The sequence below is a fragment of the Gambusia affinis genome, linkage group LG09, assembly GCF_019740435.1.
Source record: "Gambusia affinis linkage group LG09, SWU_Gaff_1.0, whole genome shotgun sequence".
Lineage (NCBI taxonomy): Eukaryota > Metazoa > Chordata > Actinopteri > Cyprinodontiformes > Poeciliidae > Gambusia > Gambusia affinis.
In genome coordinates, this window is record NC_057876.1 from 1,611,181 (window position 1) to 1,683,269 (window position 72,089).

Here is a 72,089-nt window from a genome sequence, read left to right on the forward strand (position 1 = left end):
AAAGTCCCTAAATTGAATCCTGGGGAAGTCCATGTTTGATGTTTCCAATTTTTGGTGATTAATAGTTACATAATCACACCTGTCAAAAAGGTAACTTTTAAACCAATTCCTCTAATCCCATAAAGGTGCAACTTACCCACTAAAATATTCAAACATATTGTGTCGAAAGCCTTAGAGAAATGTCAACGCCATAGTGTCCCCGTTCTTGAGCATCAATAATTTCTTCAATAAGGTCCAAAATAGCCAAAAAGGTGGAGCCTTTTTCTTTTCTTGAAACCACACCTGGAATTTGACAGAATCAGATGTTTATTCGTGTATTTAATTAATCTGCTATGTACAACTCTTTTGAGAACCTTTGATAAAGTTAGGAGAACTGAAATATAGCGGGAATTGCAAATTTCATTTTTATTTTCAGATTTGTAAATTGGAATGATTTTTGCAACGCTCACCATTTTTGGCATCATAATAATAAAATGTTGATTCAGTGAGCCAGAGGTTTAACTATGGAGTTAGAAATTACAAGCAGAATATTTACTGCAAATCCCATCAACTCCTTCTGTGTAAGAACTTTTCACATTTTTAATGATTCTCTTTAGTTAGCTTTTGTCAGTAGGCTTCATAAAAAGGAGTGCAAATAATGCCCTGCAAGATCATTTTTGTAAGATTCTCCCTAGGGATGATTGATTTTATTTGCAAGATTTTGACCAATAGATAAAAAGTAATTATTAAATCTGTCAGCAAGCTGATGGAAATCCCCAAGTTGAGATTCTGGGAGCACTGGTGGTTTATGACCCCTATTGAGAAACTTTTTTATAATAATTACATTTGCTCTTTCGTATTATTTATGCCAATTTGTTTGATAGTTCCTTTTATTAAGATCACAAGAGTTTTTAAACCCTACTGATCACAGTTTGTTTTTATGTTTAATAGAATTTATTATCCTCTTGGTAAGCCAAGGGTTTTGTTCATTTTTTCTGCCAGTGACAGTCCTTTCTGGAATTGTTAAGCTCATAGCTTCAGATAATTCATAAATGAAATTATTATATGCAAAATCAGGATCGCATACATTAAAACACTGGCCCAAGCTTTGGTCTGAAGGCTTGCAACAAGCTGTAGCCGAGTCCTTTCATCAACCACCACCTCATAATAGGTGCAGAATCATGTACACAATGAAGAAACATCACCAGTCTCCAGCTTAGTATTTTGAATATTCATAACAATATTGTCAATGATAGATCTTGATGAGTATGTTACTCTAGTGTAAGTATTTATGGTCAGATAAAAAGAAGGGGAGTGTGTGAGGATTTGGTTTTTTGTGTGTATTTGGTGAATCTGTGTTGTCCCGTCTACCCCCTGATTGCTCCCAGCTGTGTCTTGTGTTCCCTGATTACCCCTTGTGTTTTTAATCCCACCTGAGATCCCTGCTCCTTGTCGGTTCTTTGTCTTTGCTGTCTTAATAAAATTACCTTCAACCTTGAACTTGTGGAACATTTTTTACTTATGAACATTTTCTAGCCTGAAATACAACTGCATATAACAAAAGTATTTTTTAAAGAAACTTGATATCATACAGTGATATAAATGAAAATGTTTTATTTAGAAATATGTTCACATATTTTCAACATGTGTTTTCTGAAATCTTCACACTTACTGATTATAAGGAAGCAGAAGTGAACCTTTGCACCCCTCTGTGCCCCCACCTTGAACCTCAGAACCTTTCCAAAGCGGCCCATAATGCACTGCAGAATATGGGTCTTTGTATTTGGAAAATGTTTCTTACCCACAAAGTCCAAAGAGTATCAAAAACATGCTGCTTTGAAGAGCAATCTTGTTCTCCTCTGTTTTAAAACAGTATATCTACTGCATGTATATGTTTTATTTTCCCTTGTTTCATCTTTCTAGTTAAAGCCAAGTTGAATTGAGGTCAAATTCCTTGTTTTGTGCACAAATTAGCTGAAACTTATAACATATATTTAAATATTTGGTATGGTTAGCCTAAAGAGAAATCAGTGATTGAAGCCATTTATCCAAGTTTAGGTGACTCAGAGCAGTTCTGCTATTTAAGTACCCCGCTTTGCCTCTTGCTTCAATCTGTAACTGGTCAAGTCTGAATTGAGCCATTAAAATTTACATAATGGATTCCTATGACAAGTAATTGCTTCAATAGACAGATGAAGGCATCAAAAGTGTTCCCTTATTTGAAAGACCTTTAATCTTCTTGTTTATAAGACTCCCACTCATCTAATTATCTTTTATTACCTTCTCTGAAGCGGCGGTTTTGTTTTGGTTTGTTTGTTTGCAGAAGAAAAGCAGGAGAAGAGTCCTGCTAAAGTCGCTTCGTCAGAGACTTTTTTACATATCCTTCAAGTTTAACCTGACTGATGTCCTTACCTCTGAGAAACATTTTTGTTTCAAACATTCTGTAATGTTTGAACATTACAGCAGTGTTGTGAAGTAACGAAGTACACATACTTTATTTATTTAATTGGCGAATAAACAAAACAAGAACGTGTAACCCAGAGCTGCTCATTGCTCTTTGATTGTGTTGGTAACCTGTCGTGGTGGCATACAGGGTGAGAACAGTCACGGTGCTCCTTCTACTTGGTTACTTCTTGCTTATTGCACCTTGGACAGTATTCATAGTTGAGTGTTGTTTACCGTTAATGCATTGCCTTAATCGCTATGTTTAGTGGAGCAGACAGTTGTGGTTTCTGAGATGGGTGATATGGGCAAACGTCCAGGGCGGTATCTATAAGGGATGGTTGGAAACCACTGCGGATTGTGCCACAGAGATGGAAGCAAAGCAGGATGAAGAAGAGTTTGAATTGATAATGATACTGGTTACATTTATTTCATCTCTAAGTATTTAATATCTAGGTGTTTTTATGGGAATGTGGATTTTTCAAATCAATTTGAGAAGCAATTTTGATTGGTGCACTTTATTTTATTGTGTCATGTAGCGCGGGGTGCTGGTCTTGGTCTTGACTTGGTCTCAGGTTAGGTGGTCTTGACTATAACACTGCTACGTGGCTCCTTGGTTGCATGTTCTCCATCATCCACCTTCTTTCCATTCCCTTTCTGTTGGATTTCTTTCAAAATAAATGCTATTAGTGGCACAAAAAGTTAAGTTTTTGCTATGTTAGGACAGGAGACAAGATGTTTCCATCCCTGAAATTATGATGCATGGAATCACATATCTAAATCTAAACTGTCACAGAGAGTAAACACGATAAAAACATGCTTTATCTGTGGCATTTTTCATTAAAATGGCACATATTTCATGTATTAAAATTAAATATGATAGGTACACTTAATGACATTGTATTAGTGATTACCAAAATGCATTCAGGAAGTACTCTTACTTTTAATACTTAGGTATTTTAAAAAGCCAGTACTTTTTTTACTTTTACTCAAGTAAAAATGTTAATGTGGTACTTTTACTTTTACTAGAGTACATTTTTGTCTGTGTATTTGTACTTTTACTTACAGTAAGTACATTTTTTAGTACTTTCTCCAAGACTGCATTACAGAATGTTCAAACAAATATTAAAGAAACTGTAACTTTGTTAATTTGTTTTCTAATGTATAATGATATGAGAGACAGCAGATATCTAAACTCCAATATTTTAGTTAGAAATCTTTTTTTTTAAATATGTTTTATACTTAATGTTTCTCCTTGGGGAAAGAAAAAAAAAAACAGTAGTGGGCCAGAGGAGACAGGTGGTTTTGTTTCATCCAGAATTTCATTGTATTTATTTATTTATTTGAAAGCATCCTAAAAGTGAGTTAAAAATTGTATCCTATGAATTTTCTTTACATTGAAACTGGAATAAGTTAACACTATGAAAAAACTTAATTCTGTAAACTTAGACCGTTGAATATCTAAATGCCACATATTTAATACCAAGAGGATGAAGTGAGCCAAAGGTCATATTAATACCTACTGAAAAAGTATGAAAACCAAAATAAATTAAAATGTAATAAGTTATTTATTGTAAGTTAACACGCCTCACTATAAAATCACATTTATTCCTTTCTTTAAGTTTTACAGATATGAATAATAAACCTTTAAGTGGTTTATTAGCTGTTATTACTCTTTCATATTTTTACTTAATAGTTTAATTGAGTATTACTAGCTTTGTGAGTTTATTAATGAAAGTATTTCAACTGGTAGTTTGATTTACTTCTGTTAAAGTCTTATATATTTTGTAAAGCAGTTGTTTATCTTTACATGGGCTCTGTTCACTGTTGGAGGACATTAGTGCTGGACTTATTTCTTCATCTATTGTTTGTTTTACATTTCTTATTTCTTACACCTGTTTGGTTTACAATAGCTGGTATTTGTTTTACTTGTTACTTTTTCTGGACAGCCTCCATACGGCGCTTAAAAACAACTATTGTAAGTCATTTTGATGATGGTTTCTGTCATGTTCTGTTTGAAATGTGTTAAAATGTTTATTTTCCTAACTATCTCATTTCTTAGGGGAAAAATGTTTTACTAGAACATACTTTAAGCAGGTATTAAGCATACCTTTCATTAATATGTTTCATTAATAATATTTTCTGATGTAACATGTTTATATTAACGTTATGCAGGGAATCATCACAGAAATTACAAAATATCTCTGTGTGTATTTAATCTTTGATAATGTAGTGCATTTGAAAAAGGCTTCAACAAGTCCAAGGACAACAAAGCACTTTAGAGTATTCACTCTTTCACACATTTACATTGTTGATGGTGGTAAGCTACATTGTAGCCACAGCTGCCCTGAGGCAGACTGACAAAGTTTTCAATGAATTCCAACAGGGATGTAACAAGACATCCTCTTGACAAAGTAACATAGTTTGCTGTTTTCTTTTGTCTCTCCTCAGTGAATAAGTTGTTTCTTCTGAGCATCATTGTGTGCATCATGATTTGATTTCTAAAGTGCATTAAATTTCTTATCTCAGAAAGTCCTAAAAACACAGGTGGATTTCAGGTGATGGCCTGGGTCAGTGACTGCTTGGCAAACAGATGATTTGTGAAACAGTATGGATGATCAGCATTCCTTGTTACTCTTTACATCTAAAACTTTCAGTATTGGGGTCCTGACATGTGCATAAATACTCTCTCTGCTTTCTGGTGTAGCAGAGTCTACAGAGAACAGAGCAGAAAAAGAACATTTTGAAAATTTGACCTGAGGGAAGCTTATGATCATGTCAAAGTCCTGAGATATTTAATCTTAACATGCTTTCCAGCTTTGCTCTGTGAAAAATGTATTTAAATGTAGTTACAGAGTCATCCTCAGACCGTTTTCAGCATCCAGGTGTCTGAGCGTCTAGCCCCATCACAGAGCCTCTTGGCAGAGATGTATACCATTTCATGCTGCTCTCTCTCGTTCTTTTTGTATTTTCTAATGAAGCAGAATCATCATTGCTATTCTGATCACAGCAGCTGACAAACAAGCATGACACAATCAACTTTGTCAAATAATGAGGCATGAAATATAGTAAGCACAGTTGGCATGATGCAGTTTTTAAATGTGGCACTTGATTTAATTACTTGCTCAATGAGGTGGTCAAATTATTTTACACTCACTAGCCAGGAGAATTGTCAAAATGAATTTATTTTGGTTCTCTTTCTTGTGTATCTAGGTAAAGATTTATGTATCTCTGAGTGTCAGGAGAATCTTCTTGTTTTAAATGTCATATTCCAGGCTCCAGGAGAGATTCTCTAGTTTGTCTAGAGTCCCAATAAGTTGTTGTTCAATTTTCTTTTTAATCATATAAAGCACTTTGAAATTCCCTGTCCGTGAAATTTGCTCTACAAGCGCACTTGTAGAGCAAGTGTACTCAAACTCAAACAGACCTATTTGAGTTTGAATTTTAATTAGATTCTCAACAGACCTTTATCTCTTTGTTTAAAATTTGAGATGTAGAAGAGGGTGCACTTTCTTTTTCAATGACTGTATTGATTGTCATTCTTCCCCCATATCAGCAACAATGTGTTTGATTATAATTGAAATGTATCATTCATAAGTTTTAGACATTAAAAATTCTGCATATCATATGAAGAAAAAATTAAAAATAAAAAAGCCTTGTTCCTGAATGCATCATTTCAACTATCAGCACACAAAACTAACTCATTAGTACATATCTAGAAATGATAAAAATGGAGCATATTTAGAGGCATAATTTCAATTAATATTCCAAACAGCAAAGACAGGTGTTGATTTTCATGACCCATTGTTGTTGTCGCCAAATGTTCTGAAAGAGCACTTTCAGAACAATGATCTTTCTGAAAGTAGAAAACTGGTTTTACACCCAACTGGCATGTGATTCTTTGTCCCAGATGTTCTCAACTAATACCTAAGATCACTGGTTGCAGGAGAATAAAGTTGTTCCAAATGATGTGCTTGTACTCACTTCCCTTCTCTTGCTTATTCATATATACTGAAAGCAGCATTACGATTTTACTACAGCAGTTGATTGGGAATCTTATTCCCAGCACTGCTGCAGTGCATATGCAGTTTCTTTGCAGACATCTTTATAAAACCTCTAAGGCGTGTCAAGAAGTCTCATGGTGCATCTGAAGCGTTTCAAGCATTCTGAGCGTCCAAAGGGCATCCAAAGTTTTACTGGAGTTGGAAAATCTGAACTTTTGCCACTGGTCGCAGAGTGTAAACCAATCAGAGAGACTCTGTTATGTGACGGTGTCCTGCAGGGAGATATAGGCATCAATGCACATCATCAGGTCGTCAAAATGGGCTCAGGTGAAATGAAAATAGCACTGAAAAAGACCATGGGCAGCGAGCAGCTAGGTTGCAAAGTTCACAACATTTCTGAATTATCTGGTGGAATCAAACACACCACAGAGGAGACTGACGACAACATTGTCTTGCTTTCAGCAAATAGATCAGTTAGGAAAATATTATTAAGGAAACGCTAAAAGCAGAATCAAATCAGTTACTCACAAATGTTTGTTTCAAGGTATTAATTGATAAAGGAGAAGACAATGAGATACAGTGTCAGTCATCAAACTTCTAACACAACAATCCTCTCACTATTCATCCTTCTTCAGACATGTTTATAGATATGTTAGGGTGGTGTAGTGTGTAGTGTCCTTATCTTCTGCACCCAGTCCTCACCTCGTCATGGGAAACAACCTATGAACTTTAACATTTCCCAATGAACTTTAACCTCATCTGTCAGCTTCCACTTCAACATCTATATGTCCATTGTTCTAAACAATGTCTGTAAATAAAGGTCAGCAGCAACAAATAAGTAAATGCTAATTAATATCAATGTAATCAATAAATGCAAAATAATTCCTAGCATAATAAACCAAATGAGTAAATGATTGTATAGTAAAGAACTACTAGATCAGTAAAACAATGGAATGAGTAAAATATAATAATATAATAATGGTAATATTTCCCCAACAATATTCAAGACACTCTCATTCACCATTGGGAGAGGAAAAAAGGCAGAAGGTTCCTGAATGCACAAACATTCTGATGTATCCACACAGACTTTAGAAATGTTGAAGCCAGCAAAAACAAGCTGACTTATGCACACAACTTCAATGAAATACTCCTGAATTTGGATGATAAATAAATAAATGATAAAAAGGCATTTCTTGTATTGGTTTTGATGGCTTTTACAAGGAAAACTTTCTTTGATTTGTTACTATGTAAATAGAAGTTTAACATATGTCTAAAAGCTGCAACTCTAATTGTCTTTGTTGTGCTAAAATGATCATGCAGAGGCGTAAATGTTCTGGAATTTACCAAATGACTCCCATTTTTTGTCAGATGTGGAATTGCTTTAAATGATTTCAGTCCAGTGACTTCCCAAACACAGGGCAGCTCCTCCAACTGATATCCTACCCCATCTTCTAATGATTGCAGGGCTCATTGTGACTGCTGGTTCCCAGCTGCAGGGCTATTATCTTTCACAGAAACTGATGTTCCTTCAAATAACATCCAGCAGTACACACATGCCCATGTGTGTGAATCGAAGCAAATTAAAGTATGTGTATGAGAGGTCATGGGGTTGACAGAGTCATGTTCCCTCATAGCTATTGACTATCACTGGGCTTGTCTCCCTGTGGTAAATGCAACATTAATAAAGCTTTAGCACAGCATCATTGCAGAGATGGAAATCTGGAAGGAAGGCAGAGGAGGAGGGGGACGGAGAAAGAGAGAACAGGTGCTTCTTATAGAGAATAACTCCAGAAATATGAGTCACTGCAGGGCCTTACTGAGAAGAACACAACATATATCCATTATATGACATTTAATTTTAAGTTGCTATTGAATGATCAATTCAATAAATGTCCCTGAGTTAATTGCTGCCTGTATGTTGTAGTAGAATAAGCCAACAGGCCGTGTACAGACTGTAGCTGGCAGCTGTTTCACTGGGCTGTAGCTGTGTGCAGGAATATGTGTTGGTAATGGGTTTATAATTGATAATTCTGGGCTGCATTCACTCATAAGGCACATTTCATGAGAATTATTGCTACAGTAAATTCTAAAGATAAACTTGTAGATGTGTTCTCAACAGAAAAAGCTAAAAGCAAACAAATAGAAAGTATAAAGTCAGTCATTAACTGTTTAACTGATTTGGTCTGTTGAAGTACTTCACTGTGGATAAAAAGCTGGCAGATATGGACAGAACTCTAAAAGAATGTGGATGGTTGTAGTCAGCTCTTCAGGGGTGTATTAAGAACGAAGTGGGCTTCTTACTATGTGTGTTAGTGCATGAAGAGAAACACGCTTTAGGGGGCCACAGCACTTTGTGTCAAATGATGCACTTGGTGCCTTTAGCACACACTGGACGCCTCATGCCGAGTGAAAACACATCATTTGGCTTCAGCTGAGGACCTTTTTATCAGAAGGGCCGAACCCTTCAGAACAGAACTGGTTAGTAAAGCACTGACAATAATCTGAGGCAATGCATTGATGCGCAACTCACAGCACTCATGTGTTGCTCTTTACAGTTTTCAAGTTCTCCTTAATATGAAAAGAACTAGGAGTTGGCGTAACAGATGTCACTAGTGCCCTGCTACTCTTCCATGATGTTCTATCCAGCAGCCACTTGCTGACACAGTCCAGACGTGTGTGTGTGTGTGTCAGTGCAACATCAAGAGAAATCATGGTTTTCCCTTGTAGGATGGGGACATATAAAAAATGATAACACAGAGTTCTGAGAGAAGAAAAAGCATGATGAATGTAGTGATGTTCAGGTTTAACATCTCTACTGCAAATATGAAGGTCATACTCTAAGTAAGTGTATCGGTCTCATTATTAGTTTCCTAAAGTAGCTGCAACCAGCTGCGTTTAATAATTTGTGTAAGTCGCTGAGGCCTTAGTGAGATCTGAATTCTGTGGAAATCGCCTTTAGCAGCTTTTCACAGCTCTTCATTTATCTTTTGGCTTCCTTTGTGACAAAATGTGAAGCAGTGCAATCAGTACCATCAGCTTAGAGAGGATCAGATACAACGTGGATTGGTGGTCCATGTTCAGTGGCTGGCTGGTAGCAGGGTTTGTAATGTCTCTTTGAACAGAGCTGCTTCACCATGGACCACATCACTCATCTGATAAACCTCTATGGTGGTTAAAGTAAGAATTTTAAATCAGTTCCAGGGTTTCATAATAAGCTATGAAAACATATAAGCTAATTTTATTAAGGCACTGGACTATAGAGTTAAATGTGTGATGCTTTATTGACAAACTGTTCTTCCCTTCTTAAATATCCGTTTTATAGTTTGAACCTTCGCCATCTCCACAAAACTCTGCATTACATTGATGATTCAGCTTTAACTTGCAGCAATAAATTATTTCCTTTCAACACAAAGTGAGTTATTATGGTGCAGTAAAAACTTTTCATACAAGCAGCATTGAACTCAATAGACTACTGAGTTCTGAGAGGGACAAAAAGCATAATGAAGGAAGTGATGTTTAGGTATAACCTGGTCAGCAGCCTGTAGGAGACCCTCTTCTGAACAAGTTCAAAAACTGAAGCATGAACAATACAATTACAAAAAGAACTGGATCCCTGTTAATTACATTTTACTGTGATTTACATTAGCTTTCTCTGGACAGACAAGTCTAGTACATAATTATATACATGATCAGTGACTATAATGTACAAAGAAGACCTGCAGCACAAAGGATAAACACCCCTCCTTCAGAAAATGAAGATTGAACAACACAATGACTAGAGCAAGAAAGCCACAGCGAGAGATAGATTATTACACTATACAAAGATAACGCAAAGTAGATGTCAGAGATTTTCAAAGGAACCTGTCTCTGGAAAGAGAACCATCTGTCTGGACCAGCTGGTTTAAAACACAGTGGTTGTTGGTAATTTCACAGCTTTGTATGGGAGTTCAAGCAGGGTCTCGCAAAACCTACACCAAGTGGTAAACAGAAACCACCTTGTGAAGATGATAAATATCTATCTGCATCTAATGTTTATTATGCGAAACCTAGCAAGTTCAGCTTTTTTGCTCAGGATTTTTACTACATAGCTTTTTTTCTATTATTATTTTCTAATTTTTCCCACACAGTTAAAATGATTCATGAATTGGGCAGAAGGTTCATTGACTCCAAGTGAAGTTTAATGTTAACATAATCTTCAGCAGTGTGCACTGAGTAGTGCATGAAGGTTCCTGGGTTGTAATCTCTTTTTATGTTCTGCTGATGGATTCATGGACTATTTCCTGGTAATCCAAATTTCTTCTACAGTTAACACATTTTAGGTTACCTGGAGATTCTAAGTGTCTATTACTAACATTTAAAAAGTTATTAAAGGGCTCTGACTAGTTGAACATGTTGAACTAAATATGTGGTAGCTGTCCTATTAACCTAAAATACATTTCTAAAAAAGTTAAGGTGGTGGAGGCTGACAAGGGAAGCACACAAAATACATATCTGGATTGAGTCACACTGCCACAAAGTTTATATGTGCTGGTTTACACAAGATATTGGTTGGGAAAAAAAAAAAAAAAAACTTGATCAGCTTGGGATCTGCCTTTTGCTGTAATAGCTAACACCATGAGCAGAAGCTAACATAAAATCAAAATATGTCAAGCTATTTACTGTGTGTTTATAGTGACATTGAAGCATCTTTGAGGCTTTGCAACACACCAGACTAATATATCTTAGATAATATTTCAATCTTGATACCTACACTGAAAAAAAAAATGACTCTGGATGAACATAAAAAAATTATGGAAAAGATTTCCACCTGATTACTTTGTTTTATTTTAGCACCATGTAATTCTGTTACTCCTATTTAAAGCAAATGTGTTAGGTCAACTTAATTTATTAAAGTTATTCCAATGTAAAGTGTTGGCTCAACTTATGTTATTATGGTTATTCTATTAAGTGTTGGCTCAACTTAATTTATTAAGGTTGATTCAACTCATTTACATTGGACCCAATGTAATTTAAGAGCCAGCCCAACTATTGTGCAATGCTTTGGACCAAATAATTTACTTGGCTAAGATTAATGGGAATTTAGTTGAAACCAAAGTTGTTGTTTTTTTCTCAGAAGAGTTTTTGCGGTGGCTCGTATTTTTTTGAGACAGTAGGCAGACAAGGTGAGGACATGGCAAATGTCACCAGGACCGGGAGTCGAACCAGCAACGTCTGAGTCAAGGACTAAGGCCTCCAAACGTACAGCGTGCTAAACCCCTGCGTCACCACAGCGTGCTAAACCCCTGCGTCACCACAGCGTGCTAAACCCCTGTGCCACCACAGCGTGCTAAACCCCTGCGTCACCACAGCGTGCTAAACCCCTGCGTCACCACAGCGTGCTAAACCCCTGTGCCACCACAGCGTGCTAAACCCCTGCGTCACCACAGCGTGCTAAACCCCTGTGCCACCACAGCGTGCTAAACCCCTGCGCCACCACAGCGTGCTAAACCCCTGCGCCACCACAGCGTGCTAAACCCCTGCGCCACCACAGCGTGCTAAACCCCTGCGCCACCACAGCACGCTGGAGAAGCCAACTTATGTTACAGTGATACCTTCACACTACTTATTAAGTTGCTCTAACTCACAAAAATTAAGTTAGCTCAACAAACATGCTTCAAACAAGCTATTTAATCGTGTGGAAATCCTTTCCATGATTTAATTACGTTAATTCAAAGACAATTGTTTTAAATAAAACAGTTTTTTTTTTTAAAAACACTTTTTTTACAGTTCTTAAATGCTGAAAGAAAGAACTGCACTGCAGTTTTTAAATACCAATAGTGCCCTGCAGAGAAAAACAAATATCTATAATTTAATGTGTAACTAAAACCACTCTGAAGTTTTCCCAGGCGCAAAACAGTTCTGTCTCATAATCTCTCGTGATCCCATGATCTCACTAGACCCTCTTCGGAGGGAAATGAATCTGACTAAATTGAATCACGTTATCTCAACTTGAATACGTTATTCAAGTTGAGACAAAAACTATTGTCTCGCGTGAACTCGCGTGATATCCTGTGATCTCACTCGGCTTCAGCACAAGATCATTCTGACTATAATGAATAATGTTTATCCAACATGATTGTATCACGTTTTTTTATTTATTTTATTTTTTTTGAAACATGAAATTATTTAGTTAAAAGTACATGATAACACCTGCTTTCAGCCCACCCTCTTCTGTTCAGCCGTTTGGTCCTCCTCGTTTCCACATTTCCTTTTATTTCAACTCACTCTGGTTGAAACTGAAAGGTCTGAACATTATTTGTTGCACTACATTTAGTGATCTGGCTGTGCAGAGCTAGCTTATTAGCGCCTCACATACACCATGTACGCCACAAGCATTGATTATAAACAATATGAAGGTGTGGTAATGAGCAGCTCACACCATCACTTTATTGCTTTTGCACTGGAAATAAATGTTTCTCAAATAAGATCCAGATATGACATTAATACTTATACTATGTGTAGCATTAATAAGCAATAGCTGTGTATGATAATGCTTAGACTTAAATTTCTAAGAGTTATCAAATCATAAGATATATTTTTGCTAAATATTGTGGTCCATATTAGCATAATCTAGGAAAATATATTTATTACATTTTCAGATCAAAGGCTGAGTCAAAAACTAGTGTCTTCTGATAAACAAAAGCCTAGCTTATTCTATAAACATTTATTACACTCTGCTTTTGACAAATCTGAACATGCAAGACTGAAGAGACTAATGGGATTGCACCATATGGACCTGCATATTGTGCACATTAATCTTGAGTCCTTTTTTCTGCCTGTTTGTGTTTTTGTATTTTTTTTTACAGAATACTTTCTCACACAACAAAATCTCCCCTAAGCTTTCCAACCTTTTCTATCCACCAGACCAACAAGGAAGGAGGGAAAAGGAGTAATGGAAAACATTTCTCTTTGTTGTCTTCCTCCAGCCCTGGAGGCCTGGCTGGTTTAAAGGGAGGCTGGGCTGTCAGACCTTTCTGGAGAAAAGGTAATGTCAAAGGTAGCATTATCGGCCCCTGCAGGCTCCAGACTGACAACAGACAGCTGAATCCAGTGCTTAAGTAAAACACTGATGTCTAATAGTAACTGGCTGTAAACATCAACCATCCTACTTGTTTGACACTTTCCGAGCTAGAAGAACACCACGCTAGGGGCTACAGGAGTTTATGTGAGGAAGAGAGCGGTTCAAAGCCAGAACGTTGTACTGATTCACCTCAGAGGCCAGAATCGGGGGAGAAAAAGCAGACTCACCAACGATCAATCATGCCTTGTATATGAGTCTTTTTTTTCACTATGATGAGGGAGAAATTAATATTTTGATCAAGGGTAAGAGAAGAAATCCCACTTTTCTCCCCTGTCTGTGATACTTCTTATGGGCTGTCTGAAATTGAAATGAGCTAAAGCAACATGTTGAAACAGACTTAGAGCAGAACTGAACAGCAGCCACTTTAGTTGTTATGGTGCTTGGCCAGTTCGCTGCTATGAGTTGCTTGAAAAATGCATCTAAAATGAATCCACACAAATTCTAGTTTATTCATGCCAGGGTCATCTAAAGTTCTGCAATAAAACCTAGAAATAAATCAATCTTCTTTAGATACAGCCAGAGCTAGATAACTCATAATTTGTAGTAAAACAGTACTAGGGACTTGCTTAGATTTAGGATTTGAGTTTCTGTAAACATGTTTTCATGTCTATTTTTATGCAAATGTCTGTGACTGCTTGAACTACTAGACTGTATTGTCTGAGTGTCATCAGTTTCAAAGGTAATGAGGGAGAAAAAACATCCAATATGGAACAACAAAGCTTATCACAATGTAGCAGTATAAATACGTTCTTATTGTGTATTTCTAATGTAGTATCAGATGGTGTTATTAGAACAATAGTTTGGTCACATCCTTTAGATTTCATAGCAAAATGAACCCAAACTGGGGGAGGGTCTGAACATCCCCTGCTGCCTCCACTTGTTGTGTGGGGTTGCAGTGGATTGATGGCTGGTAATGACTGCAGCACCTGCTTCCCTCCTCACACAGACATACATCTGAGAAGGGAGGCCTCCTCTGATAACACATAACAACTGATGATCATTTCAGACTGCTTGTCAAAACAATGGGAGGTAAATATGTAAACATGGGCAGACACACACACACACACGCACGCACACGCACACGCATAGCCTCCCCATTAGCACAGTCTTTTTTCTTTAAATAATACTGTTTAGGAGGAAGTCAAGTGACAGATGTAGCATGCAGTAGAGATTGGCTTGGTGTTTGTTAACTATCAAAGCACTCTGACTTCTTTGGGTGTTTGACTAGGCAGGATACACATCCTGGAAATATTATGTCATGTGAGTGATATATGGATCTGTTTTATGAAGCTAGCTACTGAGGTTTCAGTTAGGACCAACACACGACATCTACATGTGAGGAATCAAACACAGGGAGGGGTGATGCACACCAGCATAACCTGTAAAAACATCCATAGTTGACAGCAGTATTAAAATCAATTGCAACATAAAAAGTCAAGACATACAGAATTGGCAATTACTATAGATTTAAGCAAATAATAACATGCTTTATTGATCTACAAAGAAAAAAACTATTTATTTAGAATTTTACGTTTTCAGGAACAAGATTCAGTCAGTAAACAGATGCAGTTTCTCCATCAGAGTTCTCGGCTGCTCCTAACTCAATGAGTTCATTATGTGCAGAGTTCAGTGTGGTGGTGTAGGACACAGTTACTTTACATGTCAGGCTGTAGTGTTTGACAGAACACTGTCATGATTACTACCATCATTTATGATCAAGTCCAGTAAAACTGGATGTCAACTCAAAAGGCAGCAGAGACGTATTTCTGTTACAATTATAGTAAAAACACAACAGTGTAATGAAGTATGGATTTCCACAGCAAGAATTTCTAAAAAGCACAAAGCTTGTAAAAAGTTTGTTTTAGAAGAATCTACTAATTCTGCTTTGTGTGTGTTTGTGTCAATAATGTCCCACCAGGCAATAAGGAATGACTCTTGACACCAAAACTCCACAGCAATGCCTCTTCCTCATTCATGGAGGCATGCAGGCATTTCTGGAGGCAGTAAAATGCTGCAGAGTGAGGCAAAGGTTTTCCTTCCAGTGCAACAACAACCTCAGACTCATCCTGATTGGTTCCTTTTTCTATAACAGTTAAATAGTAAAACTCATTGCTTATTGAGTTTCTTCTTCTATATTTTACAGGGCATCTTCTACTTTAAACATCTGACAGTTAATCAGAGTCACTGAGTGGTTTTCACTCTGTCCTTCTCTGTAGTGTCCTTGGGCAAGACATTCTACCTGCCTGGGCTGGTCAGAGGGTGGAGGTGGTCAGAGGGCTGATGGAGTCGGTGAGTGGCAATCTCACCTCTGTCAGATTGCCCCATGACAGCTGTGGCTACTATCCTGTAGCTTTGAATGTGTTTGTCAGTAAAAATGACAGATTTTATTGTAACGTGTCCAGAAAAGCTCTGCATATATCAGATGCCATTTCATTTGATTTCATTTTGCACTGGACATTGTCAGCCTCTTGAGTTATTGAATTGATTATTGATACCAGTTTCTTCATTATTCTGCATTCCTGAGTTTCTTATTTTATTTAGATTCTGTTTTACTTTAGTTCAGTCTTCTTTTAGTTTTTCCAGTTTGTGTTTATTTCTTGTGTCTGATTGTTAACTTTTCTTAGTTTGTGGACTCTCTTTCCCCTCACACCTGCAATCAGTTAGTAATCAGCCACCAGTTCTCTGTCTCACAATCAACTTTATCTGTATATAAGTTTTTATTTTTCATTCACTCACCACAGAGTGCTTATGTCAACCTCTGAATCAATCCTTGCTCTAAATTGTGTTTTCCTGATTCTGTGAGTTTTGCAGTGTTTTTTGGACTTGCATTAAACCACAATGAGACTTCCATATTCCAGTGTGTGTTCCGATCTGCCTCTCACCTCACAAAACACAACAAATATTTGTAGCAAGATTTAATAACTGACTATTACAGACAAACCTGAAGCTGCTAAAAACATAACTTGAAAGATTTACCACTGTGATTGCAAAAGTTCATCGTAGAATGCTGTCCTTATGCTATTTTGTTATTCTAAAACATTAAATCACACTAAGATATACAGTGTGAACAACATGTGGAAATGCTGATGAATATTGTAAAGTACTGTTTCCTAAACTGAAGCACTAGGCAGTGGATTTTAAACAGTAATGTTAGTTTATCCTTCAACTTTTATTCTTTATTGTTTGCTTCTAATGAAGGCAAGCACATAGTGCTGAATCAATATGTGATGTAATAATAGTTTTGCCAACCTAAAACTATTATTCCATCCTGTGAAGGACATCACATTTTTTCTTCTAGATGAAAGATGGTGAATGTTGATGGTTTTATTTGATGCAGTATTGCAGTAATGATAAGTGTGCTCAGAGCTGATAGTGTGTTCTGAGTTGTCTGCCTTGTTGCTATTGCCAGAAATGTCACCACTCCTGAGGAACAGTTGGACGATCAATAGAGTATTTTTGGTGTTTACATAGTTGAAGGAAAAAACACTTTTCATGCATAGCCAGTTTAACCAGTTAAACACAAGAGATGTTTCAAATGATATTCTTTTTGCGTCTGTGTTTTGCTGAAATAAATGTCAATTAGATTCTGAGAGTTCCAGACTGGAAAGAGACTGAGAGCAGCTGCCCACGCTGCTCATGTTGTAATTAAAGAAGATGAGAATGAGTATGTAGAGAAAAGGAGAGGAACAGCTGTGTGTGTGTGTGTGTGTGTCTCTATACAAGTAGGAAAAAAATCATCTATGGCATTTTGCATCTGGTTGTGCGTTGCTCCAGTTAAACAAAACCATCCCAGCATCTGTTCTGTAGAGTAAAACTCTCCTCACTTCTCTATAGGGTTAGTGGAAAAATTATTAGTAACGTCTAAACACACAGTTTGTGCCTGATAAAATTATTTTTACATTCACATGACCCAATTTCATGCAAGATGGTGTAAAATTTCCTCTCAGAAAAAACAAACAAACAAACAATCTGTTTGTTTTTTACGTCATTTATTTTATTAAATTTTACTAATTCTTGACTACTAATCTAAAACCAGGACAACATACAAAGAACAAGTCACAATTTACTCTGTTTTAAATATTATTGGTGGTTTATAGTAATAATAATAATAATAATAATAATAATAATAATAATAATAATAATAATAATAATAATAATAATAATAATAATAATAATAATAATAATAATAATCTACTGCTTACATGAATATCCTGCCCTAACTTGCCAGAAGTATTGTGTCACTTCACCTTGCATGAACAAACTTTAATGACACACCATTCTTAATGCAAAGGCTTTAATAGTATTGGCTCACCATCTGCATGTTTAACAGCTTCAGTTCTTCTGGTAAAACTGTGTACAAGGTTTAGCAGAGTGTTTGTAGGAATATTTCACTCCACTACAACTCATTTCAAAGGTGCTCTATCAAGATAAGGTCTGGATTCTGTGCAGACCAGTTAGGTCACTCCAGACCTTACTGTGGCAGCAGAGGCTCAGGATGTGGGAGCTGGAGCCTCACATAGTGATCCCCTTCTCACCACACTTGACACAATGCAATCAGATGAGCTGGTCTCCTGAAAACTGTCAAACCCAGAGTGGTCTACCAGGAAGAGAGGCATGACTCAACACTCTAGAAAACACTCACTGCTACAGTCCTAGTGGTGGCATGACTTACACCAACACATTACCACTGTTCTTGGTGATGGAGGACATGAATGGACCTTCATAACCATAGAAACCTATTTTATAAACTTGTCTACACACTGTTATTATTCTCATCTAAAAGCCACATGAATTAGGAATCCATAGCTGCTGACCTATCAAAAAGCTGCTGACCTTGTACCTATGAACTTCTCTCATGCTGCTTTCATTCTGTGATTTTTCATGGCCCACCACTTTGTGGATGTGTTCATGTTATTCTCTATTCTTTTCACTTCACTTTGTTCCAGTGCCACAAACAGCTGACACAGAAAAACTTAACAGGTGGAAATTTTTTGTAAGGTCTTATGACACAAGCAGCATAGTAACAATCTGGTTTCTACTGCAGTCCTGAAAGCAACTCAGTTTTTAACAACTGTTATTCAGAAGCAATCTGGAAAGCTGGGTGTTGTTTTTTACACCTCCAACCAGGGAAATGATTGCAACAACTAAACTCAATTATTTGGAGGGGTGGACTGATACATTTGGCAGTAGAGTCCATGTTTCTAACAGTGAACAAGTGTTTTTGCTATTCTTAGACAGTGCTCAGAAGTAGAAGTGGAAAGAAATGGATGTGAGAATACTTACCTGTTATGGTTTGATAGATTATGATTCATACAAAACCTCTTCAATATAAGTTAGCAATGTTGAGGACAAAGAAGTATGTGATGACTAATAGACACACTATTCACAGAATCATGCTTTTATGACCTGAGTTCCTTAGTATCTGGTATCCACTGCAGTCCTGAGAGCAACTTAGTTTTTAACAACTGTTATTCAGAAGCACTGTTATTTGTAGAGCAGCATTAATTAGTTTTTAAATAAAAGAGGGTATATTATTTTAAACCTGTAAAATCTAATCTAATTAGATTAACAGAACATTTATTAAGACACTTTCTAACTCCTGCACAACCCTTCTGCTGCTGTTCCTGCTAAGAAACTGTATTAATTTCTCAGTCATGCCACAGACAGTTTGTTTCAGGTAATGTTGCAAAGTTAAAATTAAAAGACCCTCACTATTTCCCCTGGAGAAACACAGCATACTATCGTAAACCCTCGTGACAAGGTGGTCAGTTGGACTAGATAGCATGTAAATACAGGATTAGTATCACCAATACTTTAAAATAATCAATTATCATAGAATAATTTAGTGATTCATCTTCAGTTGACTATAGTACAGAGATTTTAGGTAAATAAAAGTGTTTTTCATCAACTAACTACAATGTAAAATAATGTAGTAATATAGAAATAATATTCCTTATTACCTTCTACTGCACATAACTATTATTTAGAATAACTGAGTTTGTAAGTATAATCTGCATATAACCTAAATATTTTTTTCTTCAATAGTTAATATTCAGCCATATTCATATTTCAGGTTTGAGGAATATATCTTTACCTAAGTGCATTTATGTTGAGTTCCAATAAGATTTCTTTCAACTTCCTGAATATATAATCAATCTGCGCTCATGTTGGAATCACAGTGATTAGAAAGAAAGCAGATTTTCTGAGTGCAAATGTAAAAAACAGTTATGGACTCATGCTTTCAAACTGAAGATGTAAGCTCTTCATATTTGACATTTTAGTTCCTGCATGGACACTGGCATGACCTCTGAGGAAATTTGAGTCATTTGTTGAACATAATGGAAGAGAAATTAAACAAAGGTTTTGATCCAATGAGGCTATTACTGATCTGACACCAATGCTCCCCTTTGTATCAATAGTATTAATATTTAGATCAATGTGCCCAGACATAGTTATCTGTACTAGATGACAACTACGGCATCTATGACTGTTTGCCAGACATCTTCATATTTTCCTTTCCATTTCAAAGGATGGAGATGAAACAGGTTTGTGAAAACTTAGGAGAGCCACGTGTCATTTTAGCTCACAGAAATAGGAAATATTTCATTCCTTCCACAGGATGAAAATGTCCACATTTAGACCATAATAATAACCAGGAACAGGTAAGAGAAGCAACAAGGGCTGGTGAACTTTGACCTGCGTTTTAAACTCTCCATATCCCAATCTAATCTAACATCTGCAGGGTAGCAACAAGTATGTGAAGGATTCAGCGGCCAATCCAAAGCAGCTTGCAAGAGATTATATTGCTCTTCAACTAAATTGTTTTCCATCAACAGAGTTGTGAGTATAAATGCAGGTTGAATAAAAAGCAAAAAGTAAATGTGGATGTTTTTAGAAACCTCACAATCTTCTGATAGAAAAAAGAAACACATGAATAATGATGCTGATGAGCTCATGCCGCAGCTGCAAAATAGCTCACTTCATATTCATTTGTCACATTTCACCTGCTAAATTTATTTAATCTTCAAGGTTTAACCTGAAATGATTGAAGCACGAGTAGTAATTGAAAAACAGCAAAGGGTTGGCAGATTAATTAAATAAGATCAAATCAAAGCCTTAATGTTTATTCAAAGAATGTAATTTCAGACATTTATAAATTAGCTTCTTGTAATTATGTTAATATGTGTCAGTATTACACAAACCACACTGACTGGAACTACAATGTCTGCACTCCTGTTTTTGGCCTAATTATACACATGATCTAAAGTGACTATCACAAGCAATACTACAAGGAACACTTGTGTAAAAGCCCTGCACTAAAGAACAACAGCTGTTAGAAACTGTAGAAACTTGCAGTCGCCCTAAATCCACTTTCCACTTCAATTTTTTAACAGTGACGATTCAGCTCACATATTTTGAATTAGTTATGTAACACAATAAATCCTGTAGAAGTTACTCACCTGATTTCTAGAAAAACCAAAAAGCATCATTGTGGAAAACAAGCTTAACTCCTGACAGGCACTTTGCATTTTCTTTGGTCCCTACTGTTACAGTTTTAGTCGTATTGGTTTGTTGGGATATTGGTCGAAGGACTGATATTAACTGAGTGGCAGCTTGCCAACCATGAGTGTGCTCAGAAAAAAATAGGCAGTTTTCTAAAACGCATTATTATTATTTATGACACATTGTGTCATAATCTAATGAGCAGGGGATAGCTTTAATGGCTCATTTGTTTGTCAAGCTTAATTTAGCCAGATCTCTTGTAAAAAGAAAGAGGGAAGAAAACAGTGATGGTATCAGGTCTGGTTCCATGCATGTGTCCTACATAGTGTCACTGCAAGGTATTGTTAATTAGTTTTTCCACTAGCCCTCCTCTAACCTGCACTGTCTCAGTCCGCCTCCATTAGCAGACCCGGTGCGGTTCAAGCCCGGCTCTTCTCAGATTGTTGTACCTACTTCAGGGGTAACTCTACCAGGACCAATCAGGGTATGGCACCAAAGCTCTGTTAGCAGCTCCTTTCTTCGAAGAACAGTCAGCAATAATAAAGAGAGAAATGATGAAGCTGTGGTCAACTTTCTGATGGAGCTGCAGTTTAGCGTTACCAGTGTGGAACACCAGAACTTTAAAATATTAACTTGTGATGTGAATTAAATTTTTCCTTTGGATAGAATAAAAATGGTTTACATCTCTTGACTGCATTACCTAAATCCAAAAGGTTGCACATTTAAAAAAATAAAGTACCAGAGTTTAATTATATGTATAGTGGAATAATCAGCTGATCTGAGTCTTTATCATTATGTTTGGTCCAGCAATGAAGACATTTATTTGAAGACAAAATGAAAAATCTGGGTTTAGTTTACTCCTCCAGAACCAGAACCTTGAGGTTCTCCATTGCTGAGTGTCGCTGCAAACATCAGCAGAGATTTGAACACAGCTGCTGCTGCTGCTGCTGCTCACAATAGTGAGAAACAAAGAGAATCATGGAAAAGCTCACTGCCTGCTGCAAAACCCAACCGCACATTAACCAGTTAGTGCACAGCTTGCCAGTGGAAAAGCCACTTTATACAAACATTTGCGCATCCAAAACCTTCTCAAATAAATTTAAGTTGCACAGAATGTCAGATTAGCTGAATATTTAGGCAGTGGCAGATACTTATCCAGGTGGGCAGTGCTGATTGGCTCTGAGAGGCTAGAAATCTGGGCCAGTCAGTTGCATCAGGCAGTGTCAAGTAGCAGAGAGGCTGGGCCAAAACTACAGCCATTCACACCCAGCAGTGGCAACAAGATACAGAGAACACAGAGGAAAACCAAACATCCTCCTGACTCTCTGCTCCTTAGTTGCCAACTACCTTCCTGTGGCCTTTCTGAACTGATTCAAAGTCTAGTTTGTTTTTCTTTCAGACTTTCCTTCCTAACCTCAGCAGATAGTTTAAGGCCCCTCTTCCCACCCTGCTTGTTTCTCTTTTGCTTGTTTTTGTTCATTATTTTAGTTCAGTCCTTTTTAGTAATTCTAGTTTATTTCTTGTCTTTGGATATTCTCGTTACTCAAGTTTAATTGTGTTTTTTAGATCCAGTTATTTAATATTAGATTAATTTCTTAGTTCCTTGTGTACTCTCCCTCGCCCTTGTGCCATTTTTTTCTCCCTCTCTCCTCACACCTGCAGCCCATTGGCTCATCTGCCCAGGTCTTCTGTTCCAGGATTCACCCTCACAGTATTTAAACCCTTCTCTTCCTCACACTCCTTCCCCAGATTTTCCTACAAGCTTTTTTTTTGGATTCTTGTTTTTGTTTGGCTCTGGTTCCCTGTGCTCCCACTGTGTTTTGTAAGTTTTTTTTGCTTTCGTTTTATTACATTTTTCAACATGCACTCAGATCCTGTCTACATTTTGGTTCGTCCTTAAACTCACACAAAATGACAGACACTTTTTGAGAGCTGCAACCTAGAATCTTTATTTTTCTTAGAGTGATTAAGACCTGTTAATGAGCTCAGAAAAGCACTTTAATGCGTCATCTACATAGAATGTTGCATTAATTGGGTCCACACAGCCTTTGGGCTAATGATGGCTCCAGAGGGAATTCTAAAAAGAAAGTAATTCTCCTTACTTAACAGAATGGTTCACAAAATGTATTATTTTATGTATCTATTTATTTCTTACCTCCATAACATAATTAGCTGTGGAGTTTGTGTTCAATTAAAATAGTCCATATGGAGTATGTGAGCAACTGTACTAACGTTTTCAGAGTAATTGGGCTGCAGTGCCCAGAAGTGAATCATTTTTCATATGCACTTGGAGAACTCTAAACAAGAAGCAAAAAAACAAAGAGTTTACAAGAAATTATTTAAAAGAAAAAATGGATGTATAGACCATAATCTCAAAAATTTCTATAAATCAAAGTTTCAGTGTGGTTTTTAATTGCCCTTTCAAAAAAATGCTGTGGTTTTTTTCTGCACTTCAAAGAAATTTGTTGATTCTTTTTCTTCATTTGTCTTTATTGTGTTCAGGTTGACTCGCTGCCTCAGACCCAACTTGGACTCTACCACCTGAATGTCGCAGTAGAAATCGAGACTCATCAGACCAGGCAATGTTTTCCCAATCTCTCTTAAGCCTATGTGAATTGTAGCCTCAGTTTTCTGTTCTTAGCTGACAGGAGTGGCACCTGGTTTAGTCTTCTGCTGCTGTAGCCTATCCACCTCAAGGTTCGACGTGTTGTGTGTTCAGAGATGCTCTTCTGCATACATCAGTTATAACGAGGGGTTATTAGAGTGACTGTTCTGTCAGCTTGCACCACTCTGGCCATTCTCCTCTGACCTGTGGCATCAACAAGGCATTTGTGCCCATAAAACCGCTGCTCACTGGATATTTTCTATTTTTCTGACCATTCTCTGCGAACCACGGAGATGGTTGTGCATAAAAATCCCAGTAGATCATCAGGTTCTGGAAAACTCAGACCTGCCCCTCCGGCATCAACAACCATGCCACGTTCAAAGTTACTTAAATCATCTTTCTTCCCGGTTCTGATGCTTGGTTTGACCTGCAGCAGATCGTCTTGGCCATGTCTTCATGCCTAAATGCATAGAGCTACTGCCATGTGATTGGCTGATTTGACATTTGCATTAATGAGCAGTTGGAAAGGTATACCTGACAGGACTCAATAAATTATGCACTTGAAGATTAAGTCTCAGACAGCATAACCATTGCTGAGTATAGAGCAGATAAACAGTGTTTGTAATTACTTGTAATAACTTCTTTCTCTACAACAAGGCTGAACGTGATGGTGGGGTGGAAACGTCCCATATAAAATTGAGACTAGGTCCAGGAAACTTTATAGTGCAGAGATGATGGCTGTGAAGGTAGCATTAGCATGGAAAGAAAATGTGTAAAGGAAAGTTTAATTTACAACAATTTAGAAATGTAGTGAAAATAAGGATTTCCAAATTTACCACAACTAAGCCATTTTAACACAAAGCCTATGGATGGTCTTCATTGGACAGGAAGTAAACTTTGATAATCACAGTATGAAATCTTTACTGGGATGGAATCCTTCTTCTATCAGACTGTTGAAGTTTCTATCCTCACAACTGATTAACTATAAATAATTTATATTAGTCTTCATTATGTGTCAGAAGTGACCTGTATAACCTCTATAAGAGAGCAAGAGAAGCTGTGGTCACCCCTGCCATCTGGACATTATCAGACTCATCCAAAAGAAAAACAACTTACTTCAGGAGTTCATATAAAATGTCCACAAAATATGTATTTTGAAAAGACCAAACTGTGACAGTTTATTATTTCTTCTCCTTCCTGTTTAATTACTGAGCCATTTGTGAAGAGGTTTTCTTTCACTTCGTAGGTTTAATTATCTTTATTGGCAGCTGTCAGTGGATATCCTGCAAGCTGTCAAGCAGAAAACAGCGACGGCTTAACTTCTGCTTTTATCCACTGCAGTCCCACTCTTTAACCACACTGTTTCACTCTGGCTCTCTTTTAATGAAACCCTGGCAAGATGCAATAAACACATTGTCAATGGAAAACACCATCCAGCTGTCACTCACTCTCTGCTTCTCTCCATTGTGTTCATTCAGTTCCTACTCTCCTCTCTGCATGTTTTTTCTCTCTCTCATCCAGTCTGGATGTGAAGCAGCAGCATTTACATCTTTATAGTGCAGCTTTTAGACAGATGCCTCTGGCTCACACAGAGCTCATGCAAACACTGCGCCACTCTGACTGGAGATGAAATATGCCTTAGTATGCTAAATAAAGTTAAAGGTAAATATGTACCTACAACATTAAGTACATATTGCAGTTACAGAGATATGGTAAAATCTTATGAAATGTTAAACACTCCCAGTGTGCTTTTAAGCACAACAAAGGAAGCTACATATACTGTAATAAAGTCAGTTAAACTAAAATTGTCTTTGATTTTCTTTCTTTAGCTATGAAGGAAAAATGTGAAAAAGCTTTTTATTTTCACGAAGAAACATTCATCAAATGTATCTTTACCATGTTTTTAATACAGACGAGTTTCTCTGTATTGCATGAAACAAGTTATTTTCTCTCAAATTGTGGATGTACTCATAAAAATGTGTCTCTAACAAGGCATGATCAAACAAACATGCAGCCTTGTTACAAAATATTGCCCACATTTATTTCTGCATCAACAGAATGATAATACAGTAAATGTCTTCTGGGAGTGAATCCTTATTATATTACATTATGTCTTTGAAAAATATGAAACATTTCCTCACCCATCCCCTCTGGGCTTTATTTTTTTATGATACAACAAAAGAAAATCAGCTGGTAAGAAAAAAAGACCCAAAACTAGAAAACACATTTTTAAAAGAATGTTGTCATTTATTTAAAAACTAGGATATTACTTCCACTTTAGGAAACAACAAAAACAACACTTTCATGATTTTATTCCAGAGCGCAGTCTGCTGAGCTAAACTAAAGCCGTTAAGGAAAGACCATCCTGTGTATATCTTTTTCTGTCTTGAGTTAATATGAATATAGTAACTTAAATTATGCTTCATAATTTAAATTAAGGTATTTTATAAAATCTGGAAAAAAAAAGGCTAATTCTAGTATTTAGCAATTATAAATATTTTTGGCATTTGCATCGACTTTCCTTAAACTGATGGACCCACACAGGAATAGAAAACCCCCCAAAAAACTTCAGAGGTAAGGTCTGCAGCTGCCTCAGCAACAGCTCCAAACATCTGCAGGAGCTAGTGTGGACATCAATGAAAATTGTCCAAGAACCAGTAACATCACAGCAAGTCATCGACCCCCTGCAGAGCCGGCCTCATCATCTGAGTTTACCGACTGGCAACTCCAGGATCCTGTTGAGCTACAAACATCTTGTATCCTAAAGTTAATAAGGACAGTTAACCAATTAATCACTGCTTCTTCAATTTATTTATGTACATGTGATAAAGACAAATCTTCTTTGAAGATGTGCATCTTGGCTGTACTTTTTTCCGTTGGAGATTTAAATAAAAGAATTCACTGGTAAAATAAAAAGCATTCTCATTTTATGAAACTCAATCCATGAGGGTAATTTGGGTCATTGATTTGCCACCTTGTCTTTAAGGTCAACATTTAGAGCCTTTTGAGGAGCTCTGAAGAGTTCTGCAGTCTTCCTCCTGCTGTCTGCCTCCTTCATATCTGCCTAATGTCAAAAAAGGGACAATTTGGCACTACATCCAACAACAGAAAACAATAAATAAAACTGATGAGGAGGGAAAGGCACAAAGGTGTGGATAAGCACTTCGTGTCACCTAATCCACCAATTACCAAAGTGGAGACTGCAAGTCTCCATGACATTAAATATTGTGAAATGAATTAAGTTTCCAAATTAAATTGAATCAAAATATAAGTTTCTCAGATCTTAAGTTTTATCTCACATTGACTCTTAAAAAACATAAAACTCTGAGGCCTGACTGACATCTTCACTCAGAATACAGCTAGCACCAGAAATCACAGAATCACAGAAAATAAAGAAAGTGAGAACCACAAACCATTTGAAAACACTTCACTTTCAGACTCATTAAACAAATATCACACTATTTATGAACTATATTACTACATCTAAAAATTATAGAACTATATTATATATTTTAAGGCACTATTACTCTAATCAAGCAGGGAGAAGTTTGTTACCATGATACCATAAATAATGACACAATATGTGCTTTTATTTCTACACTGGATCCGTGAAACAGATTATACTAAGTAAATGCAGACAACAACACATCCATAAAGTATAGCAGATGCAGCAAACTCATTATTTTTTTTTATTTTTTATTTTTTTTATTTATTTATTTATTTTTTTTTTTGCAAGGTGGCTGTTCTCTCATAGTTCTCTCCTGCCAGAAACATCAGATAGAGGACATATTTGGTCCCACAGAGACCTGTGCTGAGCTGCCCTTATATTCTTCCTTTCAGAAGTAAACAAAACGTCTGTAATAGTGTATGTTCCTGCTCAGCTGCATCCTGGCTTCATTTAAAGAAACATGACACCAACATTTTTTAAGTTCTCTACAGTTAATTTGAGGACAATGTAGTGCAACTGTTTTCAACACATGGCTCAGTTCTTTAACACAAATACAGCCGCACATTACTGTAAATCATATGCAGTGATAAATTATGCCAGCTAAAACCTGTTTATCCTCCATATCCTAAGTTATTGCTTAGTCTAGTAATATAATATGATACCTGCAGGTACCTGGAAGGGAGAAATTCAATCTCAAGAGTAACAATTTGCTTTGGAATATTGAATTAGTTTAAAGGAACATACTTTAAGGGAGTGTATTGTGTAGGCTTAAAATATGATTAGTCCCTATCATGGTCCTTCAGTCATAATGCAAGTTCTTTCTACTTAACAAACTTTTCTTTTTATCTGCTTAGCAACAAAGGAAACTATCCAACAGCTGGACTGACAGAGCAAAAACCATCGATTTCTATTGCATTGGTGAGACTGTTTAAGTAGAAAAGCAATAGCTGAGTGGAAGCTGTTTGCCTCCTGACAGCTTCTAAACATTCAGTACATTTCCTCAAGTCAAGTCTGCACACTTTGATCAACCCTTAGGAAGTTTCTCAGAGTTCGTCTATGGTGCTATGTAAAGTGATGGCCGAAGTTGGAGGGTTTCTCTGCAAATAAGATTTTATCTGCGCATGGACAACATGAAGAGAAGGGTTCAGGTCAGACAGGACATTTTCTTCTCCAGTTCAGATGTAAATATCTGGAGAACAAAGAATATGAGTAGATTGATTGAATTGATGGATACGGGTTGGAAACTAACATCAGGATCAAATGAATAAACAATCCATTATGTCTCAGACTCTAGTAAATGTCAGTTTTTAATATTAACATATTTGTGCCTTTATGGAACATCTGTGACCAGTTTTGGTGTAACAGATCAAAACCTACTTCTAAGCATGATTCCAATGTCTGATTTTCTATGAAAAGACTTTTAAAAAGAATTGCTTTAAAGTTTGACAAATTTTGACTTCAAAGCACTTTAATAAAAAGATGTAAAAAAAAAAGAAAAAAAAAAAAGAATTAGCATATATATCACTTTCCCTGGAACTTACACGCCAGTTTCATCTAACAAATTTCCGATGGGAATTGTAAAAACAAACTACATTTCCTCATCTACATGTTGACATAGTCCCAAACAAACAACTATTGGACATATAAAATTTGCTTTCCACTCAGCAGCCTGTAAATAATGTTTAGCAGTGAAGGGTGAAAGGTTATCTACTGAGTAGCTGCTGCAGCTCATCAAAAGGGCAAATCAAGCCTCATTTTCAACATATTTGTTGCATCTCAGTTCAAACAGGATGTATGGGGAAAGCAAGTATCAGTCACAATTTTCATTTTAGAAAAAGCCTTTCTGAGCCACCAATTGGTCCATGCAGGAGTAACAACAGCCAGCTGCAGAGTAATATGAACTATGTTCTAATATCAAAGAAACAGTACTTCACAATGGTGGTGTTTCCATTAAATAAAAAAATAACATTAAAATCACATGTCACAAAACAAGCCATTAAAAATGATGACAACTGTTGTAAGGCTTCTATGAGATATAGTCATAATTCAGTCATGGTATTGATATAGATATTTTGCAGAACACGAGTCAAGTTCTGCAAAATATATATATTTCAATATGGCTGAGAAACCATGTTAACCAAAAACATGTTTTATTTAGTTTAGTTCATTCTGTTGAATTTCAAATTCACTTCACAACAACTTACCAAATTGTGACTTCTATAGCTTATGAAATTATTACATTTATCATTAAAATATTACCTGAGACCAACAAAAAATATTCTTCGTTCAAAAATGTTACTAATGAAAAACAATAATTAATAATGCTTAAATGTTATTGTCTTGGGGGAATTTTAATAATTCCAAGAAACTGAACAACTGATTCCTTGATTTTTTATTTCATATGCTTGATTATGAATTTGAAGTTGATTCGATCTATTAATATTCTACAATCATAGATCAACTGGCTCAATGGCCTTTAATTAATTCAGTTTCAATAACCACACAATATAATGTAGGAGCAGTAACTGATCTGAATGTTGCAGGAAACCTTTTGGAGTCTGAGACACACATTACAGCGATTAACAGAACTAAATCTGATTGCAAGGTTCATTCACCTCAACAGAAGGGTTAGGTCTGTTCAAATGTTGGTGTTTCAGTGCGTCAGTGAGCACATGCCACTACTTGACTAAAGCTAATCAGTTCTCAGCAAAGTTTTTCTCCTACTTACACAGAAAAACTGCAGTAAAATTTTCCAGTGTTGCTCTCGATCTTCTTATTTGACACACACACGTACAAATATTTCAACTCCTCCTGAAAAGACAGATTGTACTGAGTCAAATATGAATGGAATCATAAATAATATTCCTTCTTACTGCTAGAAATCAAATTTCCTGAGGTGTACAGGCAGGTTTATTCCCTTGGTGCTGCCACTTCACTGCAGTCCAGGCAATTGCTGCTCCAGGTGATGTGCTGGCAGAACTGGGAGACTTTATCAAGGCCAAATGCTCACAATCCCATTTGAGGTCTGACAGCATGAGCTTATTGCACCACAGTGGTTATTGGTGGGAATCATTGACAACTATCAGCACAAGTTCATTTTTATTTAATCGTCTCTCTCCACAGACTTGCCCCATGCTATTTAGCTGCCTGCCACAGCACTGATCTCATCACCATAAACTAATGGTTTAATCTTCCAAAGCAGCGTCTAATATCAATAAGGCCACTCTTACATAAAATCCATTACTGTTGCTTTATTCTTCACTGTCCAACAGTATCAGATACATTATCCTGGCGCCACAGACTGTTTTACCTCACCATGCAGTAACAAATTATGAGCTGAATAATACTTAGGATTCAGAAATAGTGGAGGCTTGGCACAATACATGAGAGCAGCCTGTGTTGCTATTTTCCATGTCTAAGGTTTGTATTTTAATGTAATACAGTTAAGCATGAAATGCTCTGTTTTTCCTCTGGTAAAGTCTGTTTTGGCCATGTAAATAGAAAATATATGTTTTATGATATGCAGTAGATCATTCATACGATTAGACACCACACTAAATATTTCTGTAATTTTTAGATACATTCAAATATTGATGTGTAATCCAACTTATTTTTTATTAATGAGAGTGATTTATTTCATTTCCAGAGCCAACCTTTCCATCAGGCTCCATTATGAAACTTTTATAAAGAATATGTTTTTTTTTTACATATTTACTAAATCTGTCACATGTCATAACAGTTTGCTACGATGCAGATGACCAACCAATCAGAGCAAGGGGGAGGGGCTTAGTGCTGTCACACAAACGTATACACTCAATGCGGCATGTGCTAATGGTGGAAAAACAACTTAGCAATACAGAGAACTGTTTATCTGCCACAATCTGAGGCTATGCTAACTAGCCTGAGCATTCATAACATGCTATGCTGACAGGGAAAAGCTGTAGTGGTAGTAGAGAGGAAGGGGGAGGAGCAACCGCACACAAGACTGTAACTGACAGCGCTTAGACTCACCTCCTGGCTCTGATTGGTTGATTCTAGCTTATACTAGGGGTTGAACGACTACATATTTTTTAAGGTCGACTACATCATGATAATAGTCGAGTCGATGTCGACTAGTCGCTGTGACGTCATAGTGACGTAAGCGCAAAAACCCTTCACAATTACTTGGAGGCTTTATTAGCTATTTTCACGGCAAATATTAACACCCACCCGCCCCCCCCCCTCCGCCTGCACAAACACACACACACATACGGGTTTTGGTGGTTTAGAGGGACAATTTTTTCAAACCAGTTTTTTGCAACACTAAACAGTCACCCCTTTCCACTTGTGCTAGAAAGACCTAGTAAGTTGTCAAAAATCTTGTTTGAGCTACACAACATAGATCTCACTTGAAAACTTCAATACACACATCAGAACTCAAAATACAAGAACCTGATGCAATGCTGTATTAGAAGGACAGACGATAATGAGGTGCTTGGCTCCGCCCATGATACCAACAGTAATTGTCAGGGCCAATTTTATTTATCAGGACCACAGCATACACAAACATGAAATATATATGTATTAAGTCCAAACATGGAAATATGGAATATGGCTACACAGAAAGTGGACTTTATTTACAGCACCTTCACTAAGAACTAGAGCAACAATTCTGTTTGTGAACATAAAGGAAAATCTGTGAATGGCAAAGTTAAATGAATTACGGGTCTATTGTTAAATCAAAAAGATAATGCTGGCATTCTATTATAGTGGCCAGTTGTCCTTTCTTGATGTGTTCGCCAAAGTGCCTCATGACCGCAGCAATCTCCAGGGAGATCATGGATGCTTTTTTGCTCTCCTAGCACTTTCCATAGATGCTAGAAAAAAGAAATAATTCATTAGTGAAAACCAACTCCAATTGTTAATTTTTCTTGGTTATAAATTATGTAATGCCTGTTTTCAAATAAGCATTCATAAAGAACATACATTAGTGGGAGAAGCTACAGAAATGAGCATGTAGGTTGCATCGATGAAAATTAATTTCTGCAAATGCCAAACAGGTTAACACTTGGTATGGTTGCTTGGTATGTATGATTAATTATTTGAGGGAATTCTAGAATTTTTTTTTTTTTCCATAATTTAAAATTGCATTTGTTTGACAAACAGGCCTCAGCAGCTGGTGAAGAACCATCCAAAGCCAAAAGACTTGTTCCTCCTTCTAATGCTGGTGCCTAGTCTTTTTCCAGTGAAGGAGATCCCACTCTGAACCATCTCACTGACTCCACCAAAATACAGGTTCTGTACAGGTGCAGCATCAGCAAAGGGCCATTTATTGAGATCTCTGGTTTCCTAAAACCAGAGATTAATCAAATTTAAGATGTTAAATTTGGTTAATATCTTAAAATTAACCAAATTTAAAGATATACTCTGATTACTTTGCTTATTAGTTTTGTGGTGCTTTGATATTTTGAAAAAAATATAAATATGTGAATGTATTTCAGATTAAGATTGGGATAGAGAAAGTAGTATAAACAGTCCCATTACTGATCACCAAATTAGATTTTCTAGCATCTGAACATTGGCTGTGTGAAAGTTTATAATTTTAATACAAGGCACAGTTAAATGGTATGTGTGTGGTAATTTAAGCCAGATGACATATTGGATAATGTCTGCTCAAAATATCATGCATAAAGAAGAACGTGGTCACCCTATTGCCTTTCAGTGGTGTAGATCATTACTTTTGACCATGCTTCAGTTGTGCTTTTGAGCTTAACTAGCTTGGTGTTTCAAGACTTGTGTAGGTGTGGTGATTTACCAGAATTTTTATTTGTGTTCCTTTTTCTGCGGGGCTCTATGTCCTTCTGTTTTAGTTTTCTGTTGAGCTCTTTCCCCTTACCATCTGTGTTTACTTTGTGCTGAAAAGAACATATAAAAAATATGGGGTTAATCAACTGAAAAGTAAAGAACACTCGCTTAAGGTGAGTCTCTTCCCAATGTAGAAAACAGTTCTCCATATTCCTGCACATTACATGTTGAATATTACACAAGACCTGTGTGTCTGTGCACTTCTACATGTAACTTTCGTTTTTTTTGTAACTTCAAAACTCAGTCCTCTATATACCTGCATCTTACATGATGAATATTACACAAGACCTGTTTGTTTGAACAGTAGTTAATACCATTTTAATGACTTCATTTAGAAAATAAGTTGGTCTTTGGAGACCAATAGTACCTCAGGAGGGTTGGTTAAAAAGGATCCCCATGCATCCACGTCACCAGCCTGATACGGTTCCTTTTTGGAAATCTGAAATGTAAAGAACACTCATTGAATGCGAGATTGTTCCCAATGTAGAAAACAGTCCTCCTTATTCAGGGACCTTACATTTTGAGTATTACACAGGACCTGCGTGTATAGGCGTTTCTACATGTCACTTTCATTCTTTAAAAACTATGTCCTCCTTATTCTGGCACCTTACATGATGAGTAATACACAGGACCTTTGTGTATGGACGTTTTTACATGTAACTTTCATTCTTTTGTACTTGTAATTTCAAACCTCTGTCCTCCCTTTTAATGCAGCTTTACATATCAAGTTATAGACAATACCTGTGTGTTTGAACAGTACTTAATAACATTTCAATGACTTAGTTTTAGAAAATATGTTGGTCGTTGGACACCAAAATTACCTCTGGAGGTTTGGTTGAACAGGATCTGCATGTTTCCACATCACCAGCCTGACACAATTCATCTTTGGAAATCTGAAATGTAAAGAACACTCATTGAATGCAAGTTTGTTCCCAATGTAGAAAACAGTCCTCCTTATTCAGGGACCTTACATTTTGAGTATTACACAGGACCTGCGTGTATAGGCATTTCTACATGTCACTTTCATTCTTTCAAAACTATGTCCTCCTTATTCTGGCACCTTACATGATGAGTATTACACAGGACCTTTGTGTATGGGCGTTTTTACATGTAACTTTCATTCTTTTGTACTTGTAATTTCAAACCTCTGTCCTCCCTTTTAATGCAGCTTTACATATCAAGTTCTAGACAATACCTGTGTGTTTGAACAGTACTTAATATCATTTCAATGACTTAGTTTTAGAAAATATGTTGGTTGTTGGACACCAAAATTACCTCTGGAGGGTTGGTTGAACAGGATCCGCATGTTTCCACATCACCAGCCTGACACAATTCATCTTTGGAAATCTGAAATGTAAAGAACACTCATTGAATCCAAGTTTGTTCCCAATGTAGAAAACAGTCCTCCTTATTCAGGGACCTTACATTTTAGTATTACACAGGACCTGTGTATTGGCGTTTCTACATGTCACTTTCATTCTTTCAAAACTATGTCCTCCTTATTCTGGCACCTTACATGATGAGTATTACACAGGACCTTTGTGTATGGGCGTTTTTACATGTAACTTTCATTCTTTTGTACTTGTAATTTCAAACCTCTGTCCTCCCTTTTAATGCAGCTTTACATATCAAGTTCTAGACAATACCTGTGTGTTTGAACAGTACTTAATAACATTTCAATGACTTAGTTTTAGAAAATATGTTGGTTGTTGGACACCAAAATTACCTCTGGAGGGTTGGTTGAACAGGATCCGCATGTTTCCACATCACCAGCCTGACACAATTCATCTTTGGAAATCTGAAATGTAAAGAACACTCATTGAATGTGAGTTTGTTCCCAATGTAGAAAACAGTCCTCCTTATTCAGGGACCTTACATTTTGAGTATTACACAGGACCTGTGTGTATAGGCGTTTCTACATGTCACTTTCATTCGTCTGTATTTGTAATTTTAAAGCTATGTCCTCCTTATTCTGGCACCTTACATGATGAGTATTACACAGGACCTTGTGTATGGGCGTTTTACATGTAACTTTCATTCTTTTGTACTTGTAATTTCAAACCTCTGTCCTCCCTTTTAATGCAGCTTTACATATCAAGTACTAGACAATACCTGTGTGTTTGAACAGTACTTAATATCATTTCAATGACTTAGTTTTAGATAATATGTTGGTCGTTGGACACCAAAATTACCTCTGGAGGGTTGGTTGAACAGGATCCGCATGTTTCCACATCACCAGCCTGACACAATTCATCTTTGGAAATCTGAAATGAAGAGATGTATACTGAATGAGTCCATAGAAAAATAAAATCCACCTATTTAATGAACCTGTCCAGCTGATTGTTAAACAGACATTTTATGTATTGACACTGCAAAATATGTCTCCTGCTATAAAATGTTCATTAATATAAGGTCAAAATATATTAATTTACATATGACAGTTTCTAGCATTTTGGATAGCACTGAAAAAGTTGAAATAGTGGTCTGGTTAAGTCTTTCTCCAAAATCTGGTTTTAGGCACACTTGCTAATCACTTCTTTGTTTTCAACTATAATGAAACTCTGTACTACAACTTGACATTTCCTTCAAAAATATTTTCAATGCTAGTAGAATGACTTGTGATAGTATTTTCACACTTACTAGTACCCTTCTTCTCCATAGCCAGTCAGAATCACTACAATTATAAGTCATTTCTTCCCCTGGACCAATATCTTTGAGTGCAAACAAACAGAGATGACGCTTCCATCCACCCGTGTAACTTTCATTTTGTTGTTTGTGTTCATCTCTTCATCATTTACCAGCCTCCCCAATGATCCATGTTCTCTGGCAGCATCAACACTAAAATATTAAGTATGCTATAAGAATAATTATACCATGCAAGGGAAATGATTTTGCATATTTGGTGTTTGCATGTCAGAAGAATATTCCTCCTCCAACTAAAACTACTTTTACTGATGAAGCTGAAAATGTTTACATCACTTTGATTAAATATAAAATAAAAACAACATTAAAACAGTCACATACCAAAGCTGTTGTCCATTGAACTTGAAATCAAACATAAAAGCCTGGAGTGCATCATGGTAAATTTTCAATCGGTTTTCTTGTTCCTTCCTACTTATGACTTCCCCTCTGCACTCAATAAGGAAATCTCCTTTTGAAAGCACTGGCAGCTGAACACACCCGACCTGCAGGTAAACATAATGAGTAAGGTTGAATAAACTTTAAACAATGCATATCTTTCAAATAGTAGCAAATGAGATTATTAAAATTTTTCAAAATCAGTTAATTGATCTAATTTGAGGTCTTTCTGTGTTACTTGAACATTTGTTTGTCAGCTGAGTGGTGCTTCTAAATGTCACTCATTCTTTTATACTTGGAATTTCAAAACACAGTCCTCCTTTATACATATATATATATATATATATATATATATATATATATATATATGATCTATGCTAATGTGCAGTATAAAAATAGTTTAAAAGTCAAAAAGCAAGACAAAAGTAAACAAAAACAATCCTTTAATAAACTCTGGAATCCTGTACGTAAAAAAGTCACAACTCACCTTTAAATGAATTGATGTATTTTACATCAAATCCCTCTTTATCTTCACCCAAGGAGAATAATAGCTGGCATCATGTTTGGGATTTCTTTTTGCTCTCTGAGACCTTGTTGCTGACATCTCCTGCAAAGATCAGAGTAATTTGTTGTTGAGTAACAACATGATGCTGTACATCAGGAGTGTCAAACTCCAGGCATCGAGGGGCAGTGTACTGCAACTTTTAGATGTTCCTCTGGTCCAAAACACCTGAATTATATGACTGAATTAGCTAATCTAAGGGCAGTCAAGTTGATGACCTGCTGATGACCACCTCATTTGATCCAGCCATGTGGCATCACAGACACATCTTAAAGTTATTGTATACAAGCCCTCAAGACCTTGAGTTTGACACCTCTGCTGTACACAATATGATTTGATTTTATTGTATGCAAAAAACCTGTACTGAAGTACACAGTATTACATAATTGACTTTCTATTGACAGGTTCTCAAAACCTTCAAATATTAAAACATTATCTTAATAGTAATGATTATTACAAAGGATAATTTGTGCCTGTGAAAGAATATCACTCACTGATGCACAGAAAATGTCCAAATACAGTTTTGTCTAATTCTGGAGTGAGCCACCTTCCCTTTAAACTCTGGTACACTGACTAAGATGGTTGGTGATAACTAGCTAAACTGAAGCAAATCAGACGCTTTGGTGCATCCAAACATCAAGTAACCTACAACATTCTTCAGAATTACAAATCAATATGTACTTACATGTCTTAAGAGATTCTGTATGAGTCTTACCTCTTCTTCCACGCAAAAGAAGTTCAATTAATACTAATGGCTTGCACCTGGCCTTGATGGACTGTACCATGTTGATAGAGTAGGAGGGGTACAACAAAAGGAGAAATCCATTTTGTTTCTGAAGCACACAAGGTCAGACTTTTTTTCAGAAACAAGAAAACAAATTTATTTGAGTTATATTTTGTAACTTTCATTCAATATTTCAAAGTTAAATAGTTTATCATACATCTTTCTTTAATTAGGAAACAACAGTAAGATGGTATCTCTCACCAGCAATGTTTAATCTTTTATCAGGAAGGTCACTTCTTTTAATCATTTCTGTTCAATCAATTATTTAAGTTTACTTCTATAGCACATTTCAACACACACACACACACACACACACACATATATATATATATATATATATATATATATATATATATATATATATATATATATATATATATATATATATATATATATATATATATATATCACTAGATCACTTTATGATATAAAGTGTTCAAAACACTTTAAATCATAAAACAAAACTGTTGTCTAATGGCAGACAACACCAGCAGAAAAAGGTTGTCTTATGTACCTGCCTACAGACAAATTAGACTACCTAGACAATCTGCATGTATGCAGAGTAGTGACATTGAGATAATGACAAAATATCAATCTAAAGTTTTGTGCTAACAGTAACATAAGTAATCATAACATTTTTGGCACTTTAAATATTTTTAAATAAATGCTTTTTATATTTATATTTGTAATTCTGTATTACTCCATGAGTGGTTATCCTTCTTTCAAATTCAAAATACTTTATTGATCCTAAAAAGGAAATTAAATTTTAAAAAGCTTGGGTCCTCTACCACAGGCCTTGGAGTGTGAGTGGTCTTCACAGTATATTAACAGTTCCCAAAGGTGTGCTTCTCTGTATCAAGAGGTCTGATGATGTATTGTTTGAGCCACTCTTCCAGTTTAGGGGTCATTACCCCAAGGGTTTCAGTGACCACAGGCACTACTGTTGCCCACACCTTCCACACTCTTTTTAACCTTTTGCATGGCATGCATTATTAATTCATCTTTAATATTGGGGCTGATTGGGCCCTAATGATTCCAAAAACAAAGAGTTATCTTTTTACATGATATGTGGACATAATTCTTCTCAGAAAAATATTTATTCCTTTTAAATCACCATGTTTAGCACCATGGTAAAACTCTACAGTTGCCAACTTTTGTAAACTTACACCACAACAATAAACACTGAACATCTTGGGTCTAGCCTGTAATATGTAATAATCTTCCACTACCACTAAGTCATAAAATAATGACCTAACATATGGACACCCAATCCCATGTAGAGCTAAATTTATTATTGTGGGCTAGACAGCCCAAAATAAGTCATCCACTTATGTGGATTGGCCTCTATTGCTACGGTACTAGGCACCTGCTTGTGTGCCACCATAAATACCACCTCTGTGCTGTGTTTCAGTCTAAGCCATTATGTCCATTGGTAGTATTGTTTGCTCGCTATTGTAAAACACCCTGTTGTTATGATTATGCATCATAACAAAATAGCAAAGTATAAAAAATATTTACAAAAATCAGTCCAAATACACAGTATCCAAAACAAGAAGGAACTTTTGTCCAAACAAAAGCTATATTTCCCCCAGAAAGGCAGGAATGAAAGTTTAAAAAGTTAAATTCTCAATGAAAGAACAGGGCTACTCCAATGTGCTACAACCTTGAGAGGCACAATTTTCCATTCATCATCAGCAGCATTTGAATTCTTATATCAGTGGACTGAGTTTCCTCCCTTTTCCATCTTATCATTCCAGCATGGTATTTGATAACTGTCAATGCATAGCTGTTGATTGCTGGACCTTGTTTCTCTCATTGGACTTGCCTTACTTATTGTAGGTACAGTAGTTTGCAAAAGTATCCATAGCCCTTGAACTTTTCCATATTTTCTGACATTACAACCGCAAACATATTTTTACAGAATTTTATGGGAAAGACAAACACAAAGTGGCATATAGTTGTGGAGTAGAAACAAAACTATACATGATTCAAAACATTTTCTGCAAATAAAAGCTGAAAAGTGCAGTGTACAAAATCTTCAGCCTCCTTTCCCTAAGTGCGACCAATTGCCTTCAGAAGTTGCCTGATGACTGCTAATGACTAAATAGTCCACCTGTGTGTAATCTAATCTCAGTATAAGTTCAACTCCTCTAAGACTGCCTCAAAGGTTAGTTAAGAGAATATTGGGAAGCAAACAGCATCACAAAGTCCAAGGGACACACCAGACAACTCAGGGACAAAGTTGTGGAGAAGCTTAAAGCAGGCTTAGGTTATAAACAGGTTCCACGAATCATCTGGAAATGGAAAGAGAATGGCACAGCTGTGAACCTACCAAGACAAGGCCATCCACCTAAACATAAAAAAGTCCCATTTGCAATTTGCCAGAAGCCATGTTGGGATACAGCAAAAACAATAAGACGAGACCAAAATTGAACTTTTTGGCAAAAACGCAAAGCATTACTTGTGGTGGAGAATGGACACTGCACATCACTCTGAACACACCTTCCCCACTGACAAACATTTATTTTCTTCATTCTTGATTGTAAGATGGATTGAGCCAAATACAGGTCAATCTTGGAAGAAAACCTGCCGGAGTCTGCAAACGACTTGAGGCTGGGGCGGAGGTTCACTTTCCAGCAAGACAATGACCCTAAATATTAAGCCAGATCTACAATGGAACGGTTTAAAAAACATTCACGTTAGAATGGCAAGGTCAAAGCCTTCTTTGATATCACCATCACAATTCTTGCATTCATTGAACTTGTGAGCTTGTGGATAGTTTCTGCTTGAATTTCATTGCAGGATGTCAGAATACCTTCCCAGAGTTGCTGTTTTGATATCAACTGCATCCCACCCTTAGATCTTCTGTTTGAGGAAACTCCAAAGGTTCTCAGTAGGGTTGAGGTCAGAGATCAGAGGAGGATGGTGACCTCACCATGAGTTTTTCCCCTTTCATGCCTATACACAGTGGCCTTGCAGCATAAGATGATGCATTGTCATGCATGGAGATGATTTTGGTATGGAAGGTATGGCTCTTCTTTCTGAACCATGAAAGAAAGTGATCAGTCAGAAAGTCCATATACTTTGCTGAGGTCATTTTCAAGCCTTCAGGGACTCTGAAGGGGCTGACCAGCTCTCTCCACATGATTTCAGCCTCCACTACCTCCTTGTTGATGTCACAGCTGTTTTGGAATTTGGTGGCCATCCATCATCAATCCACTACTGCGAACATCTGGACTATCCAGGGTTGCACATCAGTCATCAGTGAACTAATCTGTTTGAAAATCAATCTTCATGTACAGTTGGGCCCACTGCGACCAGTTCTGCTTGTGAGCTCTGGTTAGGAGCTGCCAAATAGTAGGTTCATGCACTGCAAGCCTCTGGAGGACCCTTCACCTTGTGGTTCCAGCTTCAAGTAACTGCTTGCTGCTATGCAAGGGCATTTTAACAGCTGCTCTCTTAATTTGATGAATTTGTCTAATAGAAACCTTCCTCATTCTGCCTTTATCTATACAAACCCATCTTTGTTCTAAATCAGCCACAAATCTCTTCACAGTACAATAATGCTTCAGTTTCAGTTAAAATATTTGATGTTTTCATATCTTGTCATATAGCACTACACTATCTGATGATTTTGGTCAGCAAAGAGATCCTTTCTCTTTCCCATATTGCTTGAAAGCTGTGGCCTGCTTAATAATGTGGAACATCCTTCTTAAGTAGATTTCCTTTAATTAAGCTCACCAGACAAACTAATCCGAAATTAATTATAGTGATTAAAAGAGCCCTGACACACAATACCATCTATAAATTTAATAGCACAACAAAAATGTAATCTTTATAACAGTTAAATCCAATTTGCATAATAATTTAGAACATGGTGTGCATTCACCTTAAGAAAGAAAAACAAAGAAATTAAATTCAAAGTAAAATCAAAATTAAAATCATATACATCAAATATAATGATACATGTACCTTTGATTAAGATTCAGAAACAATTGTAAATAGTTGTGTTTTTGCCTTGATTTAAAGGAATTCATTGTTTCAGCTGTTTTCAAGCTTTATTCAAGATTTGTGGTGCATTGAAGCTAAATTCTGCTTCAAAATGCTTGGTTCTGGTTCTATGGATGCAGAGCAAGCCAGAATCAACAAAATGTTAGCAGTGGAGTGTATAAATAGTTTGGTGAAAAATGGCTCTCTTATGGTTTATATTTCTTTTAATCCATGCACTTATGTCACACATTTATTAGTCATAATATTTTAAATAAACAATATTTGACCAAAATATATATTCATTTCTGTATCTTATAGCACAGAGTAATCATATTGCCAACTCATCCCCAGTGTAAATTGCAAGACGTGAATTAGAAGGACACTGTAATAATTAGCAGGACCTTCCGGTAAACAACCAATCAGATTAAGACCTTGTGTGAATATTCATGAGGTCCTGCTATTACACAAACCTGCCATAGGGGGCACTGTGGTGATACACAGATTATACACAAAATCAGGTTTATGTGTATTAAGCGGACATCTCGTTTTTTTTGCATTTTTGGGGTTAATAGACCAATAGAAACCTTTCTACGTTTTTAGATTTTTCTCTGTTTTAGCAGGACACCGCTCCTGTCCTGCTAATTCAAAATGTCCTTCTAGTGTGGTGTGTATTCTGACGAAATGTCCTGCTAAATCACATATACCAACGCACACACACACACACACACACACGCACACACACACACGCACACACACACACTCCCCTTCTCCTGCTTTTACTAAGCCTATTATGGAGAATTAAAAGAGCAATAAACAGATCGCTCTTCGTGAGCAGCGGGGAAAAGTTTGTTGCACAAAGTCGGGTCTGACTTTTTTTTCTAAACACCGGCTGATGCTGATGATCTCTGGATAGTTACTATAGGAGTCAAATTATCACACTGACTACATGGTGCTTTTGGAACATCACAAGCCAAACTTGTTATGAACGGATCCCGTTTGGTTACAGCTGAATTCAACAAAACCACCTGCTTCTCCTCCGCCCGATGCGCGGCAGGAAGCTCTGCTGATTGAACGATTTAAGATATTTTCTAGTCAACGTCAACATGATAAAAGTCGAGTCGATGTCGAGTTGACTAGTCGTTGTGACGTCATAGCAACGCAAGATGCAAACTTTGGAGTAACGTACAGGCTTTATTACCCGTTTTCACGGGAAAATACGGCATTTACACAGAACAGCAACAAGTGAAACAACAAAACATCGGGATAGTTTATGATAAATAATAAGTTGCTGGGAAACCAACATTCAAAAGGAAACGCACATCTTTTAGATGGCATTACCACAGATCTTTATTTAATCAGCAACATAACATCATAATGTATTAGTTAGATCGTCGTGACAAAGACACTCGTGAGCCGGCTAAGTGACATCCTTAGCGGGTTTTAGACGAGTTTTAGACGGCTCCTGTTTTGTAGTTGACTGCAGCTGCAACTCCATCTCCTTTTAAAAACACTGTAAAACCACAAATATGCATCCATCTACATATCATTTAAACTAATGTATTAACTTATTTTTCTTGTGTCTTGTGACGTATACTGTGCTGTCAGATCAGCACAGGCTGTCACCACCGGCAATCACATGACTGCGACTAGTCGAGATGTCCTAGAGTCGACTAGTCGACTAATTGGTTCAACCCCTAGTTTATACTGAGTCTGGGAGTTCTCAGATTGTCTGTCTCATACTGTATTTTTTTCTACATACTGCAGCTTTAAGTATAGTGAGATGGATCTTCTAACTGTCCACCAGCGTCTGATGCCTGCCAGAGGAAAGCTTGTGGCTGTGAGAGCTTCCAAAGGTTTCTTACATGAACTGCACAGCATCCCTGTGAGACCCAGACCTGGGCTCTCCATGTCTGAATTCTCCAGCAGTGCTTGGAGGATTTTCTGGTGTGGTTTTTGGTCTTTGTCACGAGGAAGGTCCAGTTCTGCTTCAGCATTAATGTTTTTGCATGTTTCAGTTACCCTCTGAAATATGGTTCAGTTCAGGGTGGATTCTACGATGGTTCTTGGAGCTAAGGAAGGAAGTATTAATGCAAAACCAGGTGTGCTGCTGTACCGTCCTACTGTAGCACACCTGACCCAAATGCTTCTCTGAACAATCTTTAATATCATTGTACATATGTACAGTGACAAAAAATAATTTCTACTCTATAATGGGTTGGAAGAAGCACACAATTTACTTTAGTAACATCCAGAACTTATTAATGCAGATTGAGGAAGAAGTTGGTGTTTCAGAAGGACCAGTAGCACAGCTGGGATCTGTAGAAAAGGGAATAACTTATGGTGCCACAGGAGGCAGCAGACTAACGATGAAAAGGTATCAGAGATCTTGACATAAAGAATTGATTTCTGAGCAGAGAACAGGTGAGAAGGACCTCATATTAGAGCCAATCCCAGTGATCATAGACCATTACATGACAATGGTGAGCTTCCACCTCCATGCATTGCAGCTGGTATGACTTCTTGGAATACTGTTTTTGAATTAAATGTGCCCTCTGTTGTGTTTGAACATTTCGGTGTTTGGTTCATCTTTTTAAAGAACACTCCCTCAGACTTCCTGGTACTTCTCTACCATAAAGCGCTTTATGTTTTGCTGGCACGGCTCTGCTGAAGTTTCAATTGGTGCAGTCTCTTTCTGCTTGTGCCACCATTGATTTTCACATTTATTGGCATCAAGAATCCTCTGCAGACCCTGTAATGATGCTTTGGGGTTTTAGAAGATGTCAGATTTTGCTGTCTACTCTTGTTTGGTGAGATTGCTTGGATTGCCAGAACTGGATATGTTGACAGTTCTCCTGAATGTCTTCCACTTGTCCATTTACTGGGCAGTGAACTCGTTGAGTTTGAATTCCTTTCAGACTTCTTTAAATCTCTCCACTGATGTCTCTTTGATCTCAGTATGCTGCCTGCTCTCATTTCAGCAGACTGACAGGAGCAGACTGATGCCTGAGGTCTAAAATGGGTAAACTTATGAGAAAATACTAAATATCAATGTTCTCCCCATGTTTACCAGAACTGATGAGTCTGTGTGAGAGTTTAAATATTTCAACTGCAAATACAAGGGGGAGAGGTCAAGGATATTTCTTTGTAGAAAATACTATTTTTTATTACAGCATTAGAAAATCTTTAAAGTATTGTTTCTTTCCCTTGAATTGTGTCATAATGTTATTTCTTTTTTATATCAGCTTTATATTGAAGCTCTGTTTGCCAACAGATTAGAACGACTCAAACGCCTTCAGAGGGTGTTTTAACTTATTCACATGACTGCATCTTCCAAAAATACATTTATTTTATGATTGAACCAGTTTATTGCAAATGTTTATAACATTATGATTCCACAATATTACAGAAAGACAGGAATACAATGTAAGCCACCTTAGGTGAGCAAAAGAGTTTCATTCATTCAGTTGGAGTTCATTTTTTCCACAGAATAAAAATGATCACCATGGCAGTTTAAGCAATTCATGGTCACAATGTCACAATAGCAAGAGGGAAATTAAACAGAGAGAACGTGTAGGAAAGGTCATGAAGGAGTCATGATCTGTATGGCACAGTGATGTTTTTCTCCACTAATTGTTTGTGTTCCTCCCTGTTGGGAGTCCAGTTCTCCACAGAGCAGCACCATTCACACTTCCTGTCATCAGACCTTTCAGCATAAGTATCAATGCACCACAAGCCAACACCCCTAGCTAGATGTATTTACCGAAAAAATAAAATACTGAATTCACTTAATTCTTAACTTGGCTGCAGCATGTTACTTTGTCCTCATTGTTTCCATATCCACAAAGTTTGTTTTCCCAGATAATCTCCTTGTTTTACCTCACACTGAATCATTTATTTAAGCATTCTTTACTGGTCCTTCAGTCTCATTTGCACAACTCACCCTATGAACTCGCCTGTCTTTCTACACATGGTGACACTCATCCTTAGGATATCTTCAATAACCTGCCTATCCACCTTCCTGACAAGCTGTCTTCTCCCACTCTTGAGTCCAGATTCCTTTCAAATAAGCCAAAAGCTGTCAGTCATGGGAACGTTGTCATTCAATCAGATTGAGGTTTCTTACGATTACACTGTCAGGAAATATAAAACCTTGAACCCTCCTGTAAACATTATGTCTCTTAATACTTCTGGATAAATTCTCAATGCCCACCTGCTGCCTCCATGTCCACTGTCAGTTTTTATGGCTTCCTTTTTACTCTTTCCATTTCCAACATGCTGTCTACCAGAGCTCTTATCAGCATTTCATACTCTCTCAAATTCAACTTTTCCACTTCATTCCATCATTCCATCCCCTCACTCTCCCAGCTGCTTGGATGTGGTAACCATGACAACACAGGGCCACTCTGCTGGAGTGGTACTCAGGCTAAATGGACTGAATTGAAAGTATGTACGTGACCATTTTGGTGTGTGCGTGCGTGTGTGTGTGTGTGTGTGTAAGGACATCAAAAAGTGCATAAATGCTTGTCTTACTGCAGGCGGTCTGGTGCTGTATAAAAGAGTGTGCATTATGCAGCACTGGACTGTTTGCCAGGTTATGCAATGAAATGAATGACCTGGAAAGCTGCCTATTTCTTTAGATCCACACTCTGCACCCTTCTCTATTTCCTTAACCCTCCTCCAGTTCTCCGTTCCTTTGTCTGTGGTAAGCTAACATTTGCTGATACTCTTTATAGAGTGAATGTGTCCTCCTCTCTGCTGAGGCACCTATAGAAATGATATTTTTCTCTACCTAAGTGACACGATGATGATGATGATGATGATAATGAAGCATTTTAGAATCTAGTGAAATTTGTGGTATATGCCACCTCTATTTTTATTAATGTGATTTTTCTCTCCTACTGCCCCTTATTTCAGCTAGAACTCAAGTTGAACCAGTACAACATTTTTAGGGACTTGTGAGTGTATATAAAAAGAATATAGATTTTTTTTTTTAATTCAGCAAATATTATGAAAGGAAATGGAGTGGAATTTAATATCTATATATTTGTCTGTCTGTCTAACACTCTGTTTTCCAGCAGCAGTACTTGGCATTTGGGTTGTTCAGATGCATTACAAAAATGAATGATCTTTTTCAGGTGGTTAATCTATATTGTTCCAGACTGAATATTGGGTCAATTAGCAGAGCTGTGACCCGTAGCGCCCTGCAGACCAGAGTTTCAACAGCTGACATGGAGTGAGCACGAAGCGGTGCAGGAGAATGTGAGTATTGACTTACCAGCACTACATTTACTGCAGACTGAACAGCTATGTCAATCACTTTTATAAGTCTGTTTTTCTCATCAGCAATTAAAATAATAAAAATAAGACTGAGGAGAGCACATTGGAACTAAACTCTATTTTAAAAATAAACCAAAAGAAAAATCAAGTGAGAATACAGACATACCATGCCTTGTAAAAGTATTTTTCTACTGTCATATTATAACTATAATATTTAATGTATTTTGGAAATAAGATTCAATGCAACTGATTGCCTTTAGAAGTCACCTAATGACTAAACAGAAACCATCTGTTTGTCATTTTATCTTTAGTACCAGTCCATCTATTCTGTTTCTGGCCTCATAAGAGTCATTTCTTCTGACTGGATCATCACAGGATGTGTGGTTCGATATGCTATTTTATGGTCTGGCCTATTCAGTGTTTCTACCACCATTTGGACTTTCACTGGGCAGGTTAAACCCATATGCCTAATGCCTTACTATTCTGACAGCAGAGGTGACACGCTTCTCTCAAGCAGTGACTATTTTCTGTTCCCAATGGACTGAGGTGTGTGACACCACAGGGAAAACAGAGTGTCTGTGGTCAGAGGCTTCTTCAGATTTGCTGAGATACAGAAATCATTCCTGCCCACAGACATCACTATCTATTATAAATCTTGGAAGAATTTTAACTTAGTATGAGTTACAACACCATTTAATTTCCTTTAGGGATCAATAAAGAATTTATCAATTTAATAAAAAAAAAATATTGAAAAATTAAAATTTTCAATTAAATTGAAAATAAAATTAATTAAATATAAAATTCAATTAAACTGCACATTTGTTGTAGAGCCCAGTCGTTTTCTCAATTACACCAGGCTGCTAAATCTAATGCATGTATATAAATCTATCTATCTATCTATCTATCTATCTATCTATCTATCTATCTATCTATCTATCTATCTATCTATCTATCTATCTATCTATCTATCTATCTATCTATCTATCTATCTATCTATCTATCTATCTATCTATCTATCTATCTATCTATCTATCTATCTATCTATCTATCTATCTATCTATCTATCTATCTATCTATCTATCTATCTATCTATCTATCTATCTATCTATCTATCTATCTATCTATCTATCTATCTATCTATCTATCTATCTATCTATCTCTCTCTCTCTCTCTCTCTCTCTCTATATATATATATATATATATATATATATATATTTTTTTTTTTTTTTGCTGTCAACCAGATTAGGAAGCGTATGAGTGACATATGCAGATCTGATTTTTCTCAGATGTGTAAGATGCATCAAAACTAGAACACTTTTGAGAGGACTAGTCTAAAAGTGGACAATTGGACTCTTGGATGTGTAACAGCATCCTCAGCTAAAAATAAAGTTTCATTCTCACTACAGATGGATTTCCCCCCAAATGTGTTCCAGGGAAATTTAAAAGAAGTATTTTTTTTTCTCAATAACTACAACATCTCCAGCCCCAAACACCTTTTTTCACATCATGCCAGTCTGATGTGAAACATCAGCTCATTTGCAGGCACTGGCCACGTTTGGACAAGGTGCTCCACCAGAGCTCTCACAGCATCACACAGTTAATCAAAGAGTTGAGTTTGTCTTTCCAAAGTGTTGAATCCAGAGCTTTTTTGTAACTACAAATTCCCCACAGTGCTGCATACATTGCCCTTCCCAAGTATGAGCCAGTTGATCCAGTGCCTCAAGAAGACGGCCAACATCTCCTTTGATGGCTGATTTTGAACACCTGTGTCGTGCCTGAAATATGAATATATGTCATGTAAGTGTTTACACCAGTCACGGCCATAATATTTTGTGAAATATTATATGAACAAGCATGTGATTTTAAAGTAACTTCTTATGTAACGGAAACAACGAAATTGCTATTATCCAACTGATGTTGGATAATATTGCAGAATATTGAACAAGTTTTGGGGACATTTGTAATTCATTTGTAATTAAATGCAGCTGATGGATCTGCTGCTGGGTTTGGTCCTTCCAGGTAAATCTGCAGTTTTAAACAGTGCTACTCTAATCAAAACATAACTCTTGGATTCTAATCAGTGATGATAATCTTTACTTTTTACTTTAACCTTCCCCCAAGACAGCATGTCAACTATGATTACCTATTCTTCAACTTTGTTTTTCTAAAACCGAGCCATGCATGCAAACACACGCTCTCTAACACCCACACACACATGCAGCTGTGCCTCTGTTTTGTCTTTGGCCAGCAGGTGGGAGTAGTATTCTGCAGCAGAGGCCCCGCTCCAGCTTCATTCAAGCGAACCCAGAGCTCAGTTTTCAGGCTGAGTGACCCTCCAACCATCCAGCAGCTGAGCTGTTTCACAGACACCGACTCACAGCTAATTTTCTTTCCTTACACTCCGGCATTTTCCTCTTCAAATCTGACTCACCAAACTGTGACGGACAACAGCAATGGGAATATTCTGCCCTTATTTCCTGTTTATTATAATTTTCAGAGGCTATATCCATTGTGTACTGCAGCGCCTTGTCTTTTCGAGGCATAGGTCTCCATGGTAATAATCACAGTATGTGTGCTTGTTGTGGTTGACGGTAAACATAACTCTCCACGGGAAGCTGACTGTTTCAGCCTAATGAACAGAACGTACCGGCTGTCAGACTCAATCCAATCCTCATCAACTAACAGTAACATTTAGAGAAAGGGTAGCTGACCACTGGGGAGCTGAAACTAATGTACATGATACGTATAATACCACACAAACTCCCACAGGAAACTAGGAAAAACACGGGTCTTTCAGTGCATTTCATATTTGAAAATAAACAGTTCATTTCTTTCTCTAATGAAAAAAAAAAAACAAAAAAACAAATATCCCTTTTCTTCCTTCCTTAGTGTGTACCTAAAAGTCTTCCTGACACACACACACACCACTTGTGTTTTTGTCCCGCATAATCCCAAATCCTTTGAGGGACAGTCCGATTCCCAATTAAACCTCTGGAATGCTTCAACTGTCATTGAAAAACCCCCTGCCATCCATCTGAGAGACAGACGAGAGGAAGTGGTATGAGAGTGGCAAACATGAAAGAGAAAGCAGAGGTACACATTTGCCTTTGATTCCCACCTATAAGTAGCTGATGTAATAAGATAGAAAACCCTGCTGCTAATAAGGCTGAGAGACAAATGTGACAGACAGACACACAGACCGACAGAAAGAAATGTGGCAAATGAGTTCAAGGTCTCGGTTCTTTCAGGATTAGTGCCGTTTCTGAATCCTCATCCTGCTGTGAAAATGACTAGGCTGTCTTCATTTTAACAGTTTTAAGCGGTTCCACCCACAACTGCTGCATCCAGCCATATTCTATACATTTTACTCATTTTTCTTCAACACTTCCCAGCATTAATATGTATAAATATGTTTTCAAATAAAAATATGGCAACTACAGGATGAAGGGCTGCTCAACAGCCTCATGACAGCTGCAGGCAGAGGATTCAAATATGGGCACGACTGAAATTAATTTCAATGTACTGTGCAGTGAGTATTAAGCTCTCATACATTTTCTGGTTTTGTCACACTTTAATTATTCACATTAGACACATTTAAAAATAAGACAATAATAACCTGAATAAATACCGAAAGCACTTCTTAAATTATGATTTGATTTACTGAGGTAAAAAAGTCATCTTAATTTGATTTTGTGTGAAAAATTAATTTCCTATCCAATCATTCATAACATGGGTCTCATTTGTCAGATTGAAACCTTTTGAAAATAAATTCTTTTTAGCAACTGTGAGATAAATTTCATGTTTTTATTGGTCTCGTAATATTTAAATTTTAAATGTCATGGTTTCATTAATTGTGAGTGGAAAATAATCATGATTAGCAAAAATAAAGGCTTTCAAACATCCACCTCTGTGTAATTAATATAAATAATATATTTCACTAAGTAATGAAGTTCCTGAAGTAAATAGCTTTCTAATGAATTGAAGGAATCTGTAGTTGCCCCCTAACAATTGTTTTGCCTCTTTTGGTGGCAGCAATAAGAGCCACTCAGAAGCTGATTTGGAGGCATGTTTGCCTTGTGCACTTGAGTTTAGGTCACAAAATGATGGCTGGAAAATTTCCTGCATAACTTTTTAGTAAAGAGCAGAAAGCATGATAGGTCAATAACAGCCAGACAAATAAATGACTTTTTTTTTAAAAATGCTTTGCCTTTTTATTCTTCTGTTACATGTAAAGAGGTTTTTCCAGTCTTCTTTTTGATCAGCAGTGGGTTTTTTCTGTTCTTTTTCATTTTGCCTTGTGATAGCTGACCTTACCTGAGGCAGGTGGAGGCTTTAGAATTTTTTTTTATGTGACCCTCTATAGAAGTCCTTGATACATTCTTGGAGTAATTTTGGTTGACCTGCCACGTCCGGGAACCTTCATCATCATTCTGTGTTTTATCCATTATTTTTACTCATTTGTGCCATTAGGTGCTCCCCATGATTCGGTAGTTTCAAAGCCTTAGCATTGGCTTTGCAAACCCTTCCAGACTAATAGATGATGTTTTTGTTCTCTTTTGATGTTGAGTTTCCTTAGATCAGGTTGTGAAGTGTTGCCTTTTAGAGACCGTTAAACCTACTGGTTTGACAGACGCTAATTAAGGAATTTCTTGTTTCTACAAGTCTTAACAGTAATTAAACCTGAGTTTGACTACTGAAATAGAACTCAGCTTTCTAAAAATATGGTTGATCTTAGTTAATTAATTGTTCATCACATAGTGACAGATTGATAAAAAGGAAATACAGAATTAGATAAAAAAAAATTGAATTTTATTAAATCTGCAATGTTCTTCACAAACCAAATTAAAGAAATAAAGAAAACAAATAGTTACCTTTTAGTCAATCAAAAAATAAATCTAAAAATAACAGGGCTTCATTTGCAAAGATCTGCTTTAGTTATATTCTGTTTGTTGTGGTATTTTATTGCAGAGCCCAGTCGTTTTCTAAGTTCCACCAGGCTGCTAAATCTAACGCCTGTTTTCACATTGCAAAGTGGCCAAGAACAAGCAAGGTGATGTCAGTCATAAAAAATTTAAATGTATTCCTTCTTGTGAACCTACATTTTGTGGCAGTTGAACAGAAAACTTCACCATGAGCCCATAGCAGTGAAGAATAAAATCTTCCAATAACAGACTGATCAAGAGCATTCCAGAGACTGTGTGCATCGTGTTCTCCAGGTCATTTGAAGCAGAACATTCCCAGTCATGTTTAATTTCTCCCATTTTCTTGGTGTTATCTGATATTTTACACAGAACAGTCCTTATTTTTGTGCAGCCAACAAAAGTTACAATGAGGAAACTTTGAAGACATGGAACATTTTTCTCAACCCTATGACAAATATGGAAAACACTGATAACCCAACAGCCACTCAAACACTCCCAAACTGAGTGATCTTTTCTTTTCATGGCCCCCACCAGATTTATAGTCAGCATGACCCGCATTCAATTAGTGCCTCTGCAAGCATCCCTCCTCTTGTGAATTAAATGACACAAATCCATATTCAATGTTTTGTAATGATTTAATGATGAGGGCTTTGCGTGCTGCATGCCGTCTTGCGTTGCTATTGACCCACTCAATTAGCCTCCCATTCAGCCTTCTGAATCCACACATCAAAACCTGAAGGGCTGCTGGTTGTGGGAAGACAAGCATCCATTCTCAGATGTCTTTCTTTTGTAAGTCATCTGTGCAAAATGCAAACTTAGATGAACTGATTTGTAATTAAGAGTTGAACTGGTGTAAAGTCTTAGGACTGTTGTCTCTAACTTCTATCACCTTTTTCACTTGTGGACTTTTTCTGTTTGCAATTTTTCCATTTGTCTTCATTTGAATGTGGTTCTGATTTTCCTCCCTCTCACCTCTATCATCTGCCAGCCTTACAAATGATGGATGGCCTCCCACTGTGGTGGAGAAGAGCAAATAATCCATAATTTACAATAACACTTGTTAATAATTAAGGGAATTGGAGCATTTGGAGAACTCCACTGCAATTACCCTGAAGCAGACGTTGAGGCTGTGAGGGTTCACATAGCAGTTTAGCAGCTTTGGTTGAAAACAGCAGCATCAGGCGGCAGAGAGGGAAAGAGAGACAGGGAGGCCAGCCTGTAATTGACCTACAGGATGTGTGGCAGAATGAATGACGGACGTAAATGAGCAGTGGCACCGGCGCCTGATGTAGGCCTGTGGTTGTGTGTGGTTGATCATAGCACAACCGCAGCTATCTGTTTGCATTTCAGGCTGAAGAGGAGATGAGCAGGAACAATAAGTGGGTTGTGGCTTCATGTGACAAGCCGATTGTTGGCATCCCAGATTTGACAAAGCGTTTAACCCAAGGCACCGGGAGTGACAATCAAAATAAAATGTTGACAGGAACAGTTATAAGATGGAATCTGACAGCCAGAGAAGGAAGGGAGGCCTTTTCACTTGAACTTAACATTGTAACACAGAGGGCATTGGGAAAATCTTACCTTTCAACAACCTTGTTCTGCTTTCAGTCAGAACACTGAGACTAGAAGTCTACCCTCTGCTGCAATCAGTGCCTCCATATTGAATTAATTAAGTCTGTTAACAGGCTTCAGTAACAAGGATCCTGTGGCAGAACTTTCTTAATCAGAATCATTCCCTTTACTCTCCTCCACCAAATCTACATTTGCAAGAAAGATACTTGAGTGTTCATCTGGCTTGCATAGGTCAAGGGTCAAGCATGCCACGTCCTTATCCTCCCCCATTCTTCAACTAATCAAACCCTGCTGACCTCTTCCTGTTCAGTGACTCGAAACAGAACTGAGGCTAATTTGGCAAGTTTCCAAATAGAAGCTTTCACTGACACTTCAATTCAAAGTTCCTTTCTCTCACCCTCATTTCTGTTGAGATCACTGTTTAATAGAGATGAGCTGAAATCACCTGGTAATTAGAAATAAATGAATTTCAGCCTAATCAGTTTTGTTGGAAAACTCATTAGGCTGTTTTCCAACATATGTAGGCATATGTGATTATGTCACATACTAGGCAATGACATAATCACATGCTGACACAACACAGTCTGCAGTTCATTCATGTTCCTAGAGAACAAGAGAACGATGCTCACAACAGACAACAGGAAGGTTTCTCTGGGTCATCCTTTGAAGCTTCCTGCTGTTCAGGGAACATCTTGGTTTGGCAAATGTCACAACTATTGGTAAAGGTAAGAATCTCGGTCTTGACTGGTGAATTTGTTCGAGAGCCGCATGTTCTCCAGTCTTGAACTAGACCTTTGAGGCTCTTTTGTATTGAAGTTTCCTGCAGTCCTTGGAGACAGCACTGACAAAAGCAAACTGGTCCTGACCACATTAACAGAGTCAAGGCTGTAAGGACAGCAGTGACACGCAGGGAGGCAGGTTCACGGATCTGAGATACAGAGAGATTTTTCAATCGAAGGACAAACAAGAAAAGTAAAAAAAAAAATCCTGAAGAAACAGAGACCTTTCTGAGAGTTGAAGTTTATAACGATATTTATTATGGTGCATTAAACCTGCTGTGTTTAACCTTTGAGTTTTAATTTAGTGTATCATATTGAAAATATTTAAAGGGATTATTGCTTGACTATTAAGGTCTAACCCTACCCTAACCTTAATCCCCTAAATGCTTCCTTAACACTGGTGAGCAGGGGTGAATCCAGGACGTTTTGAAGAGGGCTAAAAGGGGGCCAGTGATAATCTAGGGTGTTACACAAAATAATATTTAAAATACAGTGTAAACTATCCAAATGTTAGAGGTCACCACAATACACTCAGTGAGATAACTTCAAGTAAATTGTCCAATGTTTCAAAAATGTCCTGCATTATATTTCCACAACCGTCAGTTTAGCAAAGGAACTGAACTGACTCAGCTCCTGAGCTGAACTGTGTGCTGAACTCACAGTCATAATGTCTGTGAATGACAATATGACTCTTAAACAAACATACACAGAAACTGAAGTCTTTACACTTGTGCTAATGGTGCTAAACAAAGGAGCCTAAGGCCTGTTTTAAATGTCCTCTTAGTAATCAGTGTATTTTTTTTTGTAAAATAGTAAAGCACTGTTTTACTGCAAATGCTCTTACACAAGGGATCTGATTCTTCTTCTGCTCCTAAATAATTAATGATTGCTCATGACAGGAAAGCTGGAAAAAATATTTTCATTGCTATTTACATTTTTTCTGGCATTATGTTTCTTAAAGAGAAACAGAAGCTTTACAAAAAACAAACAGGAATCAGCCACACAGCTGGGGTTGTTATATCTCCAGTTCGTTCGCCATACTCTGTGTAACTCGAGTTATTTATCAGTTTAAAACTCCTATGGATATTTTATCTCATAGTTATGTAAAACTATGTAACCATGATCTATAGTTCTAACTCAAACAGTTCTTGTTTTCCCAGAGGGAATGGTATATCATAAATCTTACTTTGTGGACAACCTTCACCTTAAATTTGATATAAAAGCAAAAAGGAAGGTATAGATTTATTTCTATTTTTTCTAAGACAAAGTAACCCAAAATCTAGACAGATAAACAGTATGCAGAGAGGTTGACTAATGACAAGTCTCCTTAAGTAAAGCAGGGAAGATATTTTTTCTCCTGGTTGCTCCAACGTATCAAAAACATTTAAATATTTTCTATTCAAATTTACTTCTGTTGCAATGTCTTTTAATCCAAAACAGTTTTTTTTTTTTTTTTAATTTCCATTCCATCCATCTTCGGTGTACTCTTGTCCCTAGTGGAGTCGGGAGGGTTGCGGGTGCCTATCTCCAGCTAACGTTCCGGATGAGAGGCAGGGTCACCCTGGACATGTCACCAGTCTGTTGCAGGGCAACACAGAGACATACAGGACACACAACCATGCACACACACACACACACACACACAGGGAGAATTTGGAAAGACCAATTTACCTGACATTCATATTTTTGGACTGTGTACCCGGAGAGAACCCACTATGCACAGGGAGAACATGCAAACTCCATGCAGAAAGACCGTGGGCCGGGAATCAAACCCAGGACCTCCTTGCTGCAAGGCAACAGTGCTGCCAACTGCGCTGCTGTGAAGCCCTTCTTTTTTTTTTTGTTTGGATTTACACACAGCTGAAAAAAGACCTCAATAAATCATAAATCAATTATTAAACAGCTCATTAGACAGATGGGGTTTGACACTGTGTATAACTGTGACCAGCAGAGGGGGTTGATCTTTTTACACAAGACGCACCAGAGCACGGAGTAGTCTACAATGATTTATTAACAAAAGTGCTGAGCTTTTCCAGTGTTTTTTTTGTTTTTTTTTCCAAAACCACTGGAAAAGACTACTGTTGTGTTCAGGCTGTGGTAAAAGGGGTTAGCCTATCAGTGAATCTATTCTAGTCTAAAATAGCATCTCTATGCTAAATGTCTTGCTAACAGTTATGTCAGTGTTCTGTCCACATTTCTAAATAAGTTTCAGATGAATGGATAGAAAAATACTTGAACCTGAACAACAGAATACAAATAATTAATATCTTTGTTGTTGAACTCATCTATTTATTTAATTATTTAATAATTTGGTAAAAAGGCTTTTTGAGTTGAAATTGTTAATTTTGTTGAATCGTGGTCTTTTATTAAAATAGGATTAGGGTTACAGACCCTGCAATTAACTCAAACATTTGAATCAAGGTTCATCACTTATCTAAACATGAAATTTGCAACAACGAAGCCATTGGATGACTGAGCCTATGTTGAGGGAAAATGCATTCTAAATAATCGATTCCTTTGACTGGTTCATAATGAAAGTTCAATGTAAGCAGACAGGAAGCCATGGAGATGCATCTTTCCCTACAGACCTGTGTTTAGCAATATTCAGGTAACATTTAAGTAAAACTTTCACAGATGACAATATTTAATACATATTTTTCAAAAGTGCGTTGCTTAGAAAGCTTTGTACTGCATGTGTGCGTGCGGGCGGGCGTGTTTGTGTGTGTGTGTATGTGAACTGCATCCCATTCTCAGCCGTATCAGCATTGCAGAATAAATTGCTTACATAAGGCTGGAGGGTTTTGCTCATACTTAAAAAGGACAAGTTCAAAACGAACAATGTTTCCGTGCCTGGGTCGCATCCGGATGGCTCAGGATGCAGTATCATTTGAATGAAACCCTGGAGAGAGAAAGAAGGGAAAAGAGGTGGGGGTGGGGAAGCTGTGTGAGAGTGTGTGTGTCTGTGAGTGTGTGTACAGGAAGCATTAGAGGAAAGAAAAAAGCAGTGAAGAGGGAAGGAAGAGAAACAAATGTGAAAGCTGTCGTGCATGAAATTAAAAGATACCTTGGAAATACTCCTGTCTGTGATGCTTTATGGCGAGCGCTCCTGGAAGTCTCTCCATCTCACTTTCTGTTTGTCTGCAGGGAAGGCAGATGTGAGACGGTGTAACCTTTAAGGAACGTCCAAATCGATAAAGCTCTCCAGTTCCCCAGATCTCAACACTGTTGTTGCCTGAAGGTAAAGGCTTGTGTTGGAGAACCTGGGATACGGGATGTTTGCTCTGCCACTTGTTTTCCTTTGAACTCCCTGGTATTGTTGGTGAAAACCTTTGGAGAGACAACGCTTTCCAAATCCCTTTGTCCTTGTTTTTGGTATTTACTCCCAAACCACACTGACTGAAGTCAGAGGAAAATAAATCAAATAAAAGGCTCTAATGTAACTACTGGGGAACATAAAAATGCACCTGGAGAAAAAAAAAATAGCCTCTCAGTCTGACACTAATATTGATTTGTACGTGTTTAAAACCTTGTGAAATTTGACTGATTTTGACACTTCCTTTTTCAGAAGCTTTTAGTAGAGTCACGACATATCTAAAAATGGCGATGCTATGCACTTTAGTTTTATCTGAGATGAGGCAGAGCAAGAAGTGAGAACGGGAGGCGGTGATGTGGAAAGAGTATTTTCTACGCCTTTCCTGAGAGTATTGAGTCTAAGCCAACTGCAAACACAGTTTGTTAAATTTGATTTGCGCTGGATTAAGTAAACTTATTGATCACCTAATTTTCTATTAAGATTGTACATTGATTACCACATATGTATATTATCATGTTATTGTTTAAACTTTCTTCAATATTTTACTACTTTAAAAATGCTAAATAAATTCTAAATGCTGTCCTACATATTTATGTGTTCATGTTTCTCACAAATCAATCATTTGAATTGATCATCTTAATTGATCACAGAATCAATTTCGTCCCCTCCATCCTCTCCATCATTGACAGAGCAAAGAGCTATCAGGGATACTATATTAGAGCTACGAAAGACTGGAATAACAAGAACTTTAACTTGAGGCTTGAAGAGAAGTGGAGCGATTATTGGGGAACAGAATAAATCTGAAAAAATGATCAGCTGCCTTCAATCTGGATCCTTATGGAAGGTCTCATGTGGCTGGGAGTGACAATGGAAGAATGATCCAGAGGAGGCTGGACAGTCATCCACTGGTGACATGCTGTTGTTAGAGTTTGAACTATTGAAAGGACATCAAAAGAGGTTAGGTTTCCCAGTGAACATCCAAACATTTCACTGGTCTGATGAGCAACATAAGGAGTATTTGCATCAGCTCAAGCTACTACTAATACTGAGTACTAACTGAAGACCACAGTCAGAAACAACATGCTGTACGGCTCTTTTTATCAAGGAGTACAGGGCAACTTCACTGCCTTTACAGCCCAATGAAAAAGGTGGTTTACTGTGAGATGCAAGATGGGAATACATAAAAAAGGTCCTGCATAGGTCTCCCAGTATGTCAATAACTTACAATGTTAAAAATCAATAGACCAAAGAAGAAGCATTGGGGTCATGTGTCAGTCTCCAGACAACTTCCCTTCAGAAAATACAGAAAACCGAAGCCTTGAGTTACCAAGGTGCAGCTAAGAAATCTGAATGATTTAGTTCCTGTAACCAATGGATGCTTTGCTTCTCAATAAAGGTTTTCCTACGAAGTCATAATATCAGAGATCAAACCTTTTTTTTTTACTTTTATCCAAAATGCAATCAATCTATGATATTCTTTCTGTCCACAATTATATAAAATCTTCAAAAGACTGGAAAAGCAATTAAGAGACAGAGGTTTTCTTGAGCTAATTTAGAAAATCAGCAATCCCTAACACTTATTATCCCCAATGCAGTGATTTTCATTTCATAGGCATATGCACTAACAGAGGGAGGCATATTAAATGCTCTGAAACTCAAACGTCTTCAACATGCCCATGACTTCCATCCTGCAAATAAAAGGTAACGCTTAGATTTCTAAATACATGTTGAATAGCTTCTAATAATTTTTAGATCAGATTGCTTTAAAAATAAAAAAAACTTCTCACTGATAAATTGAAAGGAGTGTTTAACATCCGAATACTGATTAAGTTATCTGCTTCATTATTAGCATTTTATCAGAACAAATGTGCTTTTGCTATTAAATGAAGAATGCCCTATGCATTGTCTTCAAAGCAGGCCAAAAGTATGAATAATTTACGTTTAGTTCATGACTGCTTCGGTGTTGAACTTCTGTCTATTGAACTTCTTTTTAATATTCATCAGGAATGTTTAGATGTTTATTTTATTTTCAAACATCTGTGCTAGACTACTTCTGCTAAATTATACTGTAGGTGTTTAAACAGAGAGCTCTTTATTTGCATATTAAACAATTCCATCTAGTGTTTTCTGATCATTTTGTCTTTTTTTGTCTCTCCTGCCCTTTCTCAGCAAACTGAGAAAATGATTGTTTGCAATGCTCATGCTCCCAAGCCTAAAGTTAGCAAAGTATTTAGGATTAACATTTGCACCATGTTTGTCTTGCTTTTTTTCTTGTTTGTTTGTTTGTTTTACACTGTAATTAAAATTATTTGGCTAATAAAAAAACTGATGGTAACCTTTGCGCTAGGAGTTCATCCTGCAACCGGTGGATCACCGGTTCGAGCTCCCGCTCCGCCCTCCTCTGTTGGTGTGTCCTTGGACAAGACACTTCACCCACCTTGGCTGCTGGTGGGGGTCAGAGGGCTGGTGGTGTGATATAGCAACATCAGCAAATCACTTCCCTCCTACTTTGCAGTTTGGGAGACCTGATTGACACAGAAATATTATTTTATATATTTTGTGAGACGCACTCATTTCTAAATACACACAGTACTTTGTGGGATTATTTGTTTCTCTAAAATTCCACTGAACAAGCTCTAAGTAATGCTGCTGCCTTCCTCTATTCATGGTCCTGAACACACAAAACAGATACAAACCAAGCATATTGTCCCAGGCTCTCTGAAGAGGACATCAGCTTTGTCAACACAGACCTGTGAATATTGTCAGGGGAGGCACTGCTGAGTGAAACACTATGAATAGAAGGGACAGTCAAACTGAAGGTGCACGTGGAGGATGCACATGACTAACAAATGCTTCACAGTACCACCTCTTACAAAGTGCTAGTGTTTCCTGTCTAAGACCAATAAGGACAGAAAAATCACTGTTTTATAGAAACCGACTCGGTTCTTTGGGGTTCATAAATTTACTGAGCTCCCAGTCCTTACAAATCTAATGCATTTCAGCTCTGATATGATATGATATGACCCTTAGTTGAAGTTTTGGTTGAAAGAAATTAATAAATGTTCTGTTGAAGTTGCTTTCAGACCTCGCAACAAAAGCCAAAGTGTGAGTGACAGCAGAAGGTGTTACACTGGTTTGCACTATGCAGGTAGATCAGATTTCAGAAAGTTACATGGGTCTTACACGCCCTCACACCCAAGCAGGCACTCTCTGAGCAATATACGTTTGCAAAGGACTAGAATGTGAATGTATCCTTTGTTCAGTTCCAATGAGCTTATGCCTTGCTGATTTAACATTGAAATTAGGGGAGCTGTGTTTAATTCCATGACACTGTCAGGTTAATTACTTCTCATGAATCAATATTCTCTCACTTCTAAGCAGACTCTTTATTTCAGTCTTCTCTTTTTTAATGCTTTGCAGTATTTTATTTATCCCTTTATGTCATATTTGATAACAAAATAGCATCTCTATTTGTGTAGTATGTAAAGGATATTTGGATTTAAGATTTACTGAATGGTTTTAATAGTGTGTAAGGAAGTGATGATTGCAATGTTAAAAATAAAGGTCTGGTTCAAAACCTGATTTCAGCCCCAAGCTGATTGACTATAAACTTTGGTCCCAAAACCAGAGTGCTGATCTCAAATCACCTCCCCTACTGTCACTGGCTATTTTATGAAAGATCTCTACAGAGGGAGAAAACCCACAACACTACCTGCAAAATGTTATATTTCTCATTTATTTACAGGATTTGCAGAATAGATATAGTGGCACAATGTCCCTCCCATCCCGAAATGGGAGATTGGTTTACAGCACATATGTCAGAGTCAAGGCCCGCGGGCCACATCCGGCCCGCGAGAAGATTTTCTACGGCCCCTGGGATGATCTTGATTTATTATTAGAACCGGCCCGCAGACCGCAGCAAGCCGGCACCCCTTCTGAAAAAATGCGAGATGCACCCCCCAGTTCGATCACAGCGCACGCACCTGTTCGATCCTCACAACGCACGCACGAACCCCCCCGGTCCGCAGGAAATTTACGAAGGCTTGGGCCGGTCCGCTGCACTACACTATATGCGTCATTTAAAAGAATTTCAATGAACATTCGATCAGTCCGGCCCTCGGCTTGTAGCTAAATTTTTTATTTGGCCCTCCGTCCATTTGACTTTGACACCCCTGGTTTACAGTATCCTATCAACAAACAGTTGTGTCTCTGAAGAGTCCACACAGTGCAACATGGGAGAGTCACATTCTACTGACTTTCTAACATTATAGAGATTGGGCTGACCACCTGTGAATTACAAGACAATGTGCATCTGAAGCAACAAAACACAATTCTTTACTACTCCAATAATTAGTGACTGTCTACCAGTGATAGTTCTTCTCTTCCACCAACCTGAGCTTGAAAATGAAGCAACAGCTCTATCTCTGCTGCTGCAACAACAGCAGATTGCTGGACTTTCATGCAGTCTATTGTAACTTATTCCCTTGGTTCAGTTTTGTTTTGTTTAGTTTTGTTGTTATTTTGTAAGGTTTTTTGAAAACACAATATTAAAGCAGGAGAATTATGTGAAACCAACTTTGTTGAGCTTTACATCATGCTCATAATGTTATTTCAAAACATACCTGGGGTGTTGTATTTATTCTTCCATGCATGTTTGAGAGATCCTTTAATCTCCCATGGCAACCATTGAACTGTGCAAAACTTAAACCCTTCAGACTAGCAGCAGCAATTATCAAACACCTGGTGTAACTTTGCATCAGCCGAGCTTATTATGTGAACTATTTCTCAGTCCAGTTCTTTGACACATGCTTAACAGAGGAATGTTGATGGTATGATTTCCTGAAGGTGGCGTGTCAGAAAGAGCAGGGATTCATGAAAGGCATTCATGAGGCCACTTGAAAACCAGTGGGCAGATGTTGGCACTGTGAGGTAAGCAAACCCTCACATCATGCGGGGCTGTGTGGGGACGTATTCTGGTTTCACATGTCAAGCTCCAATAGGGCCTGGAAACGCCGTCTAATGGCTTGAGATGAGGGATCCTCTGAAAAACATTAATGCCATCACTAGTTCCTTCTGCTGCACCAGCTCTTTCACTCTGAAGAATTTACATTCTTATTGCTAGTCTGCATCGCAACCAAGTTATATTAAAATATGACAGTTCCTTTACAGGGAAAAACATTTCATCTCTCTCCCTGTCGTTTCAAACACACAAACAAATCAACAGATCACTGCAGTGTTGGCTGCATGTGGTGAGCTTTACATCATCACATTAAGTTCCCTTTATGGTGAACTTTGAAACCTGTTTTGTGAGAGTCTGGCTGAAAAAGCTGTGAAACATCATTTATAAAAAGTTCACATAATAAGTTGAGCAAAAATTCAAACTGGCTTCTTTGAGAACTGGATCTAAACTAAAACATAGAACCACAATGAAAAGAAAAATACTCAATTGTATTTTTTTCATTCCTAGACTTTGAAAAGTTCAATATTATTTTTCAGATATCAGATCCTGGGCAGGACATAGGTAGCATGGATTAAAGAAGAACAGAGGGAGAGAGAAAAGTTCAAGTTTCCAGAATTCGATGTGACAGAAAAAGATTACAAAGACTACAGATTTATTTATATCCATGCGTGGTGAAAAATGAAAAGAATACATATCTACATCCTTATTAGTAATACATCATCACTGTTGATGTATAACTTTAAAACACTGTTTCTATCTAAAACAGGTGGGTAGAAGCTTTTTAAACTACTTTGAATAATGAATTGAGCATATTGTACTGTTTGATAACTAGAATCCATTAACATGTATATGTGACTTAATTGAAGTGATAGCAAAGCTTTGCCTTGAGAAGACGTTTTTTTGTGTGAATTTGGCACTATATAAATAAACTGAACTGAATTAAATGTTTAGTCACTCAGAGACGATTATAGCAATATCATCTTGGACCGCATTAAAAACCATTTAGTTTTCTTTCACTGCTAAAATTTTGCCATGACATTGCATCCAAACAGAAAGACACAACTTTGGATCTTTTTAAGATCCAAAGTGAACAACGGAGACTGGTGATTAGGAGCGGAAGGGAAAGCCTGAAAGTGGCCTGCAGGCTGCTCTCTCTCCAAGCCCATGTGTCATGGTGACAAGCCCCTGACTTCCATCATCAGATGAAGTGGCTCCCAGTGGAGGTCCGGGGCAGCAGGGATCTGAACGATCGATGGCTGGGGAGCGATATGAAGCATGGGCTCACCTATGATGATAAATCTATCAAGGTGGGTGAGATGAAGCATGCACAGCCCATACCTGATGTAGATGACTGTGCAGGCTTCATGCCCAGGCTAAGAGACTGATTAAATGGCTGTTTGGCTCTGTGTGTGTTCTTTGTGTCATACGCACTAAAACCGACACACACACACACACACACACACACACACACACACACACACAGCCTCTTGTCATTTTGACTGAAAACTTCTAGCTGTTTGTCTGAAATCACATCTCTCAAAACCCGAAAACCTTCCATCGTTAACTCAGGGGACGCTCTTCCTCCTCCTCTCTCTTTATTATAGGAGAGCAGCCGTTTCTCCAAGTGTCATGATGCCCACTGGGAGCTTTTGTCTGGACAGGGATTTCATTTTCTTCCAGCACACACTATAAGCCTCCTGTTGACGCTATCCCCAGAAACACAAACTTATGCATCTCTACCTTTCAAGGCTTTACTTATAAATCCTCCTTGCAGTGCTCAGCTCTATGGAAAGTGGAATAGAGGCTGCCATCATATTTGTCTGCTATGATAAGAAGCTTTGAGATGGTGCTGATTAAATTCATTCATGGTTTTTCCCACATAAAGGGTGAACAATGATTCCTATTTTTGATTTTATGGCATGGAATTAGAGGCAACACATTTACAATAACTGGAGGACCTTTGGCTAGTTCTACATTTTTCTTCTTGATTTGATTGGAATCCAGAAGCTAATGCCGATGAAACAGGTGACATTGGGGCTAATTGTGCAGCCCTGTCATGGCTACAGCAGCAAGAGCCCACTAACCTGATGGTCAAATAAAAAGTAAAGCTGATGGAACAAAGAACTATAAAAAGGAGCACAAAGCAGTCAAACTCTACCTGGTCCATGCAACATCAATATGAATATGACAAACTCTGGCATGGACATGATTACACTTTGCCTCTTTACATTATAGATATTTGCAAATGAGCATCCCCTCACAACTTGGACCCCCACACCGTCATGGGGATCCCACTATCATTAGTCACACTGTAAATGTGTTCCTGTTGCTTATACAAGGTTTGCTCGTGACTGCTCCCAATTTAAGTTAATTCTCAGAATATCATTAACTCTGAGTAAATCAGATGTTCTTCATGCTGAGGCAATGCTTGTTCAAATACTGAAGAGAAACTGAAGGTCAAAGCCAAGTCTGATTGAAACAATAACAGCTTAATGGCACAAACACCTCATCCTAAATGTAAAACACAACCAACATCTGGCGATGATTTGGACTGGTTCTGCAGGTACGTGATGAGAAGACATTGCAATTCAGCTATAAACTCTGGAATGTTTTGTCACTGTTCAGACTGACAACAGTTTTAACAAAAAGTTCACAGTATTATCGGTAAGACGTCACTCATTTTCTGCTTTCCCTTTTAATTTGAGACATTTGAGATGACTGTGTGTTTGCACCCAAAAATGCCAATGCAGTGAAAAAGTATTCTACACCTTACAGATTGTATCTATTTGATCAAATCTAGATATTTCAGATTCTTAAAGAAATGTTGATATCCAATAAGGATAACCTAAATAAATACAAAAAGCTATTTCCAAATGATGTGAAGGTAAAAAGCTATTGGACCTGATTTGACCGTTTTATTTGTGGTTCTAAGTTCAAGCATTTGTGGTGTGTGGTGGTGATGGAGAGTCCAACATTAATAACAGGAGTAAGTGGCAACTGAAAGATAATAACTATTAACTATATTAACCTACAGTAAGCTGTGGACCTCTCAGAGTAATGCTTTGGTTGAACTTCATCAGAAACATTATGAACATGTGTTTGAATGTATGGCAGTTTGTGGACGTAGTAAATAAACTCCAGCACTAAGAGCTGTGCATAAACAAATATGTTATCCTATTATCACTTCCAATGATCACTTTTAAAGTAATCCACAAACCGCTGAGCTTCTCTCCATTCTCCAAACAGTTTACATGAGAAAACTGTAGGCAAATTGTTTGTCACCAACACTTTTAAGTTGCAATTAAACTAATTAAATTATGCAAAAGCTTTTTTATTTAAAACTGACAAACAAAACAAAAAACAACTTCTTTAGAATAAACTATGCATTATTAACAACATATAAATCAAAATAGAAGCAGAATTAATGTAGAAATAATCTGCATAGCAAATATCTCTCAAGGAAAATTAAAGAACTTTGATGATTCTTCTTATGGTATTTCTCTAGTGATATAATGCTAAGTTCAAAGCTCTGGAGCTGTTTTAGAAAAACAGCAAGGCCAAGCCAAGTTTCTTCATCAGTCAAAGAAAAGTGCCAAGTTTTATGTTCAGAGGGAGTGTCAGCAGAGAATTCACACCAGAGAGTTTATTAAATGGTTTCATTGTGCCAGGCTTATACAAAAAGGGATGTTGCGATGGCTAAATATTGCACTTTCAATTTGAATGTGATGTTAAGGAACCAAGGAGAGAAAACACAAAATGTGTGTAAATGGTGTGTGTGTTATGCCAACTCAATGCACTTTTATTCTAAAGAGCGAGTGACAGGTAATGTTTTTTAGGATGTTTTAAAGCCTGTAGAGCCTGTTCTTACTTGAATGAGCTCTGAGGTGATGGTGACAAGGAAACATTTATTTTACCCAGAAGCCTTGAACTGAATCTAATTCATGTGAGTAAAAGCTACCTGATGAAGAAAATAATGAAAAGGACCGTTCCTACCTATAATACCAACCAGCACACAGCACACATCTATACTACTTTTAGACTTGAAATTCAAACCAGAACCAATAAAGAACCTCATCCACCCATTTACCCATCTTTTTTTTTTTATTTTTTAGACGTTGGATCAGAAATGAAACCCAGATTCATTCTAACAGAGGAGTCTTACCTTGCCCTGATTTTCTTACCAGTGGATTGCCTGGTGAAGCTCCTGATCAGAAGCCTCTACCTCCTCTGCTGAGTCTTTTTATATAAAAGATTATCACTAACACCAATTTATTTCAATTTTACTATTTAAATCATAGCTTGGAGGGAAAAGCATAACATAGAGTTGATTCTAACAAAACATTTTAAATAGTTTTTAATCAGCTTGTACATTTTTGCCAACTTTTGTCAAACCTTCAATTGACATATTTACTGCTTGAAGTGCATATAACCTGTGATTTGAAGTGACAAAAATTGACAATTTCAAAAGTAAACAAGAAAAAGAAAAAGAAAAATTTCCTCCTGTAAAATTGGGAAGTAAAACTAATAAATATGGACAAAATGCATCATTCATCAATATCTGTCTCATTTGGCAGAATGTAGATACATTATAAACTAATATGTCTTGATATCAGGTACTCCTCCTCTTGGTTTATATTTGCTGTTAAATCCTGAAATGTTTCTTTCAGATCAATTTTCTCTTCACCAGGGCAGACTGGAGTCTGAAGACCCCTTCTGTTCCAGCATAAACACTCAGGTTTCTTACTATTTTGGCCTAAATCTGGTCTGTTCTCATAGGCTACACAGAATTTAGCTCTGTTTGCTGATAGAACCACATCCTAACTGGATCTCTGTTAGACCATACCTCTAAACCAGACAGCCTCTTTATGGCAACTAATACAAGAAGAAACTGCATTAGTTAGAATTTATTGTGGATCATCCTTAGTCCCTAATGACAATGTTTTACATGTATCATCAAATAAATATATTCACTCAAACTATTTATCATTAACAATAATGGTTGAATGCCACTGTAAGCTTTGTTTGCAGCATAAAAAATTATTTGGTTGACCTGACTCACTGAACGGCCCAATATAGTCAAAAATGTAACATTAATAATAAGAAGGTCAAGATAAATATTGACTTATGCAAACTGTAGATTAAAGTTAAACCTGGTGTTTGAACCCTTTTCCTAAAAAGTTGAGATTAAAACATCATCAGTTGGAATAATCTTTAGTTATTTGGATGGGTCACCAGCCCACTACCAACATTTAGACAAACAGGTGTGTTGCCTCCTCAGATTAAAAAACAAAAGCAAAAAAATGATTGATAAAGATTACCACGGGAACCAACGATTCTCAGGACTTCCTTGAACTGGAAACGGTAGCAATACTGTCATAGTCTATGGTGAAGTTATCTGGCATTACTATGAACTGAGAGAGATTTTCCATAACAAACAACATCAGCCTGCAGAGTGCAGTCAACATGAGGCTTTACAAACTAAGAACTCTGTAAAACATGGTGAAGTTCATTCAGTGGAGCTGAATATCATGAAGGGGAATAACTACCACCATTTTTTCTTCTCTTGCCTTTGATCAAAAGTATTTGATTGAAACTTGGACACAATTGGATGTTCCAATTTTAGACAATGATCCCAAAATTTTATTAAAACAGATTTTAGTACATTACAAGGAGTTAACATTAAATTCCTATTATTATCTTAAAGACCAAGTCCTCAACAACAATAAAAACTTGTGAAGATGCAGCAAAAGTATGCCAGAAGCTTGTTGGCGGTGAAGGTACAGCTTCCTAAGAAACATTCAACCAAATATAAGTGGAGATGTATGAATAAATAAAATATTACGTGTTAGTAAGAGAAAAGGTAGAGTACAATAAAGTCTGAAACTGAAGGGGCAGTCATGAGGTCTATAATTAGATTTATTATAACAGCAACTCTTCCAGGTCAAATCACTTCAGTTCTTAGGAGAGAGAAAAGATTAAAATCTTAGAAAGAAATTCTGCATCTATATGATCTACATGTGTGTAACGGCCCTCTGCTCAGACACAGTTATATTATTTCCTGTGTGACACACCCACACTCAGGGATTTCTGTAACATGAGTTTGAGCTGCAGAAGAGCGTCTTACACAGTGTGACGCTTTCAGTGACAGGCTGAATATTTTTGCTAACTTATAATAGTGGCAGTAGTTACATGAAAAAGGGGACATGCTGGTGTCAACCTGGCTGATGCTACCACAACACTTCTAATTATTAGCTGTGGGTGAAGATCTCCTCCCTCCCCTTCAGTAATTAGCCTGTGTAATGTCAGCCTGAGGAGCACCATTAGAGCATAGCAGGGAATGATGGTACTTTTCCAGCCAAGTGTCTCCCAACATCATGTAGAAGCAGAAAAAAATAAGAAAACAGCCGATCTTGTTTGTCCAAAGCATGTGAAACTCACAGCTCTAGCATTTATAAGACATCTCAGTTTGCTTTGCGATGATGTCAATAAATAAACCAGACAATCTGAGAGGTCCTTCTGATTCCTTAATTTTACCCACACATTGAATGATTTTATAGTTTTCCACTGTGCTGCTTAAAACCCCACATACTGAGAAAGATTTGCAGTAATCTACAGCTTTCTCAACAGCTTGTCGCATCTCTGTCAGAAATCCACTGGGAGCGTGAGTGAGAGGGTGCTGCGCTTTGACTCCAGGCTACAATGAAAGCAGACATCGCAGTACATCAATAACTGTAGTGACAGAGCCGAATATTTCAGGGAAATTACTTGGATGTCTTCATACTCAGAGGAAACTGAAGAAAGAAAGTTGGCTTTCACTGCTTTTTAATGTTTTACCTCTTTACTCTTATGATATTTCACATTTGTCTGCAAATGTCTCCCATCAAAAGTTTGTGAATTCTTTGCTTCTTTCAATATCAACAAATAAATTTTAGGAATCAAGGATAGACATATGAATAAAACTGCTGGTTACTGTAATCAGTCAGTTTCCAGCTTGATCTTTTTCTGATCAGTGAATGCAGCATGATAAGTGCAGCTAGACCATGTTGGCAACAAAAGAAATTTAAATGATGTGACTGATGAAATGAGATTCAAAATTCAATATTTTCAGTACCAGGGAGTGCTAAAATTCAGGTCAGAGGAAGGAAAATGAAACTGTTCGTTCCAAGACATGTGTGATGTTCATTCAGGCTGCAAGAGAGCAAGAATTTTAGCAGATAACAGAAACCTTGAACATATTAGAGCAAAGCTGCTCTGTTTTATCCTCTTGAGCTTTCATCTTGTGTCTGTCATGGAACATGGAAAAGAAAAAGCTGGCAGCCTTTTGGAAATCTCACAGTTATGGTAGGTGTAGAAAAAGCTCCAAAATTTACAGTGTTCAGTTAATATTTGTTACATTTTAATTATTGTTATTCTGTGTTTATGCGAGTGTTGATTTGTGAGATTGATTGGCTCCTATGTGAGAAATATCACAGGGAAATCATAGAGTTGATATTCTGATGCTGAGCAGCATCTCATTCCATCTCATTCATGTGTGCATAAATAGAAATCATACAATTATCTGTTAAACTCTGAGTACAATTAAATACTGAAGCAATCCAAAATCAACCTCACTGTCCTTTGTGCATCCATATTCTGGATCGCTTTAAGAGGTGCTCTTCAGGCACTGTAATATGATATTTAATGGCACCATCAGTGTTTCTAGTAAATAACAGAGTTTCCTTTGAGCTGAATGTAACTGAGTTTATGGATCAGCTTTCAGAGTATGAGGCTCGTGGTGCATTTGTGGAAAGGTGGCCATTTCTATATGCATGCTTCTTAGGTTTGTGATGCATATGTGGTATTTTTGGTTTTTATGCACATTATTGAAGGGGCTGTGTCTCCCATCCCAGGCTTTCTCATCTGTTGTGATGAATAAAACAGTGACTGGAGAGAGTGCGATCAGGAGAAGAGAGAGACGGAGGTGAAGAGGGCTTCCATTTTGATCTCGTGGGAGACTGCAACAGCGAGGCTGTGGTGGGACCACAGAGGGGCGCACCCTAGCTGGAACCAGTCATTGGCTGGATGGAGGGCAGGACCTGCCCAGGGTGGGAACAAGGACAGGATGCGAGGAGATTCAGGAGATGCCAGGATCCACCAGTAGATGTGCTGGGTCTATGATTTGGGGGTCAACCTTGGAAGGACACCAGACAGGGCCGGCGGGTTCTCACCACCATCTTACCACTACTGGACGTTCTTTGGTTTTAGTGCACTGTGGCATTTTTAATAAAAGTTTTATACATCTTTTATTGTGCAGTTTTGTGATTCTCTTTATTGTTAAGTCATAAAATTTTTTATACATTTCAATCTGTTTGGTTTTAATGCTGCTCAGCCCAGTGATACTGAACCTTTTTTCTTCATAGCCTAACTAAGAGGTGTTGCTGGTTCATTTCACTTTCTGTCCACTTAAATTAATGATAGCACCACTCGGCTGCTGTACATTCCCTAGGCAACATATTTGGGTCGCTGTCTGATATACAGATTATCATGTGGATCAGCAGAGCTACATGAATCAAAGATACAGACAAGATGTTGAGGGTCTTCATCAGAACGCCAGTATCAGGATGAACCTGGCTACCATTGTTCATGAAGCTGCCACATTCGACGACCACATTCGACGACAGACTGCTGTTCCTCACGATGTGGACTGATGCTATGGTGCAGAGACCCTACAGCTTATGCAGGAGAACCAGTCAACCACCTTGTTGTCACCACAGTGTAGTCTTATGATGCTTTTCCAGTTAATGTGTGGTTTGGTTCCACCCCAGGTAGTATTTCTCCGTTTTACACTCCATTCCTCACTTTGTTCAACTCTCCGCTGGTGTTTGCAGCCACAATCAGCAAAGGGAAACCTTGAGGTTCTGGTTCTGATGGATTCAAACAAACCCAGATCCTCCAAAGATTATGTCATCCTCGAATCCCAACCTAATCAGATTGTTCAGGTTTGAGTAGAGGGGTGCTCAATGTCAAGTTTTCTGCAGTTCGCCTTGTCGTCCACCATAAAGGTGAAGTCTGAGTGCTCAAGGACGGTTCACTCTGACATAGACATAGATCCACATGTCATAGATCAACATGTCATAGATCCACATAGTACAAATCCACATGGTATAGATCCACATGTTGTAGATACACATGGTATAGATCCACATGTTATAGATACACATGGTATAGATCCACATGGTATAGATACACATGGTATAGAGCCACGTGTTATAGATACACAGGGTATAGATCAACATGTCATAGATCCACATAGTACGAATCCACATGGTATAGATCCACATGTTATAGATACACATGGCATAGATCCACATGGTATAGATACACATGGTATAGATCCACGTGTTATAGATACACATGGCATAGATCCACATGGCATGGGTCCACATATCATGGCATATCTGAGATCTGATCAACATGAGGTGCAGCTGTCTGTTGTGATGGTCTGCTCCAGAGTGGATCCCAAATTTTCCCTACTCAGAAAGGAAGTGGGGAAAATTTACTGTTCACAAAGCTGGAACAATTTTTGCTGCCAGAAAAATTCTTCCAGCTTTGTGCATCAGCCCAATATTAATATGCTACATGTGTAAGTGTCTTGGCATTAATGATATAAAAGTAAAAAAAAAGAAAAGAAAATGACTTGTTCCCCACTCTTGGCTGGCCTGCTGTGATGAGACTGAAACAGAAGGTCATTCCTTTCTGTGTTGACATTCTTCAGGCATAAACCCTGTGAGCTGGACAAGCTGCAGCCCTGGAGAACTGACTGACTGAAAGCGGTGATGATAACAGCAGCACAGATAATACTGATCTGTTTGAGAAAAAAACCAACTCACTGGCATTTACAAATCATCTAGATGGCCTCAACTGAGAA

At 37.4% G+C, this 72,089-nt stretch overlaps 2 long non-coding RNA genes across 2 annotated transcripts; both read right to left on the bottom strand.

Moving 5' to 3' along the window:
• Positions 1-31,523: 31,523 nt before the first annotated feature.
• LOC122836867 lies at positions 31,524-32,957 on the bottom strand. The gene is made up of 2 exons (XR_006371644.1): positions 32,896-32,957; positions 31,524-31,957 (listed from the first exon to the last, which is right to left on the bottom strand). It is a non-coding gene; the product is annotated as an uncharacterized LOC122836867 (long non-coding RNA).
• LOC122836868 lies at positions 32,956-36,101 on the bottom strand. Its single transcript, XR_006371645.1, has 4 exons — positions 35,970-36,101; positions 35,138-35,209; positions 33,313-33,384; positions 32,956-32,995 (listed from the first exon to the last, which is right to left on the bottom strand). It is a non-coding gene; the product is annotated as an uncharacterized LOC122836868 (long non-coding RNA).
• Between the last annotated feature and the right edge of the window lie 35,988 nt (positions 36,102-72,089).